General features: G+C 38.5%; 1 protein-coding gene across 3 annotated transcripts; it reads right to left on the bottom strand.

The window, feature by feature from the left end:
- Positions 1 to 22,492: 22,492 nt before the first annotated feature.
- LOC145129781 (uncharacterized) lies at positions 22,493 to 32,596 on the bottom strand. 3 transcript variants are annotated; one of them, XM_079064581.1, is made up of 10 exons: positions 32,488 to 32,596; positions 31,077 to 31,315; positions 30,176 to 30,410; positions 28,965 to 29,134; positions 28,452 to 28,594; positions 26,601 to 26,778; positions 25,416 to 25,986; positions 25,011 to 25,123; positions 24,127 to 24,370; positions 22,493 to 23,141 (listed from the first exon to the last, which is right to left on the bottom strand). In XM_079064581.1, the coding sequence occupies exons 2-10, from the start codon at positions 31,265 to 31,267 to the stop codon at positions 22,914 to 22,916; spliced, it is 2,073 nt and encodes a 690-aa protein (XP_078920707.1). In that variant the 5' UTR covers positions 31,268 to 31,315; positions 32,488 to 32,596; the 3' UTR covers positions 22,493 to 22,913. The 3 variants fall into 3 exon arrangements, with proteins under 3 accessions (XP_078920707.1, XP_078920708.1, XP_078920706.1); XM_079064582.1 differs by having other exon boundaries at positions 31,077 to 31,270; positions 32,460 to 32,587; XM_079064580.1 differs by having other exon boundaries at positions 32,460 to 32,587.
- Positions 32,597 to 72,089: the final 39,493 nt, after the last annotated feature.

Genomic DNA, 72,089 nt, shown 5'->3' on the forward strand with positions numbered 1-72,089 from the left:
TTGTTATCGTCTTCATCGATGACATACTTATCTACTCCCGAAGTAAGGAGGAACATAGTCAACACCTACGGAAAGTTTTAGAAACATTACGATCAGCGAAGCTCTATGCGAAGTTCTCTAAGTGCGAGTTTTGGATTTGAAGAGTCGAATTCTTGGGCCACGTTGTTAGCGAGAAGGGAATACACGTCGACCCTTCCAAAATCAAAGCCATTAAGAACTGGTCAGCACCGAAGACACCTACGGAAATTCGTCAATTTCTAGGTCTCGCTGGCTACTATCGCAGGTTCATATAGAACTTCTCAAGCATCGCGAAACCGCTTACTTCATTGACCCAGAAAGGCGTGGCCTTTGACTAGGAAGAGAAACAAGAGAAGGCGTTCCAAGCACTGAAACAAGCCTTGTGCACCGTGCCGATACTATCCCTCCCAGAAGGGATAGAAGATTTCGTGGTGTATTGCTATGCATCCAACCAAGGGCTTGGATGTGTTCTTATGCAAAGAGGAAAGGTTATTGCCTATGCCTCCCATCAGCTTAAGACACACGAAGTCAACTATACAACACACGATCTTGAGTTAGGAGCAGTGGTATTTGCTCTGAAGATCTGGAGACACTATCTGTATGGTACAAAAAGCACTATCTTCACAGACCACAAAAGCCTACAACATATATTCGACCAGAAGGAGCTCAACATGAGACAACGACGGTGGGTCGAGCTACTCAGTGATTACGAATGTGAAATTCGTTATCATCCCGGTAAGGCCAACGTAGTAGCTGACGCCCTAAGTCGGAAAGAATACTCTGGTCGAAGAGTGAAATCATTGACCATGACTATCCATTCGCACCTGTCCACGCAAATCAAAGAGGCTCAACTCGAAGCCTTGAAACCCGTAAATGTGGCGGGTGAATCCCTGAGAGGGATGGATAAGAACTTGGAAGTCAAGGGTGACGGAGCCTTATATCTCATGGTGGCTTCAGAGACTTGGTCATGACCGAAGCGACCAGGTTCATGGTAGTTAAAGCATCTTTGGGCAGTCTCTGGCAAATTTGTTGTTTGGTTGTTGGTGGTAGCTCCCCTGCTGCTACCGACTTGCACCATTGTTCGTTCACTATTTTCCTCCTGTCTGGCTTTGGGCAGTCTCTGGCAAAGTGACCAGGTTCATGGCAGTTAAAGCATCTTAATTTTCCCTTGTTAAAGTCGACCTTCTTCTCCGCATTTATTCCTCAGTTGTTTTTGCCGGTTTTCTTGGAGAATTGCTTGGCCCTGAACATATCCATAGCAATTTTCCATGTGATGTCCATCTCCTCAACATCCTCTGGATGTAATTGATTAAGGTCAGCAAAAGAAAGCTGAGGAGGTAACTCGCCAGCCAAAAAGGCATTGTAGCAGTTCACAAGTTTGGTTGCTAAAGCCATGTTCTCATCAGTTTCTTTGGGAGCAGGAGTGGGAATAGGTGCTCTTGAGAAGGAGGATGCTTGTTGATAAGGTATGGATGTTTGAATGTTATGCATCAGTGGAACAGCATGAGATTATGGTTGTGGAGCAACAAAGGTTTGAGGTTGTGGAGTGGTGAATGATGAGAAGGCATTGTTGGATGAGATCCCAAGGTTAGCAGTGGAATATGAATTTACATGATTGATCTCCCTCTGCTTGTCATCAAGGTTACAAGCTTTGATAATTGTCATGGTTTCCGCAAGACTCAGACGGTTGAGGTCCTTTGTCTTCTTAATCACTGAGACATTCATGTCCCATGACTTTGGCAGTGAGTTCAATAGCTTCTTGTTGATCTCAGACCTTGTGACCAAAATACCATCAAAGCTCATCTCAGTAGTGAGAGTGATGAACCTCTGCAGTTGAGCTTCTAAGGATTCTCCCAGAATATGATTGAACATATTAAACTTCTGCATAAGCATGTCCTGGCGACTCTGCTTCATATCCTCGTTTCCTTCGTATACCTCAATCAGTGCTTCCCACAAAGCTTTTGCAGAAGTGTATTCTCTGAAACCCTGAGCAATCTCTGGAGATAGGCCATGGTGAGTGTGGCGAGTGCTTTCTCTTGCTCATCAATTTTCTCAAAGTCTTCATCGGTGTAGTCTTCAAACTCCTTGTCAATGACTGTTCCATTATCAAGTGTTGTGGTGATTCGAACTGGTCCTTTCAAGATGCTTCTCCATATCTTGAAGTCCTTCATCTTTATGTACTTTTCCATGCGGTATTTCCATTCGGGGAAACCCTCAGCAGATAACAGGCGTGGAATGCGCGTAGTTGTACCCATAATGGATCCAATTCCTGATGATCTGTTAAAGTTTGAGAGACCATTTGTTTTTGGTTTTTCTTGATTGATTGAACAAATAAAACTTGCAATGAAAGTACAAAATAGAAAGTGTTCTATAACCAAGTGAGTTCATGGCCGTATAGGGTTCACGACCGTACACAGTTCACGGTCAATTCATGGTCAACAACAGTTCATGGTCAACGAGTGATTCACGGTCAAGCAATGGATCACAGTCCAACAATGATTCACGATCAAAAGATGATCACGGTCAATGAGTATGAATGGTTCACGGTCAACTGAGAAGAACACGGTCAATGAAGATGAATGTTTCACGGCTGTACACAAAGTTTGCGGCCGTAAACACTTCAAACAGTGAAACCGTAAACACCCAGAAACAGTTGAGAACAAATTATTTTGATGCTGATTTCGATTCCTTTTGCCTTGAACTTCACGGTCCAATACAGAAACTCCGTAAATAAGCTTTCAACAGTCACGTAATTGAAGATTACTCCAACCGAGAACACTACTTGAATGGTTTTGACACCGGATTGGCTCTGATACCAATTGTAAGTCCCACAAATGCAAACCAACCAGTGATCAAACACAATCAAGTTGCAGAAACAGTAAGAATTAGAAGGAGTAGAAGCAAAAGAAGTTCCAATAATGCACACGTTGTATTCAGCCATAAACGTCAAGTACACTTGGAACACACACACACGTCTTGCTAATTGTTACGTCTGACACGTTCTGACACGCTATTTATAGGACACGACCAACCGCAAACGGTTTCACGGCCGTGAACACCTTACAACCGTGAACAACCAGCCGCAAACACCAAAACACATGACCAAACCCTAATCAAGACCTATACAAGATAAATGCCTAGCCCAAACCATCTAAATGTGACCTAACAGCATGCATTCTTTTCGATAGTGGTGCGGAGAGGAGCTTTGTTAGTCATGCATTTAAACATCTACTCAAGCATAAATCCCAACCTTTAACCGAAACATTCACCATAGAGATGGCTAACGGAAAGAAAGAGAGCACTAACGAAGTATTCCTAGGTTGTACCCTTACCCTAAACGACCATTCTTTTCCAATCGACCTTATGCCAGTTTCCATAAAAAGTTTTGATGTCATCATCGGCATGGATTGGTTGAGCCCCAATCGTGCTGATATCCTTTGTTATGAAAAATTCAGTCGCCTCAATCTGCCATCTGGCGAAGCCCTCATTATCTATGGTGATAAACTCACCTCAAACCTTCGTATCATTTCGTGCATCAAAGCCCAAAAACATCTGCGAAAGGAGTGTCATGCATTCCTAGCCCATGACGTTAATGAGAAACAGGAAGTTAAAAACCTCGAGAGCATCCTCGAAGTTTGCAACTTTCCTGATGTCTTCCCAGAATTTCTCCCGAGTGCCAAGTCGAGTTCTGTATCGACTTAATCCCCGGAGCTACCCCCGTAGCCAAATCCCCTTACCGTCTAGCCCCGACAGAAATGCAAGAGTTATCCAGCCAGCTCAATGAACTACTCAACAAGGGATTCATCAGACGAAGTTCCTCACCCTGGGGAGCCCCGATCTTATTTGTGAAAAATAAGGATGGGTCCTTTCGAATGTGCATAGATTATCGCAAACTGAATAAGCTTACCATCAAACACCGTTATCCCCTACCCAGAATCGACGACCTATTCGATCAACTCCAAGGAGCCAGCTACTTCTCAAAGATAGACCTGAGATCAGGGTACCATTAGTTACGAGTCCATGAGAGTGATGTTCCTAAGACAGCATTCCGGACTCGATATAGTCACTACGAGTTTGTAGTAATGGCCTTTGGTCTAACCAACGCACCCGCGGTATTCATGGATCTGATGAATCGGGTGTGCCGCCCATTCCTAGACAAGTTTGTGATAGTATTCATAGATGATATACTTGTCTATTATCGGAGTGAGGAAGATCATAGACAACATTTGAGGCAAGTGCTGGAAACTCTAAGGGCGGAGAAACTATATGCAAAATTCTCAAAGTGCGAATTTTGGATCAGAAAAGTAACTCTCCTCGGTCACGTGGTTAGCGAAGAAGGCATACATGTGGACCCTTCCAAAATTAAAGCGATCAAGAATTGGTCAGCATCGAAGACATCCACAGAAATCCGTCAATTCTTGGGTCTTGCTGGCTACTATCGCAGGTTTATCCAGAATTTCCCCAGGATTGCTAAGCCTCTTACCGCCCTGACTCAGAAAGGTGTAACCATTAGTGGGGGAGAAAATCAAGACACTATGTTCCAAACATTGAAGCAGGCCCTATGCCTATCTTGTCTCTTCCAGAAGGGACGGAGGACTTCGTGGTCTATTGCGATGCATCTAATCAGGGGCTAGGCTGTGTGCTCATGCAGCGAGGAAAAGTCATTGCATATGTCTCAAGATAGCTGAAAGCACACGAAGCCAATTATAAAACTCACGATCTGGAGTTGGGAGCAGTGGTCTTCGCATTAAAGATTTGTTGACATTATCTCTACGGAACTAAGTGTACCGTCTTCACCGACCATAAAAGCCTTCAACATATTTTTGATCAGAAAGAGTTGAACATGAGGCAACAGCGGTGGGTAGAGCTACTCAACGATTATGAGTGCGAAATACGCTATCATCCCGACAAGGCCAATGTGGTAGTAGATGCCCTCAGCCGGAAAGAGTATTCAGGTCGCAGAGTGAAGGCACTTACAATGACCATCCATTCCCATCTGTCCTCACAAATCATAGAGGCTCAGCTAGAAGCCTTGAAACAAGAGAACATGATGGATGAAGCCTTGAGGGGAATGGAAAAGAACTTAGAAATCAAGGGAGACGGAGTTTACTATTTCATGAACCGGATCTGGACCCTAAAGTTCGGCAGTTACAGAGAAGTTGTCATGAACGAAGCTCGTCGGACTAGATACTCCGTTCACCCAGGCTCAGATAAGATGTACCTGGATATAAGCACAACTTACCATCCACAGACAGACGGGAAGAGTGAGAGAACCATTCAAACCCTATAAGACATGCTGAGAGTGTGCGTTATCGACTTTGGTAAGTCGTAAGATACCTATTTGCCATTGGTTGAGTTCTCTTACAACAACAGCTATCACACTAGCATCCAGGTTGCTCCTTTCGAAGCCCTCTATGGCCGTAAGTGCAGATCCCCTCTGTGTTGGGCTGAGGTGGGTGACACGCAGCTAGTCAAAGGACAAGTCCCTGATAGCACTCTCACTGGCTAAGAAATCATCCGAGAAACCACCGAAAAGATTGTACAAATCCGAGAACGACTAAAAGCTTCAAGAGATATACAAAAGAGCTACGCCGATAAGAGACGAAAACCTTTGGAGTTCCAGGTTGGTGACCATGTTTTGTTAAAGGTCTCACCCTAGAAAGGCATGTTACGCTTCGGAAAGCGTGGAAAGCTAAATCCGAGATACATTGGGCCTTTCGAGATCCTCGCCAGGATCGGCCCCATAGCTTACATACTTCGTTTACCCCAAGAGCTTAACAACGTACATCCCATCTTCCACGTGTCAAACCTCAAAAAGTGTCTATCCGAAGAGACTCTTGTAATTCCACTCGATGAAATCGAGGTCAATGAGAGTCTTAACTTCGTGGAAGAGCCAGTCGAAATCATGGATAGGGAAGTCAAACGAACGAAACAAAGTCGCATCCCAATAGTGAAGGTTCGCTGGAATGGCAAGCGGGGACCTAAATTCACTTGGGAGCACGAAGACCAGATGAAACAGAAGTATCCGCATCTTTTTCCCTAGTCCATAATCGTATTCATTTTAGAATTTCGGGACGAAATTCCCTCTATCGGGGGGATGATGTGACAACCCGAACCTTTTTCAGTCAACAAGAGTCAATTTTCGTTAAATATTATTTATTTTGTCAAACTTGTAAGGGTTGAAAACAACTTAGATCATATAAATTAAATTTATATAAGTGTCGGGTCTAAAATCGTGTGAAAAATCAAGTTTTTCTTCGAAAATCAGCCAAGTCTCGTGCAACCCGGTGTTTACGGCCGCAATCGTGATCACGGCCGTAAACCGATCACGGCTGAGTGGACCCCACCACCAACCATGAACCCAACCTATATATACGTATTTTCACCCTCATTTTTACTTTTCTGGCCGAAAACACTACTTTCTCTCTCTAAAACCATCAACCAAAAACTCAAGTTTTCTCTTCATCTATCACCCAATCCACCTTAGAACTTGTTTTGGAACATCAAACATTCATGCTTTCATCAAATCGAAGACTCCTCATTCTTGAGTTCACAGCCGTAAACCCTTCAAATCTTCATATTTCACCAAGAACATGCCGTAAACTATTCAAAGACCGTAAACCCTTCAAAGGCAGTAAACCGTTCACGGCCGAGAACAGTTCACGGCCGTAATCCCTTCACGGCCGCAATCAGCCCTACATCGTGAATCTTGGCTGCAAACCCACTTTTACTCCTCGATCGAGCCCCGGTAACATTCCTCAACCAAAAACAAGTGTTTTATAACACTTTAACTAATGTATTAACTAATTTAAATACAATTATGTGTTTAATTATTATTAGGATTCTGTTAACTTCGCGTACAACAACTCAAGGGTCCTCATTTCCAGTCTCGTTGTCCGGCACTTACACGAAAACAACAGTGAGTTCATACCCCTACGCTCTTTCTATTTTAACGTTTTCAAGGGGGGGAATACAAGCCAAACACAAATAGTTCTTGTGAACTTTATACACAGAATTTCAACAGGATTAAAACTTATGCAATTGATACAACCAAAAGATCACCACATTTTATAAAATATTTAAATATTTTATCCCTTTTGTAACATGCTGAGCATAAGGGAAGTTTTCAACTCACAACTATAATTCCATAGTTTTCAGAACAATACACGAATCGAGTACTTAACACACATGCAAACTATAATAGGTATAGTTTGGGATGTCAATATACAGTTTTGGCATCTCAGGATTTTACATTAACAATCATATAAACTATGACAGATATAGTTTATGGTATACATTACTACTTTCTGAATACAAGAGTACCATACTAAATAATTATTTAAGTATAATTATTATTACTCTGTAAAGAATACATACGATTTCAAGTACAAGAGAATGATACAAAATTACACGTAAACTAGTTAATACATGGTTGTGAGACATCACTTCAATTGTACCCTTCGGGTGCGGGCTAAATCCTATCATTAGTGTAACCAGAGTCTCCTGGAGGGAGAGCATGAGATTTGTGAATATATCTATTCGGGACTGACAATCCCACACCTAAACTGCTAGCTACAGTTAGGCAGGCATGCCTGGGGTGACAAATATCATACCGTCTGACGCCTGAAGAACGTCGCAGAGGTCATCAGTCATATCAAGCATGGTTATACGACCCACATTAGTATAAACTAACCTTTGTTTACGGGATTTCATTCTTCATTAGTTTTATTTTAGTTAATAGAACTACTACACATTATACTGGAGGATTTTAGGGGATAAAATACATTGTTTTATTTTAAGTAATGAAACTACTATACATACTCGTGGTAACCAGGGTTTTCAAACAGAATATTCCATACATACTGGTGATAACCAGGGTTTTCATACAAAGGGCTTTCATTCAACACAACATTATACAATACATCCGGCGGTAACCAGGAATACGAACTAATACTTTATGGATCACTGTAACGAACACATATGTTAGAAAATATTGGATTTTCTTGGAAACATACAAACATTTTCACTGATTCATTAATAGGTTTTAATTACAAAAACATGCTTATGAACTCACCAGCTTTAATGTTGATACTCTTTTCAAAACCGCTTGTATTCTCAAAAAATCAGTAGACAGGTACTCCCGCAGCTTTTGAGAAGACGGAGCGTATAGAGTTACGTCTTTTATATTTTTGCTATACTTTTGATGTATACAAACTATGTATCAAACAGATGTAAATATTTTACTTATTCAATATAATGGTTGTGTTTACTTTGATTACTATGATGCAATTGTTGTGATACTATACATGACGTCCTCCACCCCCGAACGTTTCCGTCGTTTCGGTTTGGGGGTGCGACACATGTCACCACCACACACACACACTCTCTCTCTCTCTCTCTCTCTCTCTCTCTCTTCCATTCAGAAGACATCACTGCACCCATTTACTTCGCGACTGATTGGGTTCTTCTTCATCTGATTGCACACAGAATTCTATTCCTTCTTCTATGTCGGTTGGATGCTTGTATGAAATAACCTTCTAACGTCAGGGTTGGAGAGGGGCGAAAAATAGATACCCGGCGACGACGTCTCGTCCCACCCATATCAGGCATATGTTGAGAGGATTAGGTCTTACTGGTGTTCCGATTCCGATAATCGAAATGGATCACACAGTGTCGATGGTCGTGCGATTAACCACTTTGACCAGCAGTGAGAGCGTAGTAGACGGAGGGTATTCAAAAGATTCTAGTGAAAATGAATATATCCATTTTTTTATATATCATACATAGTTGACATACATCATACTATTGGTATATAGTAGACTCTAATTAGAAGTTGGATTCAGGAAAGGAAGAACTAGAAGGTAATGTTCCTTGCTCTTTCATGTTTCAACTTTCTCCCTTTATTCAGTCTCGATTTTGACTTTATTGATGATATAACTTTTTTGATTAATAGGAGTGAAGTGAATTTCCAGATGGAGTATCATCACAGAGTATATAATTGAAATATAACATCATCATCATCACACATGTAATATAACAACATTCATTGTTTACATCGAGTATTGTATTTGAATATTACATGTCAAAATAGTTAGAGTATGATGAAACAAAATATAACAAAATATCCATTAGTTTGTTCCGCTCAACCTGCTTCAACGGTTTCCTGAGAATACAAGTTAATTTAAAAAGGTCAACATAAAAATGTTGGTGAGTTCATAAGCATGTTTGTGAAAATGATTTGTATAACTTTGTAATCAACAGAAAATCCTATATTTTCTGAAAACAGTTCAGTAAGTTTGTGTCCGATCTTGTATTAATGCATGTGTGTTAATGTTTATTAGGATGTATAAAGATAATGCGGAAAATGTAAAGAGAATGTCCCAAGACAACCCTATGTTGTCTATAAAAGAGAATGCTAACATACCAACCCCCGAGGTTGAGTACCAGTGCGAGTATGTTCCTGAGTAATCCAAAGAGAAAAGAGAATGGTCTCCAGTAAATTTTAATGTTAATTCTTCTAAGTGAGTCGTTATAACCATACTAAGTAATGACAATTTCGCCTGTCTTGGCGTTGTTGGACGCCAACGGAAAATAGAATAAGGTCTTCGTCACCCTAGACTAATTTAGTCTAACTGTAGCGAACAGCTCAGGTGTGGGGTGTCATCCCCGTATAGATCTATACACAATTCCCCGCTCAACCTCCAAGCGACTCTGGTCATAACTACAGGCTACTATCGTACACTCAATTGGTGTCAAACGACACGTCTCACTAGATCCTTAATCGAATTTACACGAAGAAAAACATATAAAACTCATTCCAGGCCTAATGAACTATGTAAGTGAACCACTAAGGCATCGCTAAACATGTAAGTTATTTCAAGGCCCAATAGGAATGAGATTATATAACATGAGTCCAAAATATATATGTAAAAGGACAACTAAGGCCCATTTCACATGTAAGGTATTTACAAGCCCAAATAGCACGCAAATAGTATCCAAGATCCGTCGCGCATGTTAATGGGTCAATGAGGACCAATAAACATATAAATAGTATTCAGGACCTATCAAACATATTAATGGGTCACTAAGGCCCAATAAACATGAAAATGACCTATTAGCCCGTTTGTTATTATATTGTTAGTTTTAGCTCAGTTATTTAATAAAATGATATAAAAGGCCCACTTTTTGTAAAAATAACACTCTTGGCCCATTAAGCCAAAAATTTACACTTAAGGCCCAATATTAGTAAAAATAACATTGTGGGGCCTTTTAAAGGCCAAGTCTTGCATCCAACACAAGTTTAAACACTTTTAGTAAGTTAAAAACAATTTTTCTGGTTTTTGACTTTTCTGACCCGGTTGTTGGAAAATTTGTAGAAAAATCATCGTAAGTCAGAATTTAGATCCGTAAACTCTGGAAGTTTGGAAATTTTGTCTACTTTGTTCACAATTTTTCTCAAAATTTTTAATGGCCTCAAACCAGTGTGAAATTGATCACCTTCACAGACTGGTCCGAGATTATTTCAAATATGATAGGCAGTTTTGTAAAATTCGCCAAAAATTGTAGAAAATCGTATGAAAACGTGAGAGTAGTAATTTTAAAGGTATAAACCTGAAATTTTTTCATGTAAAACAGTTTTGAAAAATATTTCCATTAAGGTGGTCAAAACAGTCCAAGATTAGACCAAAACTTTTCTGTCAAAGGCTGATTTTTGAGTTTAAGTTATCCATGTTTGAACACAACACTTATTTTTGCTATTTTAAGTGTATAAATCCCATATCTACAAGTTTACATGTAATATATGTGATAACACATACTTTTCTCAAGGTTTTTATGAAGATCCAAGTGCTAAACTTCAAGTTCAAGTAAAACTCCAAAAGTAAAACACATATCACAACATATATCATGAAAACACACAAAATCATGCATACACACATAGATCTACACAACACAACTTGTATTCTCCCCCAAAACACTATGAAAATAAAAAAGAAGGGGGTATGAACTCACTTTGAGGTGTGGAATCGGTTTTGATGAAGAGATGAGAGGAAGTGATGTTGTTTTTCGGCCTAGCTTGCTTCTTGAGGAGATCTTTGAAGATGATATGATTCTAGGGGCATGAACAAGAGATTGATGGTGTTTGATGAAAGATCTTAGCATAAATATGAAGTTTAACATCTTAATAATGAAGTAATTTACCAAGGGGATGAAGTTTGTTGATAACTTGTTGAATTACCCACCCCACCTAATGGTTTTCTTGAAGGAATGTAGGGGAGTTTCTTGAAGATTTAGAGTGGTGTTTTAGTGTAACACCGGCAAAACTTAGGTCAAACATAAATTGTTCAATAACCTTAATTGGGATAAATGAAGTGATAGAGATCGTAACTAGGTTTCCAAAAATATAAAGAACACTAAAATCCAAGTTATAACGAAGAAGTTATGACCGATCGAAGATACGCGACGGTATCGGTAAAACACTGTTAAGCATAAAACGAGAAATTTCAATAAAATACTTTTCCTGTCCCTGCCTGTTAAAAATATAATATTAAAAATAAAGTCAAAATTAGCCGACGAAGTCTAAACGAGAGTTGTAGAGCATAATCTCACCTACGCGTGGATATAAAGAACGTCGAAAACGGAGCTCGTATGCGAAAGATATGAATTTCTGAAGTTCAAGGCACGAACTTCGACGCTGTGTCAGAATTGTCAGAGTTCACGACGTGAACACTAAGTTCACGACGTGAACAGTCTGACTGACCATTTCAAAGCCACTTGACAGATGACGCATGCCATGAGCGAATCGGGACAAATTCACGACGTGAATTGGCAAAACTCACGACGTGAACTTCGATTTTTAGCCTATATATAGAAATTGAAGCCTTTCGAGTTTGGCTGCTCATTCCTATCCTCTCTCCCACTTCTACTCTGTGTTAAGCATCCCGAGACCACCCCGAAGCCCCGATAACAACCCTAGCACACGATGCAAGTCTCGAATTCCCGAGGATCCCGAGAAATCAGCTTTCTCCAGTCAAAGTTCTGCTCGACTTTTGTCTCACTTTCTTCAAACTACCAGGTGAGTTCATACCCCCATTTCTACGCTTTTAGCTGATTTTAAATGCTTTTGAACACTTTACGGGGGGAATACAAGTAAACACACGGTCAACCCCGTGTGAAAACATCAATCCTTTGTTATACATTTCATGTCGTTTTTATAACTATCATATGGATCATGTTAACATGCAAACATCTTACACCACTTTACCCTCTCGGGATGAAACATAACTTTAAATACTATAAGTTTTATTTATATGTTTGCATCATATCAAGGGTAACCCTTTTTACTATAACATTCGTAAACATGGAAGAACATACAAATCATTATCATGCCTTTGTTAATATCGTTTAAAATGATAATCATTTCAGAAACAAGTGTCATCTCATTTCGACGCCTGAAGAACGTCGCTACAGGCAAATTATGATAGTACGGTTATAAAAACTCACTGGATAGACAATTATTATGGTATTACGTTTTCACGGGAAAAGTAACAGATACAGTTCTTTTCACATTCAAATACAAACCTTCTTATAGTTTTGTTTTATAATAAGACTATACATTATTCTTTTGAGCATGTCATTGTTTCTTACAGGTTACGGTCTTGGACATTTGAGACTGCATTTCACTCTTAGGAAAATATAGGATTTTCCTGGTTCAAATACATACAATTATACAACAATCATCCATACTCATTTCATACACTCATAAGAAAATATCGGATTTTCTGGAAAAATAAACGTGAACTTTCGAATGGCACACATTTTCTCAAAATACTACTTATGAACTCGCCAACTTTATTGTTGACACTTTTCCTTTGAAATAACTTGTATTCTCAGGAAAACGCTAAACCGGGTAGCAACTACTTTTGAAGACTAACGTGCTGGCGTTAGTAACATATTTTTGGATCACCATATTGTATTTGATATTCAAACATGTAACACTTACAATCATGTAAACTTTTCAAATATATATGTTATGGTGGTGTGTACTTTCTTTACTATTCAATTGTTATGATACTGAATATGACGTCCTCCGCCCCCGAACGTTTCCGTCGTTCAAGTTTGGGGGTGTGACAGATTGGTATCAGAGCATTGTTTATAGTGAACTAAATATATCAAAACCATTTTTTTTTTGATATACAACTATGAACGCAACTGGGCAAAAACACTCTGAGTGAGAGATATACTTTTAAAGTGAAATTTTTATAAAGTATACATGCATACATTATATAACAGGGTCAGTATCATGATGAAAACAATATAGAAGTATTATAGATGAGTTGTGCACTACAGTTATGCCTTGAGATATGTAATCGGAACTGGGATGAATATAGCTTGATCAACTATATTTGCCCGAGAGCCGACCAGCATATGCCAGGGGATAGCTACAGTGGACAACAAGTCAAAAACATACCAAACTTACAAACCGTAGAATCACACGTAACATTTAGAATACTATAGGAGTATTTTGTAAATGCAATAGTTTAACTTCGATTTGCATCTTATATGCATTAGCTTTTAGACAATTCTCATATCTCTATTCTCGCACAGACACAATGGCTGGATTCCATCTACCAGGGAATCCCTACTACCCGAACCAAGACAGTGGAGGAGGGATAGAGAATGATCCGGAAGAAGAAGTAAAGGAAGAAATGCATGAAGACTCCGACTCAGATCCCGAAGACAATAACCTACCCTTAGTGGCTCCGATCCAAAATCCTAATCCTCGACCGGAATTTCATGGCTCGACACCTCTATGGGCAACCCCTTCCATACAATGGAGACCGAAGCTTCTACAATCTGAGTGAGGGAGGCTCAGCAGACAGAGTCCTTCCTATAATGGTTCGCCAAATTGCTCGCAATGATGAGCAAGGAAGGGCAACTATCCAACAAATCGAGGAGAATGATGCGAACTCCGGGGTCAATACAGTTCGCATCCGACAGTTAGGATTAGCTCATGGAAGAATCATAAATCAAAATGAGGCTTGGCAGAGAGAGCTAACTGCAACTCAAACTGAAGTCAGGGAACTTAGAGCACACCAGACAAGGTATGAAATGCGTATGCTCGAGATGGAGCGTCAGTTGGCAGAACCAAAGGCTCACCAGAACAGTTCTCGTCACGAGTAGAGGATACTCTACTCGCTCCTTCTTTTGGTTTGTGGAATAACCTTCATACGTACTCCAAGTAGTACTCTTTTCATGTAAATATTCCCGTCTAGCAATTACTGTTTCACTAGATCTCTAAGTTGTCAGGTTTTTCCCTGTGTGGTATATTGTAGACCTACTCCAAGGTCAAATTTTCCGAATTCTATGTAACTTCTATACCAACTATTATGACAAACTTCTTGTTTCTTCTAAAAAGATCATCATTATCAACCCATGCTTTGGGCTGTGTAAACAATTCGTGTCATAAACTGTTATAGCAACTCACTACACTGTCCCTGTCGATCTAATCTATTGTAGTTCAATGTTATTGAGCTCAACAACACTGGCGAAGTCTTGCCACCATTTCGTCTATAACCCTATAGCTGGAAATGCCTTCCCGCTATTCAAACAGAATCAATCCTTCAATAAATCCAACTTTTCTATCACCTACACCCTTTAGAAAAAGAGACAGTTACCATAGAATAACAAACCTTTACAACTTCAGCTAAGGGCAATCAAAACAATGACGGAGATTAAATATGCCTGAGGAAAAGCAAGGACGGCATGTATATAGATACCAGGCTATAACAAATAAGTACCACCGAGGATAGGACAAAGAACAGAGGAAACCACTCGTGAAGCATGCGAGGTGGTAGAGAACCTGATACGTCAGACTAATAAGTAATAATTATTATTATCTAATGAGTTGGTAATTATATTACTCGCACTATGAGATAGGTACATCACATCCTTCTTCATAACTCGAGATAGTAAGAAAGATACCCTCTCCCAAAACCCATGAAACTAGATCGACTTAAGATTTCAACATCCCTACCCTAAATTGCTAAAACTAAACTTAAAATACGATACCTATTTCAACCCTCAATCACAAATACATCATAAAGAACGTAAGTCGAAACATTAGAAACTGAATAAAAAAATAAGGAAATTATACTTATAGAATCCAACTAACAACGATCATAGTTATCTAACCAACTCGTTTCGCATCATGTAACAGAATCATGTCTTCACATGGAAATAACCGACCAACCAACGAAACACCACTCCTGCATATTGACTCAGCTACTTTTCAAGCTGCGGTCACAGCCGTCGTGACAGTCATCATGGCACATCTCAACGCAAGAAACACTAGTAAAACTGGGAAGGATGTCAAAAATTCAAATGTTTGTGACAACCAAGGAAATCAACGAATGTCTACCCACAAGGATACTCCAAACCACAAACCTAGTAACACGAAACGAAGGTTCGGGAATGAAAAAGGGGGCAGTTCAAAACAAGGGTCTACCAAAAGACAACAGATAGTGACAGCTCACGTTGTTACTGTTCCTACCACCCCCACACCCACAAGGCCGTACAACGGCAACCAGCCTAAGTGCAATCGATGCAACTTTCATCATCACGGACCCTGCCGTGAAATGCATTGCACTAGGTGCAACAGTAAGGGACACACCGTCCGCTACTGCAGGGAACCAACCCAACAAACCGCTCCAGCCGCGAATGCCGGGGAAGGCCGCACCTGCTTCAAGTGCGGAGCTACAGGACACTTCCGAAGGGACTGCCCGAAGCAAACAACAGGAATGCTGGCGGAAGAGGCCGAGTATTCACAATGGGCCAAGAGGAAGCCGTTGCAGATCCCACTGTTGTTACGGGTACGTTTCTCCTCGATAGTGGAGCGGAGAGGAGTTTCGTGAGCCATAGTTTTAAAAATCTACTCAAACAAACACCCCAATCATTAAGCAAAACCTTCATAGTAGTAATAACAAAGATAGACTAAAAGCACTGAAAACACATATGTAGAATGCACTATCCCACTAACGAACACTTTTACTGATCGACTTCACTATAGATACGATAAGAAGTTCCCAAATAGCTACTAGAAATGGATTGGCTTGGTCTTCACCATACCAATTGCATGTGCTATGAAAAGACCCTTTGCGTTAACCACCGACTAATGAAACTCTTCTAATGTATAACGACAAACCCGACACAACTTCCAAATCGTCTCTCATTTCAAAATCTCGTAGCACTCATGTGAGGAGTACTATCTCCTTTACAACCTACCCGAAGTATTCCCGACATACCACTTAGGAATAAGCACGCGTACAGTGAGTCAAGTTCAAACGCAGAGGCTAGGAATAAATCTGGTTAACCTATCACTACAAAGTGTGTATGCCACTTGTATACACAAGGCGATGATAGACGGACCAGGTATGAATTCAGCCATGAAATTCAAGACAAAGATGACCTGTATTACGAGTAATCAATACTAACATTTAGATGAACATAGACAGTTAAACCCAAATCCACACGACCTCTACCGATCAAAACAATAGACAAGATAATGAAGATCCGCTGGAACGCCCACGCTAAGAGTTGGATTCAGTAGAGAACAAGAAGATTCAAATGGAACAGAAGTATGCTCACATTTCCTCAACCATCGATGTCCCATTCAAATGCGAATTTCGGGACGAAATTCTCTCTAACGAGGGGATGATGTGACACCAGCAAAATTTAGGTCAAAAATAAATTATTCAATAACCTTAATTGGGATAAATGAAGTGATAGAGATCGTAACTAGGTTTCCAAAAATATAAAGAACACTAAAATCCGAATTATAATGAAAAAGTTATGGCCGATCGAAGATACGCGACGGTACCGGTAAAACACTATTAAGCATAAAACGAGAAATTTCAATAAAATACTTTTCAACCTTAGGTGTCTAAATGAAAGTCATAGATATCCCAAAACCGTAAACATACATAAAAAGAACGCCCAAATCTGACTTCATATGAGGAAGTTATGATTTTTCGAAGTTTCGGACATAACAGTAGACAGCTAAAAACTCGAAATAGAGATCGAGCGACTTTTTGCCAACATGACCTAAACGAGAATCGAATATCTCATCAATGGTATTACAACGGTAAAAAGTCTGACGAAAACGGACATCGAATGAAGAAGTTATGGATTTTTAACGGACTTTTCCTGTCCCGGCCTGTTAAAAATATAATATTAAAAATAAAGTCAAAATTAGCCGACGAAGTCTAAACGAGAGTTGTAGAGCATAATCTCACCTACGCGTGGATATAAAGAACGTCGAAAACGGAGCTCGTATGCGAAAGATATGAATTTCTGAAGTTCAAGGCACGAACTTCGACGCTGTGTCAGAATTGTCAGAGTTCACGACGTGAACACTAAGTTCACGACGTGAACAGTCTGACTGACCATTTCAGAGCCACTTGACAGATGACGCATGCCATGAGCGAATCGGGACAAATTCACGACGTGAATTGGCAAAACTCACGACGTGAACTTCGATTTTTAGCCTATATATAGAAATTGAAGCCTTCCGAGTTTGGCTGCTCATTCCTATCCTCTCTCCCACTCCTACTCTGTGTTAAGCATCCCGAGACCACCCCGAAGCCCCGATAACAACCCTAGCACACGACGCAAGTCTCGAATTCCCGAGGATCCCGAGAAATCAGCTTTCTCTGGTCGAAGTTCTGCTCGACTTTTGTCTCACTTTCTTCAAACTACCAGGTGAGTTCATACCCCCATTTCTACGCTTTTAACTGATTTTAAATGCTTTTGAACACTTTACGGGGGGAATAGAAGTAAACACACGGTCAACCCCGTGTGAAAACATCAATCCTTTGTTATACATTTCATGTCGTTTTTATAACTATCATATGGATCATGTTAACATGCAAACATCTTACACCACTTTACCCTCTCGGGATGAAACATAACTTTAAATACTATAAGTTTTATTTATATGTTTGCATCATATCAAGGGTAACCCTTTTTACTATAACATTCGTAAACATGGAAGAACATACAAATCATTATCATGCCTTTGTTAATATCGTTTAAAATGATAATCATTTCAGAAACAAGTGTCATCTCATTTCGACGCCTGAAGAACGTCGCTACAGGCAAATTATGATAGTACGGTTATAAAAACTCACTGGATAGACAATTATTATGGTATTACGTTTTCACGGGAAAAGTAACAGATACAGTTCTTTTCACATTCAAATACAAACCTTCTTATAGTTTTGTTTTATAATAAGACTATACATTATTCTATTGAGCATGTCATTGTTGCTTACAGGTTACGGTCTTGGACATTTGATACTGCATTTCACTCTTAGGAAAATATAGAATTTTCCTGGTTCAAATACATACAATTTATACAACAATCATCCATACTCATTTCATACACTCATAAGAAAATATCGGATTTTCTGGAAAAATAAACGTGAACTTTCGAATGGCACACATTTTCTCAAAATACTACTTATGAACTCGCCAACTTTATTGTTGACACCTTTTCTTTGAAAGAACTTGTATTCTCAGGAAAAAGCTAAACCAGGTAGCAACTACTTTTGAAGACTAACGCGCTGGCGTTAGTAACATATTTTTGGATCACCATATTGTATTTGATATTCAAACATGTAACACTTACAATCATGTAAACTTTTCAAATATATATGTTATGGTGGTGTGTACTTTCTTTACTATTCAATTGTTATGATACTGAATATGACGTCCTCCGCCCCCGAACGTTTCCGCCGTTCAGGTTTGGGGGTGTGACATTTAGGGTTTGGAGGTTTGAATGGGGGGGGGTGGCCGAGAATTTTAAGAAGATAGAGGAGAGAATTGGATGGTTAATACATGAAGGTCTTTAGTACTTAAGCTTAGAAGTTTGTGAACTAATTGCATGGAAACCTTTTAAATAAAAATGAGGTGTCACTCATATAGATTAGTTAAATCTTTTTTTTTAACATAAAAACCGAGAATTTAAAAGAGGGTTAAGAGAAAAAATCTTAAACATTGAGCTTGAATTTGATAGCCATTGAAAACATGTAGCCCAATAAAAATGTTCGGCCCGTTGGGCCCACCTATGCGTTTATGGCCGAAAATGACGAAAGAAATGGGTTTTGAGGCCCAATGAGGTTAAAGAAAACATTTATGTGGTTTTTGGCCCAATAAGGCTTATTAAACCATTTATGGCCCAACATGGCTCATTAGAGATAAAATGAATTATTCTAGGCCCACATGGCCCAAAATACCTTAGTTTCATGAATGTGGGTCTTATTTGGGTCCAAATAGGTTTCCTTGGCCCAAAAATGACCAAATTGAAAGTTTATTGGTCCATTAGGCCCAATAAGAGAATCCTAGTCCATATAAGATTTCTAGGGTTTTCAATCCATATGGATGTATTGTATTAGGTTTTGAACTTAAATCAAGAGTTTTGATTCAAATGGATGGTTTTGATTAAGCATAGAGTATGATTTTCACTTAGAGCACATGCCTTACAATAGATGATGTTTACATGAGAATAGAGTTTCCTAGAAAAATGCTAGTTGTGACATTTGATGATGTGGTAGTCATTGATTTTTTCACAACAATGGCGGAAGCATGCAGTAAATGAGATAAAGGTAAGAAATTTGAGATACTACTAATTTACAGGAACAATTATAGTCTAGAACAGCTAAAAGATTTAGAATTAGTTAAGTATAGTCTAATAGGAAAATTAGATGTAACCAATGCGTTTGGGATAATCAAATACAGGTGATGAATGGTCATATTTGTATCTTCAATCACTACAAGGAATGCAAATGGGGATGAACATGATCATCTCCTACAATTTGAATTCTCAAATTAGGGCAAATGGGTCTCTTGCTTTCTCCCAACACAGGATAAACCAGAGGTAGATGAGACCACAATTGGCCCAACAAAATTCAGTAGCATCTGGTCAGGTTTCTTGATGGTTTGTAAAGTATATCCGGATGTCAAGTCGCAAGTGATGTTTCCTTAAAAGAAAATACTATAAATTAGTGCCTATTATTTCTTTCTATAAGATTTAGTATGATAACAACTTCCTTTATACAAGAATTAAACACATGCCTGCAACTTTTGGACAATTGTGCAGTTTTGATATACCACATGGCAAGAACTAAGTTATGGATCATTTATAGTTGTTGTCATCAGATTGATTGTTTGTATTTGGGTTTACAACTCCACTTTTCATTTCCTTTTCAACAAAATATATCCTTTTATAGAATGTTTTCATTAACTACTTTTAATTCACAGTTGGAAAAGATGATTTTACACCACTAACATTCAAGAATTTGAAACTATGCCATGTCATCACATGATTATGGGAATGATGATGAAAAACAAAAGAAATTAAAAAATGATATAGTGTTTGGCTTTGGCCTACCTCTTTCCTTACATTTTTGGCCCATACAAATTGTTGTGGTTGAAATATTGTTGTTATTGATGTGTATGGTGTTAATTGTTATTAGTACATATATTGCACAGCTTGCTATTGAACGATTTGGCAATTAAGACTTGTAATATGAATTACAGATTATCATTTAATACGGGCCTACAGGGTCGACATTTATGGAGCCAAAAGATTCAGAATGATTGTTAATCATAATAATCTCATGAGGTGATATCCATTTACGATTTTATAAAGAAATATTAGTGTACTCCTTTTTAACATAGTGTGGTACATAGTAACACTAACTAACATCAGCAACATACTTTACAAACGAATACCCTCCAACCCCCGCAACTCGGGGGAGTCTTTTCTAGTTGGGTATAAATAGGAAGTACAATGATATAATTATAAAAATGTCAAGTTTCCTTTTTGTTTTTGTTACGCGTTTGGTCCCTGTTTTACCTAAAAAGACTATTAGTTAAATTGGAAAAAATGGTGGGGTAGGTAAAGGAAGGTGAGGGGGTAGGGTTAGGGGTGTATTTATTTAAATAAATCAAAAAATCAAGGGAAAATAGTCTTTTTTAGGTAAGGCATGGACCAAGCGTGTAACAAAAACAAACAGTAAGGACCTTCCGAGTTAAAAAAATAAGTTAGGGACCAAACAAGCAAATTACCCTAAACCATAGGGACCATTCGTGTAATTTACTCTTTTTTCAACTTCACCAAAATAGCATCAAAACTCATAAAAACATCAAAACTCAAAAAACAACACCAATATTAAGCAAAACAACATCAAATCTAATAAATGTGTTCCATTGTTGCTCTCAAACTAGTTCATCTCTGTTCTGATCTACATCTCTATTGACAACATCATACAAGATGTATACCTGACCAGTAATAATCTCCTTGTAATCTGTTTATCAAAATCAGTTGTTTTCCAATATTCATCCTCACTTGGAAGAATGAAGTGGGCTAACTTGTTTATAAGGAAGAATGTATACCAGATGTTTGATTTTGAATAAAGACTCAAACTATTGACATTCCATACTAGGTTAATTATATTCCCTCAATTGAGTTATAGTCCACGTTCTAAAAATTAATTGAATATTTGCATAGGATACATATGATTTATGAGTAGTAAAACAGAAGTATACATAATCTACAAACAAGTTCCCATTAAAATACAGTCAAACTGAATTTATCAGAATTTCAAAATAAACAATCTAGGGCTTCAATGTCTTGATCAGTGGGCTATTGTTAAATGTATGATTACAAGGGAAAAAAAACGTTACCTGCAGAAGATGCCGGAGGCGAAGGCGGAACAGGTGAAGCAGTCGGAGTCGAAGGCGGAGGCGAAGACGGCAGTGGCGACGACGTTACAGACCGAACAAACGCAGAAATAATCGGAGCTGCAGGAGAAAGGGGTTGAAGAGAACCAGCATCGATGAGGGGGGCGAAGGGCTTCGCTACCAGCGGCGATGGCGATGACGGCGTCTTTGGCGGAAGCGATGTCCGGATGGGACGGCAGAGAGTTGTAATTGGAGTTTCAATGGGAGGGAGCAACAGGAGCGACGTTTGTGAAGAAGAAAGAGTAGAGGAAGGAGATGGAGTATTTGGGCAAAAAGGGAACGTGCGTTCTATTTATTTTTTCAAACATGCTTTTACATCTAAAAGATTAAGAGGCATCTTTTTAATTAAGAGGCATAAATTCATATGCAACCAAACAGTCTACATGTGACAAATCAAGAAGTTGCCTCTTAATTTTTTAATTAAGAGGCTACCAAACATGGCTTAACTCAACCAATTAAAGTAAATTACTATTTCACACATTGCCTTGAGTTTGGCCTTCAACTTCCGATTCCAGCACCAAAAAAACAAGAACCGCATGGCAGATACCCACAGGAACAAAAAACTGTTTTTCAGGATTCCGGTGGACCGAGAACCAAACCACATTGTAATCGGTTCCAACGATTATTTTGCTCTTCCCCAATTTGTATAGCAAACTCATCAGAAAAACATTCAAACATCAACATTGTTCACTCTCTTATAGAAAACTAGAAACCAAAATACTTTTCTTTCAGCACTTCAAAAAAGGAAAAACACACAACACACAAAAAAAAAAATGTCTATTTCTTCAAGAAACCCTCAATCTCAACATAGCCGCAGCATAGGGGTTACAATTCCAGTGTGGATCCGCCTTGCAGACACCAAGTAACTAGTATATACTCTTGGGGCAGAACGATGAATAACCCTTTTGCAGAATGAGTTGTTGAAGAAATGTGGAATAACAAACGAAAGTAAAACTACATATACAGTAAGATTAAGAAGAGGGACTACTTATGTCATTTCTCTATAAAGGGAGGGTATATATGTATGTAATTTCCGGCACCCAGGGAGTTGTATTTACATCTACAGACAGACAGAGAGAGTTAGGGAGTTTCCTTTACTTTTTTTTCTTGTCCTCTTTAAGTTTTTCAAGTACAACTGGAGCTGCTGGAATGCTAAACCACCACTCCCTGAATCTGCGTTCCAACCGTTCGGTGCTTGAACTCCTGAGAGGGGAGTACTTTGTGAATTCCTCCAACACAACAAGTAGAATCACAAATTGCATCGGTACAAAAGCCAAAACAATCGCCATCATCACAAGTGCAATTGCAAATCGATCACTTGCCTGAAAACAACACCCCACATTCATCAAATTAACCTACAATTATAAACAATCATATTTCTAATTTAGATTTTAGAATACAATTACAACTACTTACTTTATAATTTAGAATACATATCTTAATCACTTGCATTTTTATAAAATATTACACCGACACCGGATAGATTTTTCAAGGTCTAGGAAGAAATCAAACTAGAATATTCTAACAAACAAATCATCAAAAGTACATTGCTATTTTTTGCATCAAGGGTGGAAACTTTTTTGTTACTAAATGCAATTAAATTAGCCAGGTAATACTTAAGCCTAAGTAAGAAAAGAATTTAAAGTCTAATTCCATAATAAGAAAAAACACTAACATAGTATGCTTTAACAAAAAAAAAAAAAAAAAAAAAAAAAACTAAAGTGCGTTGCTGTTTGTTGTATTAGGTTGTGTTTGGGGCGCTTATACCATATGTTTTGAGCCCTTGCAATGTAGTGTTTGGTGAGACAACTAAAGTAGCTTTTTTTAAAAACATATCTTTGAGATAGCTTATTAATAAACCCCGAAAAAAAAGAAAAAAAAAACCTATTTGTTACTAATCAGATTCGAGAAATTCATAATAACATTTCAAATATGAAATGGAATACAAGAAACTTGTTTTAAACCTAAAATTGATTGGAAAACTCTTGGTTACTAATAGGTTTAATATGATGAAATTTGTAATTTATTTTTAATAATGTTATAACGTTAGTTTTTAATATATTATTAAATACCCTTTGATGTAATTTTACAGTTTCCATCTAGCTTATCAGTTAGTTTTTACCAAGCACTATCAACTACCAGCTAGTCTGCCAAACACAGCCTTAGCCCTTGGTTGAGGAGTAGAAGAAATCATATGATATAATCGAGTTTGAGGTTATTACTTTATAGTTTATAGAGATTTGATTTGAAGTGTTAAAATAAAATAAAAGAGGAAAAGATGATGAAAAAAGGCAAAGGCAAAGGCACCTGTGGGAATATGGAGAGCAATAGACCGCGTAGTTTAAGAAGAAGAACGTTTCCGTCTTGGATTAACTCCTCAGCCTGAGAAATTGCATTTTGGACCGCCAAAAGCTGCTCCATTGTGTTCATAGGCGGCGGTGCTATCACCTTGAATTCATCCACCGGCCGCCCTCGGCTTGAATACCGTGTAATCATAATAAACAGTGCAACAAACAAAAGCAGCATCGCGAAAACATAACAAAACCATCCCCTGCCAAAATATACATCAACTGTCTCTGTCTGTGTCTGTTTTCTTTTTTTTTTCACTTAATTAATGTGGAAAGTGAGAATTTGGTGCCTTCATATATTCAGACATCATCCTTTCTCTGTTCCAACAAATAAACAGCCAAATTTTTTTATTTATGGTCATTTCTCATTCACATGTGTCCAAACTGGTAACCGTCTTTATTTATACAGCACTTATTTTTTAAACATAAGCCCTTTATCCATACATATAAAGACAGCACTTGAAACAGGTCCTCGGCGTTGTTTGGATAAAGTGGTATCTGGATATATGATGTTTAAAGCATTCTTGAGAAAATGAAAGCACAGTTGCAAAATGGAAGGGAAAATAAATGAGTGCAAATTTGTAAAAACTTACAACTTCTTTTCTTTGACTTCCTCTATTAAGTGAGGAAAAAAGAATCCCTCATACACTCATTAAGTTGACTATTAAACAAAATTGTGTTCAACTTCTCTTTCATAGTTGTTCAACTCAATCTGCCAATAGCGATTTTCTTAATTTTATATGAATGTGACTAGTAATACTCCATCCATTTGCTGTCTTATGGTAATCACCACATGATGCATGCAACCGCAAGAATTGAAATTAAAAGCTAACCTACACCTACCTGTAAAGGACGTATGTTAATACCAAACAGAACTGAAGAGACTTCACAGGATCTTCCCAGTAATATAGCTTCACAAGATGATTCCCAAGTTCAGTAACTGGAAACAGCAACTCCTGCAAGTATAAATAAATAAATAATGAGTTTTCACTTTTCACTATCAATCTCTCATTAATTATTTGTAAAAGCCCTCCTCGTATTCATCACTGAAAATAAAGCTTCTCCAGTCCCATCCACTCGCAGTCTCGGTGATTGTTACACACAAACAAATAATAATAATAATAATAATAATAGGTATTTCAGATGAGAAGGGCATTGGACAAAATAAATTGCAAAAGTTTGTTTGCATTGCAGTACAGACTACAGAGGAAGGAGCAACAATCAGAATTGTAAAAAACATAAACATACCTTCATGACAGCCAAGTTAGTGTCAAGCCCCTCAACTTTAACTCCATCAACTGTAGCTTGTGCATTTGCAACCATCTTATAAGTGCTTCTGGATTCTTTCACCGCTTTCTCTAACGGAGTTAACTCCCCAACACAAACATCACCAACCGTAATCCCCCCGGCGGCCTCATTAACAACATTGCAACTCGTCCCAAACACAAACCCTAAGCTAGAAGCCATAGTGCTAGCCGATATAGAATACATTCCCTTTACATCATCTCGACAAATTGACATGTCAGCAATTGTTTCCAGTATCCGATCGCCACCTGGAAGTTGATCACAGACATTGAACATAAGACCGGCCTCGAAGGACAATGGGATTGAGGAGGAGGAGCTGCTCATGTCTTTTAGGGCTTGAACTCGTAGGATTCCAAAAACCGTTTTTAGAAGGGTTTCGTCTTTTTCAATTCCAGTTATCTGGAATTTACGTATAAATCTGTGGGCGTATAGAATTTCACGGATAATAGCCAGCCAGTAGTCACGCCGAGTGTGTCCCTTGAGCTCCGGAAGCTCCATAACAATTGCCTCTGATCTACATTGGAATCCTCACCTCACCTCAATCAGTTCCAAATACGGCAACCTACTTTTGTTTCTTTTCTTCGCAACATTGCAGTTTAAATGTTTTCTAACTAACCCGTTACTTACTTGCATTTTACAAAAATATATATAGCATTGCACTTTCAATCTTTTTCTAATTAGGACCTTGTTATACTTTGAAAATCTTACCAATTATACCACTGAAAATTGCTTTGTATTTGGATGACATTGTTATACTTATAACTACCTAAATTTTTAAAGGAAAAATGAAAGTAGAATGCTATAATAAACAAATTAATCAAAGTACATTATAGTCACATAAATTTTATTCATCATTCAAAATAATAATTCTAAAATAAATAAATTAAATTGGATAGTAAGATATAATGAAAAACTATAATAAAAAAATATTTTTTACTTAATTTTGGTCCTTTTGGAGAAAGAAACAGCAATTATAGTTTAAAAGGTTCTTAAAAACCTTAGTGTTATATAAACAAAAGAAAATTTTAATATTGTAATTTAACATTATATTCCATAACCAAACACTAGCTAGAGCCTAGAGTATTAAAAAAACATAAGCATAAGAAGTAAGAAGTAAGAAGGGCTTACAAGGAAACGGATTTATACAAGAAGGCTTTATCAAAAAGGCGGGTTCCCCATGGACCGGTGAGCTCAGGCTTAACAAATTGCTTTAAATCATCAGCCAAATCATAAACTGTTGGCTTATCATAAGATACAACACGTAGAGCTTCAAAGTACATTGCATGATCTGTCAGAGTTAGCCGACCTGCCGCCACAAATACAGATTTTCAGCATTATACTACAGCACTTTAACTCCTTTTTTTATATAAAGGGGCATCGCATCTAGTTGGAAAGAACTGGAATCTGTCAAAGTGTTTGAAATGACGAAATTGGCTCAATCACCAAAACTCATGAGACCAATTTGTAAATTCAACAGTTTTGTTTTTATTTATTTCCTTTAGATTAGATACAATTTTTGCAAAGCTTTTTTTTTTTATCCTCTCTTTTTATTTATATCAGCTTCATCAAGCCCTAAGCTCCACCAGCACCAAACATTGTCCTCCGATCGAGAGAGAGAGAGAGAGAGAGAGAGAGAGAGAGAGAGAGGGAAACTTGAAGAAAAAAAGAAGCATGTCTACAGCTTCAGCGACATCAGAAGCCGCCAGCCAATGGTAGTCGGTCGGAACTTGGGTGGATCGCCAAATTCATTCCATTCCTGCTTTGTTTTGTATTTTTTTTTAATTGAGTGGGTTGAGTGGGCTCAAAAAGATAGGATTTCCGTGTGTTGTGGGTTCGGAAAGATGAAGAAAAATAAAAGAGAAAAAGTGATGTGGCAGTGGGTTCAGTGGGTTGGGAGGGAATGACTCCCACCTCCCTAATATGAATCAGTTTGAACTATTTTGATTGGTGTATTTGTGTTTGTTTGGGCCTATTCTTAATAGAATAGGATACTTATCATTTACTAGATGCAGAATGATTTGATAATTTACGGAAGACATATATTCCTTTGTTATAATTAATTTGGGTCAGGGTTATTTCTTTATTAAGTGGATATCATTACATGTTAAGTTTTTATCAGAATAAATAAAAGGTTAAGGTTAGCATTATTTTTTATTTGATGGGCTGGATTATATGTGTTCTTTACTTCTAGTGCAGTCTTTTTTACAAAAAATAATTACTTCCATGGATCAAACAGATATAATTTATATTTTGTTTAGGTCTATTCATTTATGATTGGAGGTATATATTCATCTATTAATATAACTATAAATGTAGGATTGCAACTGTTATTTATATTCAGTTCAGACATATTCATTTATGACTATAATTTCATTGAGTGTTTCCAAAAAAATTTGATTTAGTTAATGTTACTAATATTTATTTTCAATTTTTGATAACGTACAGAGAAAATCAAGATATCAAGATCCTTCTAATGCAATATTGGAGTGCAAATGTACAACCAAAAGTGGAGAAGATCACGAGTTCTTCATTTACGATTATAGATTAATAGTTAATTATTGCATTCTACTTTTTGTTAGAGTTTTATAGTGTACTCATTTACGATTATAAAAAAAAAAATACTTAATTACTACATTCTAATTTTTTTTTTCTTTTTTGTGTTATTCATTTATGAATAGAAGTATAAATTAGTTATTTAGCAACGTGTTTTATTCGGTTATGTCTATATAATTATATTGAAATTTTTATCTTTAAATTGTGTTTTATTCATTTACGATTACAGTCGTATTCATTTATGATTACAAATGTGTTCTATTCATATATGATTACAAATATTCTGATGAAAGAAAAGTCATATGAGGCTTTATGAAAGAAAAGTTGAATTTTGCAGTGAAACGAAAAGCAGGACTGAGATGGAATCCAGTAAGGAAGGGGTATTGAAATTGAACATTTAAGTAGTGAGAGATGGAAGTTACGAACCAGGCCAAGTTGAGATCCCGACATGTTGAAGAACAGGCTGAGTGGTTACCGTGCCATCCAGTTCCAGAACCCTTTCCCCTCTTCCAGATCGTTGGGATGAAAGGAGAGATGACTCTGATTGAGATTTAAGTTTTCTCACAGCCCTGTATACATATGCAACATTCATTCATGTCTTTTGACAGCCTTTGGGACTCATCACCAGGGAAATTTTCAAAAATGTTGACCAATAGGACTTGCTTGTCTGTGCAAAAGACGTCTCATATCATCATCCAAGACAGCCCTAGAAAGCTTGTTACGTAACGTAACAAACACACATGAATGAGACTGGACAAACTTTCTACTTTCTAGGGCCATCTTTGATGCCAAGGGCATTCGAGTCTTTTGCAAATATCTTTTGGGTAATTGCAATTTTTGTCCCAATTAAACGAAACACAACACAAGGCCGGTCTATCCTATTCCTGTGTATTAAAAAAAAAACAAACAAACAAACTTGAGATTTTATGGAAATGGTACCTTTCCAGTCCACTGAGGTATTTGTCAAAGGTAGAAAACAGAAGCCGGCCTCCAGTTGATGCAGTCAGAAACTCAAATATATAATCGCTGATGATCACATTGGCTATAATCGGAACTGCTGGTGCAATTCGGGAAAAGGCCTCTATCCCAACACTTGCATCCTCATCTATCTGATGCATAATAATCAATTTTACAATGTCAAAATCCATCTCCATCTCGCCTCACATCCATTCCATCACAACTTGGACTCACCGTACCTTAACTTTGAAGAAACTAAAACTTACCTAAAAATATCAAATCTCTTTCTAACTGCCGGTATTCATTCTTTTTTCTTTTTTTTTTTTTTTTGCTAGAAAAGCTTAAACTTGTAAAAAAAAAGCATCTTTTTCCGATATCATGTTTATTTTAATTTTTCTTCAGTTTTACTTATGTACAAGTAAAACATGCTTAATTAACATGTGAAACGATTATTCTGTGGGACATTAACTTTTCGCGGAAGGAATGGAAAGGACAGGGTAATGGAAATATGGAATAAGGAAGGTAACAGAATAATGAGTCATTACATTCCATGATCATGTTTAGCATGTACGAACAGAATGAGTTTATACATATAATTTTTTATATGTAAATAAAAAGTGTAGTTTTAACTCTACTTTATGCATCATTTAAACAGAATCAATGAATTTTTTATTTACGTAAACAAAAAATTAAATGCAATAAAATCTCATCATAACCAAAATAAGATTATGAAAAAAAAAAACACCATTTCGAGGTTTTCTTTTAAGAAAATAAAATAGTAAAACCATGGAATTTCAAAAGATTATTTGTGTCATCAGAAAGTACATAAATAAAAGTAAGTCAGATGATTTTCCTCTCTAGAGTCAAACCTAGCACGTTTGGTCATACCAACTAATCCCTGTTTTTCGATTGTCATTCATGTTGTTTCAAATATCTTCAAAATTTTAGATCTTCATAAGAGGTCAGAAAAGGTTCTTACTGAGGTGAACGGGAAAACATCTTCATATCCAGGCACATCCATTATAATCATTATTACTATTTCGATTATTATGATTCATCATCATCATCATCATTATTAATATCATTTATTACTATCTATGACTATAAATTATAATCACTATCATCATCATTATTATGATCATTTTTAAACTGTTTCGAATGTAATATATATATATATATATATATATACATACATCCATGGAAGGGTGGGTAGCAGCATCAGGAAGCTCCCACGCAAGCATCATATCAAATGTTAGACGTCGAAACTTCTTGTCCTCCATGTAACCGTTCATTTGTGTGGATACAGAAAGAGCCCTGAAACAAGAATATTCCAGAAAATTCCGGGCATACCATGATGGATCTTTTATAGCATCAGGAGCCTCCCCATTAAAGTTTTCTTGAAGCTGACCCGTTGGAATCTCCAGGATTCTGCAGTAATCAGGTATGTATAAACCACATATTATGATTATCCAAACTAAATGTTGTTTTTTTATTACATAATGCAAAAAGAAGGACTTAATATCAAAAACCATGGAAAGGAGGCTTTCCCATTAAGTCCTAACCAATTAACAAATTTGGCCTCATTTACTTTTTCCTTCCACTTCCCCAGTTTTTTGTTTTTGTTTTTTAATTTATCTAAAGAGTGCCTTATCATGGGAAAGGAAAAGAAATATGGCCAGCAAAATGGAGATGGAAATAAAAACTGTATATCCAAAGAGCACGTACTTTCAAATTTCCATAAGCTATATATGAGTGTTTCCTTTTGACTTAATGCGGAAACAACGAGCAAATAGAAAAAGTCAGGGAAATGAGGCTTTCCATTAAGCCTTAACAATTTACAAATGTTCGCAAAATGGAGATAGAAATAGTAAGTCTACTGCAAAAGAGATTTTAGTTATAGAGGGGTATTTCTCTTTGACTTAATAAAGACTGTGAGGAAAGGAAGCCTAATAAGTTTTTATAAATATTTTTTCCATACATTTCCCCAAGTTTGCCACGGTTTTCTCATATGTTTCTATTAAACATCATTATCTAATGGGAATGAAAAAGAAACAGGAAATGAAGGTAGAAATAGGATTACAAATGAGAACTTACTTTGAACATCGACGAACAACTATATTTGCCACGGGGGACAGCTCATGTATCCAGTTTCTGTCAGAAGATGGAGACAGTTTCATCTCTTCAAACTCTTCATGAAATGGACTTCGGTTTTTCAACAACCACTTAAACGATCCATCTTTCACAAAACCCTCGATCATATTTCTAGTTTTGCTCGCTGAAGTCATCTTCTAAATACCAACTTAAAATTAAATCATATCAAAGTTTCCAACCACCTATCAAACCAAAACTTTAGCTAATTAAAACATTAAAGAAACTACAAAACAAAAAGACACTTTTTTTCATCACCCAATAAGCAGATAAAGCAATTCTGCTTTTGATCAAACTACAACCTAAAGTCGATAAGGATCAACAAGAAACCATGATTCTTTAATTTGAAATATATCTCTCAAGTATGGAACATGTTGCATTCAACAGGTATTTTGTTTGATATTTTGTACATATATTTTCAGGTGGACATATTGGTATATCTTATGTTGTTGATATATACGTCATGCCATATTTTGTTAAAATTGCTATCTTCCTAAACACTTACCACATTAGTGATGAATTATAAATCTGTATAAACCGGCAACTAGAGTACTAGCCTACTAGTAAGCTCAATTTCTGAAAGGAGTAGTTCCCCAATCTTCTCCTTATAGTTGATTTCATTTCTTGGAATAACATGTTACCATTCAACTAAAAAAATTCGATTTCAGTTATTGCAATAACATATTACCATTCAACTCAAAAATAAACTAATACCCGGATAAACTGGAACCAATTTTAACCAATTTTAACCAATTTGAAGCAACCAATGACAGTAGACTATATATGGATATGATGTATGATTTGGGGGTTTTGATATAAATTCAGAAGTTGTTTATGTACTGTTTTGATTTTTCACTGCAGTAGGTTTGAAATTTATAGCAATATCGCTTGATATGATTTACCAATCAAACATTGCCCATCGTTTAGTATTGCATCCAAATTCAACCAGTGAAGGGTCAACTCAATGCACCATCTTGAATTAAAACCCTCAAAGTTCCTTTATATATGATTCTGTTTCGAACATGACAACTACATTCAATTCAATTATAGAGTACATATAGATCCTCATATAATATCAATTGCAAAAATACCCTCAAAAGTCCTTTTCCACTTCCGTATACCAACACGAGTCAGATCAAATTAAATCACACATGTGAAGCAGTTAAATTTATAATTTATTGCTAAAACTTACGACTGTTAACTAAGGAGCAGAATTTTGTAACTGCAAATTGAGTTGAAAGAATGACAGAGCAGATAGTTTATGAATCAAAATTGTGTTTACAACCCACAGAAGCAGTGTAAGATGAAGAAATCAGAATCAAATTGTACCTAAGTTGTTAAGCAGTGAACCACTAACCGGACAACCCGCCTGAAGGGGCTACCAACGCCGTGAGATGAGAGAATCGACAGATGACGTGATTCCGGGAACAGCGTGATTTGGGGAGCGACTGGACCGAAAGATCAGGGGGAGTTGTTTCACCTTTTTTTATATAGAGATTTATAGTAACTGGCAAATGTGGTCCCTAGGGTATATGTTTTTACGGTTTAGGTCAAAAAAATAACTTTGTTTTTAATTTTGATACATGTAGTAGGGTTTCACATCGTTTTTGGTAATAAAAAAATGATAATAATAAAAATAACTAGATGAAGATCACCCGTGCCATTGTCGCGAGTTTGAATAGTCAGAAAGAGTCGTTATTAAAAAGAAGCTACAATACTTCATAAGTAAATATATAAACAGCACATATAACCAAAATTAAATTTTGATTAAGTTGATAATACCATTATTTCCTTTCTCAACATCTTCAACGCTTCATCTTCAACCTTCTATAGATCAACAATGTTGTCCAATTAACTTGCAATCGATGGGAACAAAAAATCAAACTCATTAGCAGAAAAAATAACAAATGAATTTTCTAAAAGATGTACATACAATACCTTAATAGTGAAAAATTGAAAATACAATGTATTGATTAAAAAAATCAAAATGATTGTACATACAATATTTGTTGTAATATTAAATTTTTACCCTTTTAAAGATTTTAAAACATATTTCTTTTTTAGGAAAGTTGCTACAATAATATAAGCTTTTTTTCCGAAAACCACTAAAACATACAATCTATTTTTTTTTAATGAAATCAATTTGATACATTTTTCACCGAAGTCATAATCTTAAGGACACCTATAGAAATTAAACAAAATAGTAATGTAAGTTCATTATTTAGTTTCACTTACAAGCTAAGAGGCATTGATAGAATGCAAGGTTTTAGGGTTTGGAATTTTGCAATAATCACTATCTTATTTTTATTATTTAGTTACTTTTTTATATTTAAATGTTTTTAATGTACCTTAGCAGGTTGTCTTTTTGCTATAAGCCAAATATTTGAACGCAAACGTTTTTGAGGTCGACTTGGTAGTAAATTTTTCGCTTATTCAAGGAAAATATCATCTAAAGAACCAAGGGTAGAATTGCCGATGCCATTGATTTCTATCAACAAACATAAACAACATAACATCAATTTAAATAAAGAATGATAGAATTACCTATTCTTTATAAGTTTTTTTTAAAAGATCAATTTATTTATATAGGTTCACTAAATCTTTACAAAAGCAAATCTCGGAAATTATTATGAGTTTATTGATCCAATACACAAAAATGGTAATTAGATAGCTAAATATGACATTCCTTATAGCTTAGAAATGAAAATTGAAAAATAAAACAGGGAAATCTACTCTAATAAATGAAGGTTTTTTGCCACATGTCCTCTTCTCCTTCATTTGGACACATGACATTTTCTAGAATTTTTAGATTTTCTATTTTCCACTTGTCATTTTATTGTATTTTTCATTTTATTAAATTAAAATTCCACATTTAATATGTAAGGTAATATATATGTAAGGTATTTATTAGAAAGGGTTTATATATGTAATGTATTCAATACATTAAGTCTCATTAATTTTAATAATTCAAAAAAAATTTCATTTTTCTTATAAATTCAAACTTTTCAAATTGTTAAAATTTCATATTTAATTTTTTTTTAATTAAACTCATGTAATACATGGGTCTCACACCTAGTATGGTATTCAATCACATATTCTATTCCATCAAAGCAAAACAGACAGACAAATATGACATTATTTATGGCTTAGAAATGAAAATTAACAAATGAAACGGGAAAATACATGGGTCTCACATATTCTATTCCATCAAAGCAAAACAGACAGACAAATATGACATTATTTATGGCTTAGAAATGAAAATTAACAAATGAAACGGGAAAAATGACATTTCGTAATGGAATAATAAATGCACCCTATAGCAATGAGTTTTATAAATTAAAAAGAAAGGATCTAATTTGTAGTTTACCTGCAACCACATATGCTTCTCTACTTCTTGTACCCTGTTTGGTAGTAAAATTATCAATGTAAACATAAAAAATATAAAAAAGAAACAAAAATTAAGAAAAACATGGACATATTTACCTGTATCATAACCAAATAACTTCCATCCAATTCCAATAGAAAGGCAATCAACATTATGATGGTATGTATATAAATTATCAACAAATTATCAATCAACATCTCTGAAAATAATTAAGTAGATAATGTCCAAAAAGAAAATAATAAAAATAAATGAAAAAATGATTACAACTACATTACCCGTATTGCACAACATTAAAGCCTACACCAGCAATTCCTCGAGAAACTGCATCCTAGAAAAAAAATTAGGCTAATGTATGGTTTCATGCTAAATAAGATGAGGTGTCAACATGGAATTAGATTTTATCCACAAAATTTAATATATGTAGCTTTTGTGCAGAAATTCTAGAATCATGGCCAATTGAGATATTAAGGCGTTTAAATGAATCAGATTTTTTCATATCTAAAAGCCATGCAGCAAAAGCAACTGTTATGGCTTGTGTCACTAGCTCTATGAGGTTAAGGAGCAACATCGTTGTCACACCCCCAAACCGGAGCGGCGGAAACGTTCGGGGGTGGATGACTTCATGTTAAGTATCACAACACATGCATCATAGTAATCAAAGTACAACAACCATTGCATTAATAATGTATAAGTTTTACATAAGTGTTCAAACATTGTATAATGACACCCAAAATGTAGCATAAACTGAAAAACGTAACTCTAAGCTGCTCCGTCTTCTCAAAATCCTGAGAATGTACTTGTCTATTGATTCCCTAAGAATACAAGTATTTCAAAAAAAAGAGTATCAACATTTAAGTTGGTGAGTTCATAAGTATTTATGTTTATAAGTTATTATTTGTTTCTTGAAGTATTGAGTATGTTTAATGTTCCAGAAAATCCAATATTTTCTAATATAACTGAAAAGTAGTTTTAATACCATAAAACCAAACTGTACAAGTGTTGTTCTTGTGCTATGTAATAGTGTACCTAGTTTTAGTTCACAATAAAACTATAAAAGGATTATTTTCGATAATGTTATGTTTTCCTTTGTTTTAAACTGGTATGTTGTATTTTTACCCGTGAGTGTTAACCCGGTATGTTGTATTTGTACCCCGTTAGTGCAAACCCGGTATAATGTATTTTTACCCCGTGAGTGCTAAACCGGTACGTTGTATTTGTACCCAGTTAGTGCAAACCCGGTATGATGTATTTTTACCCCGTGAGTGCTAACCCGGTACGTTGTATTTGTACCCCGTTAGTGCAAACCCGGTATGATGTATTTTTACCCCGTGAGTGCTAACCCGGTACGTTGTATTTGTACCCCGTTAGTGCAAACCCGGTATCATGTATTTTTACCCCGTGAGTGCTAACCCGATACGTTGTATTTGTACACCGTTAGTGCAAACCCGGTATGATGTATTTTTACCCCATGAGTGCTAACCCGGTACGTTGTATTTGTACCCCATTAGTGCAAACCCGGTATGATGTATTTTGTTAAACCTTGTATATCTAACTAGTGAAAATAGGGTGAGAGTTCCATAAGTTATACCTATTATAATTTATATTTGTTTTCTGTTTTGATATGAATTATTCATGAAAGTACCCCCTTTGCTCAACATGTTACAAAGGGTAATGAGTTTGATTGAAGTAACTTATATATATATATATATATATATATATATATATATATATATATATATAATTAAAAGTGAAACGACATTCAGACAAATAACTTTACCCTAAGCCCACATCCAAACAAGGAAAAGGAAATAAAGCGAATTATTAGTCCTAAGCCCTTTCAATCTTATATATATATATATATATATATATATATATATATATATATATATATATATGATTTTTGGTATAATATAAGTAAAAAGAGTTTATAAAACATTTAAAGAAGTTTAACGATATTTAAAAGAGTTTCAGTAGTTAAAGTCATTTAGAAATATTTAGTAATCATTTATTTGTAAACACAATATCCTTGTGTTAGACTTGTATTCCCTCCTAAAATAGTGAAAAATAGTAAAAACGCAGGGGTATGAACTCACCTTTTGTGAGTTTCTGGTTGAAGATACGGTGTAGTAGAGCTAAATCGACAAGTTAGAACTCGTGATAAAAACCGAATCAATAATCCTTAGAATAGTGTATGGGTGTTCTTCGTGTTCTTCGTGAAAACTAGTGTGATTTGGTGTTTTCGGTCCAATATATGAAGATTGGAAGGTGTTTTTGGGTGATAAAAAGATCAATAGATGATACTTGCAAGATCTTTAAGAAGAATCAAGTGATTTTCGTATGATGATCAAGAAATGTGAGAAGTTTCGCATGTTCTTGAGAAAAGGGAGGAGTTTTCGGTTGAAGTTGAGAGAAAAGGGTTGATTTCGGATGAATCTTGTAAGAATAAATGAAGTTTTCGGTCCATGCATATATATATATATATATATATATATATATATATATATATATATATATATATATATATATATATATATATATATATATATAGGAAGCATAAAGTGTGGCGGTTAGTGGTTCTCGGCCGAGAACACAAACCGAGGATGGGTTTTCGGTTGGGAACTCAAACCGAGGAGATAAGGTTGCTGAGTCGGTCTCGTACGTTTGCGGTCCGAGGAGTTTGCGGCCGTAAACGTGGTTTGCTGCCTTCGGTTTGCGGTCCGAGGCTAGCTGTTCCTTATTGCGAAGGTTTTCGGTCCGAGAGAAGAAAGAAGAAGAAGGCTGCGAGGGTTCTCGGTCCAAGCGAGGATCCTCGGTTTCTTGGGTTTTTCAACTTCTAAATTCTACAACACTTTTACTAAGTGTTTATATGTATCAAAAACATTAATTTAACTTTATTAAATTAATTAATCAATAAGTTTGACTTTAATTTGATATTTTTGACTTTTGTTGACTTTTACAAGATAGAAAATAACGGGTTGTCACATTATCCCCCCCCCCCTGTTAAAGGGAATTTCGTCCCGAAATTAAGACTATAGAGATACAGTAAGGCTAGTGAAAGAGATGTGGATACTTTTGTTTCATTTGATCCTCCCGCTCCCAAGTGAACTCAGGTCCTCGTTTTGCATTCCAACGAACCTTCACTATCGGGATACGGCTTTGTTTAGTTCTCTTGAATTCCCTATCTAGGATTTCTACTGGCTCTTCCATGAAGTTGAGGCTCTCGTTTATCTCGATTTCATCGAGTGGGATAACAAGAGTCTCGTCGGATAAGCACTTCTTTAGGTTTGACACGTGAAAGGTACGGTGTATGTTACTGAGTTCTTGAGGTACTTTGAGTTTGTAAGCTACTGGACCGATTCTAGCAAGAATCTCGAATGGCCCTATGTACCTTGGATTTAGTTTTCAACGCTTTCTGAAGCGTATCATGCCCTTCCAAGGTGAGACGTTCAACATGACGCGGTCACCAAACTGGAATTCCAAGGGTTTTCTCCTTTTGCCTGTGTAACTTTTCTGTCTGTCTCTGGAAGCTTTAAGTCGCTCTCGGATTTGTACTATCTTCTCAGTAGTTTCTCGAATGATCTCCGGACTAGTGAGAGTGCTGTCAGGAAGTTGACCTCTAGCCAGTTGTGTGTCACCCACTTCATCCCAGCACAAAGGTGATCTACACTTGCGACCATAGAGGGCTTCGAATGGAGCAACCTTTATGCTAGTATGGTAACTATTATTGTATAAGAACTTGGCTAGTGGTAAATGGGTATCCCATGCTTTACCAAAGTCGATCACACATGCTCTCATCATGTCTTCTAACGTTTGAATCGTTCTCTCACTCTGTCCGTCGTTTGTGGATGGTAAGTTGTACTTAAGATGGGAGAATGTGTGGGTTTGGTTTACTTGCCTACGTTTGTCTGAATCATAGCATGCTCACTCACAGACTTGGACAACTTTGCTCTGAAGTTCATGGTAGGACTCATACTTGGTTCGTCCACCATCACCTCGTGTATACAAGTCGTATATAATTTAAAATTGGAAAGACGTTCGGATGGGTGGCTCTGCCCCAAGTCCACAACCACACAAGGAATAGGAGGTAGGGCGGAATCACACATCCTAAGCCCGTAAAATCTTAATTATATACCACCCTCGCGTATACACTTAGTAGTGATAGATTAGCGGTATAGTTCCTTAGTCTCTATTCTTGAACTTGACTTGTTGTGCAAGTGGTATTCCTGGGAGATTCGTTAGGGATATTTTCGGGAATATTACGGACTTCTGGAACATTCTTGGGTTTGTTTGCTTCATGCTTCTGGTTTACGGAGTGTGTTAGAAAGACGCGGTATCCCTCGCATGAGTACTTATGAGTTTTAAAACGAGATACGATACGAAGGTTTGTGTCGAGCTTGTCGTTATGGATTGAAAGGATTTCGTTAGACAGTCGGTTAAGGCGAAGGATCTTTTCGTAGCTCCGGAAAAATTGGAATGGTAAGGACCAAGCCGATCCATGTCGAATGACGACGTTAGAACTTTTCACGGAAACGGGTGTGAAATCGATTTGGAAGGAATGATTGTTTAGAGCAATAATATATTCTATGTTTATGTCTTTAGTGTTTTCTGTTTTATCCTTGTTATTACTACCTTGAATATTTGTACTGTATTTAGCTAGTATGGGTAATGAGAGTACTTTGATAAATTACGATGAAATCTCGTAATATGATCCCTACTAATTCCCTCTATAATCGCTTAGTGTATACAAATCGTATATAGTTAAGATTAAGAGGACAGTCGACTGAGTAACTCTGCCCTAAATCCACAATCAAACAAGAATCAGGAAATAAGGTGGAATCACTGCCCTAAATCCACAATCAAACAAGAATCAGGAAATAAGGTGGAAACAATAATATATTCTATGTTTATGTCTTTAGTGTTTTCTGTTTTATCCTTGTTATTACTACCTTGAATATTTGTACTGTATTTAGCTAGTATGGGTAATGAGAGTACTTTGATAAATTGCGATGAAATCTCGTAATATGATCCCTACTAATTCCCTCTATAATCGCTTAGTGTATACAAATCGTATATAGTTAAGATTAAGAGGACAGTCGACTGAGTAACTCTGCCCTAAATCCACAATCAAACAAGAATCAGGAAATAAGGTGGAATCACTCACTCTAGGCCTGCAGAATCTTAACTATATATGATTCCAATGTTACACTAAGCCATCATAGCTCACTTGTAGGTATTCTTAGTTTTTACATGAATGATATGTTTTATTTGAACAAAAGGGCAATTTATGATTTTGATTTTTAATTGTCCAAAAACTTTTGTGAAAATTTGTTACTTACTTATTGTTAATTGAGAACGTACCAAAATCTTAGTAGGTTCCTCGTTGCTTCTTTATGTCCTGTCGTTAAACTCCTCCTTCTCCCCCATCATTCCTCTTTGTTGGACAATATCTCTTGAAATGTCCTGTTTCACCACATACATGGCATATTTGAATTATATTAGCATCGGTGGTTGATGTAATGTGTTGGACTAGGGTCCTACAGAAGCGAGCTTCTTTTTCATTCCTCGTCTTTCGACAATCTCTTTTGAAATTTCCATATTCGTCGCACCCATAACAAGCCTGACTTACTCCAACGCCGGGAACCTAGGTGATTGGTTGTGTCGATGACCTACAAAAATGAGTGGTATGCCCCTTCTTGTTGCAGTTCTTACAATGCATGATGTGGCAATTCCTTGTGTGATGGAAATTGCATTTGTTACACTTAGGAAGTGTTCCAGCATATGGGTGTTGGGTTTTGAGCATCCTAACACTCCTATGGTGTACATGCAACCCTAGAAACCTTGGATCTATGTTTTATCTATGATACATGCAAAATTGATTTTCCAAGGTTCATAACCTATCTAGCATACATGGGGAACTTTTAAACATAAAAGATAGTAAGAAATACATACCTTGTAGTAGCTTGGATTCCTTGAGAACCTTGTGAGCCTAGCACCTCAAGTGTGATGCCTCAAATGTCTCACACAACACCAAATGCACTTGGAATAACTTAGAGAGAAATGGAACACTTCTAAAATCGGCTAGCCCTCACTTGTTTCTTTTAGTTGCCGATTTTGGTGAATAACATGATGCTTATATAGTGTGTTACAATTAGGGTTACACCATGTAACCCTAATTGTCATGACATTTCATTTCCTTGACCCATGGGTTCTATAAACACCATGGAGCATCCTATGGGTTTTAGCCCAACTTGATAATCCATGGAGCATTAGCCCACTATACAAGTATGATTGATTTACACAATCAACTCATATATTTAATTAGTCTTCTTTTGATCAATTAATTAATTCCAAATCAGTTCTTGATCAATACTAATTAAATAATATTATTAATATATTAGAACTTATAATATATTAATAAACCTTAAGTGTTATTTCTCTCATTTTAGTCTATCCAAATGCATGATGCCATGCAACCCAAATGGACCATGTCGGGTCGGGTCAAGTACATACCAAATATAGTTATGGACTTAGACACTATATCCAACAATGGGTTGGCTGGTGTTGAAGTGATAGATTTTGTGGCGGCAGGGGCTGCCACAGGTTGCTGTCTTTTGGCAAGTTTTTAAGATAAATTGTGCTCCTTTTTGTTCCAGAACTTTCGTTTCTTGCTCATAGGTTTGTGGTCTCAGGTGTCCTTGACGACTAACACTCGTTGGTTTCCTTGATCGTTACCATGGTTTGAATTGTCGACTTTGTTTCCATTTTCGTTTGTGTCGTTAGCGTTGAATTGCGCCATGACAGCTGTCATGGCAGCTGTTACGGCGGCTTGGAATGTAGCGGAGTCTATATGTAGGATCGGGGCTTCATCGGTTCACTGGTTATTTCCATGTGAAGACATGATTCTGAAGCATGAAGGGAAACGAGTTCGTAAATAACTAATGTAGTTGATAGTTGTACACTATCAATTTATATAACCATACAAATTTCTCATTTTTCTGTACAGTTCTTAATGTTTTGACCGACATCCTTGTAATGTTTTTATGGTATTGAATAGAAATAGGTATTTGTAAAAGTGCTTAAGTTACCAAAATGGAATATTGGTGTCAAAACCTTAAGTTGGGTCGGGTTTTATATGTTTTGAAATGGCGTATCTCATTTGATTTATTGTTTCTAGTAAGGAAGAAAGAGGCGATAAGCCTAACACATATTGTGAGTAGTGTAGTATGTCACTTCGAATAAAGGGTCCTGTCAATTTTATTGGTATATCAGTTACATAGAGTTCGGAAAATTTGGCCTTGTAAGAGGTCTACAATATACCAACTTAAATGGAAAAGTTGACATCATATAGACCTATCGAGAAATGAAATTTCTAGGTCGTACTATAAACGTGAAGACATCACTAGTGTATATACGTAGACTTAATCTATATCCAAAAGAGTGAGTAGAGTATGCTCTACTCGCGAGGAGTGTTGTTTGGTTTCCTACTAGTTTCAGTCCTGAATTTATCCAACTGACATTCTGTTTCAAACATGCGCCTTTCCAATGATACTTGGCGTTCCCGAAGTTCTCTAACTTCAGTTCGGCTTGCAGCCAGTTCACTTCGCAAGGCTTCAGTGAGATTCCTGGTTGTTCCATGGTTTTCAATCACGTGGTGAAGGCGAACTGTGTTGATTCTAGTGGCAGCATCAACCTGCATGACTCGGTCGATGGCAGCTCTTCCTTGTTCATCGTTACACGCAACACGACGAACTAACATTGGAAGGGCTCTGTCTGCTGAGCCCCCTTCGTCAAGGTCGTAGAAGCATCGGTTTCCATTGTAAGGATGGTCCTGACTCTGCTCATGACTCCATTTATCTAAGTTCACGACCCACTGTAGTGTCGGGCCATGGAAATTCTATTGAGGATTGGGATTTTGGGCAACTTGAGGTGGGTTATAAGCTTCTGATTCTGAGTCAGAATCTTCTAGAAAATCTTCTTCGAAGTCTTCTTCTATTGGGACCACAGGGTCATCCTCTGGTTCGGCTTCAATCCAACCACCGTTTCCTTGATTGGGAAAGTACGGGTCTCCCGGTAGATGAAATCCAACCATGTTATCTATACGAGAAATAGGGATGTAAGAGACATCTAATAGACTTATTAAAGACAAGTAAATAATTTCAAGTTCCCATATAAGAAACTTATAGTTAATCGATTAATGTATTCTGTATGGTATGACTCATACTGGGTCCTTCTATAACCACAAAGTGTATACCAATTAGATATAACTCGGGTTGAATAGACCTTCGAATAAATGATCCTACTCTACATCCATATCCAAACAAGGAAAAGGAAGTAAAGCTAAGCCACACATTCTAAGTCTATAAAACCTTAATTATATATAACCGTAATATATACACTTAGTACTTATAGATTTACCATTAAGGGTCCTTTGTTTTCACATAGTTGGTTCTTAGTATTATAGTGCCTAAAATACTCCTATAGTATTTTAAATTTTATGTTCTGTTCTAGAGTTCTTTTGTATATGAGAGTTGGTAAGTTTTAGACTTGTCGCAACACTACCATTACTCCCAAACACATGTTGGTCGTATTTCAAATAAATATAGTTGATCAAGCTATATTTATCCCAGATATGATTACATAATTGTCCAGGTTTGAGAGAACAAATAGATCTGATGCGCAGGGACAAGGTTTGAAAACTCAAACCTTGAGTGAATGCTTAAGATCAATATATGTTTGCTAATAAATGTTCTAGTCAAGCCTGGATAGACCAGTCAAGTCTGAGTTAATATGTTCAACAAATGATCAAGTCATAAATGAAGAATTAGAATAAAAGATCAAAGTAAAGTTAATAAATGAAGAACAAGAAGAATGTTTGAAAGTGAATTGAAGTAACTTAGTAAATGCCAAAAATAAGTGAAAGATCCATCTCTTAACATTGCATTGAAAGCTCCTTTAAATAGGAGTGTGTGAAGCATGGTACAAACCAATAAACATACATAGGACCGGATAAAAGGAATATTTCTTACATGTTGATTGTCCAAGTTGACAAACATACTAAGTCCTATGAAATGTCTAATCATGCAAAGAGACAAAAGTAATTAATACACAAAGAGACAAAAAACAATGACTCCGGATCAACACACATTCCGGACATAACATCCATTCCGGAATGTCTTCACTTCTAAACTTCTCATCTTCTACTCTCCAAGTCCGGACAGATTCCGGACTACTCTTCACTTCAGAACACTAGTTGACTTCGGAATTGACGTTTGGACTTATGATTGCTAGAGGTTCACTTTCAGGTTCCAACAATCCCCCCCTAAGTGAACTTAGCAATCAGCTTAGATGGATTCTTCCTTGATGAAGGTGTAGTCTCTGAACAACCATTCTCTGACTTCAATGTACCAGGTCAGTTGACTTACAAACTTTGCTTTCACCTGTTCTGGAGCTTTCGACTTTGATGCACGAGAAATGAACTTCCGAAGGGCTTCGGTAGGAACTAGGTGTTTGTCAAGGACTCGGAAAAAGTCCTTGTTTGTCTTCCTGGTTGTGTAGACAAACCCTAGAACCGGGTCATCGATTGGACCATCTGCAAGCAATTCAGCTTCGGAAAGAACAAAGTTGATTTTCGCAACAAAGTTTTCAGTTCCGTATAAGTGGGCCAGCTCATAGTCGCATCTGCAAAACTCCGCAACATAGTCCTTAAGGAAACTCAGAGCAGCATGGTAAGCACCCATGCTGATCTAATTGTTTTGAATTCCTCGAAAGTGAGCAGCCAATGTAAGAATGTCATTCGGATTCATCGAAGGGAAATCAGCGTTAGTGATGGTCCGATGAGTTGGTTTGTTCCGGAAGATGTGGAATCGAAATAATGGGTAGTTGAGTTCGAACTTCACTAAGATTTTTCTTCTAAATCCATGGACTTTGGTAATTCTTCTCCTCGTCCACACTTCCTTAAGAGGTTGTGCATTCTTGGAGTAGAAGGTTTCAAGTCTTTCATGCTCAGTCCGGAGGATCACTTCCGGATCGTCATCGGGGTGAAGATGAGCGAATTTGATGTAGTATTTGTTGTATGGAGAGAGAGGAAGATTGAGCTGTTTGGATTCATTTGTCGGAACATCGTAATACATGAAAGGAATGATTTCATGATCACGGAGAATGCCTTCACGGCATAGAGGAGATATTCCACGCATCGGGTCAGGATTATCCTTGAGAGCTTGGATCTGGGTGCTATCCTCTAATGCCTTGTTAATTTCCTCCTTAGACCATCCTTGTTTTTGCTTTAGAGGAGGTCCGGAGTGGAAGGCTTGTTGTTCGGCTGTCATAGGCGTTTTGCCTTTTTCTTTCTTTAATGAAGACATGATGAACTGCATGTTCTCATCAACAACGAATTCCGGAGTAGGGTTCGGAAGAGGTTCTTCCGGAATGTCATCAGGGATCCGGAGTGGAAAACCCTGGTCTATAGAGGCAATCTTTGGAGCCGGAATAGGAGGAAGCATTGACGGAGTGGCTCGGAAAGCTTGGAATGTGAAGAGTGATTTCGCTTTGGCCATTTGAATAGCCCTTTGGAGAACTTCAGGCAAAGAGGATGGCCAAGAGACTGTGAACCATATTCTCTTTTATTCCTCTGTCATCACCTTTGGAAAGAGCTTGTTTGGAGCTTCGAGACCAAGAACTCCATTTGTAACATACTTTTCTTCATCGCTATCTTCATCATCATCAGAGTTGTTTCCTAGAAGTCCAGAAACAACATGGACTTCATCATCGGAATTAAGATCTTCATCTTGGAGTTGAAAAACTGAGGCAGGCTTCCATGGTTGACTTGGACCTTCTCCCCCTCTTGCATCGGTGGCTTTTGAAACCGGTGCAAGCAGCAATGAGTCCTTCATATCATCAAACTTGGTGAACACTTTTTGAAGGCATGTGTTGAGTTGACGAGTAAGCACATCATATGCTTCGGAAGTGGGTGTTTGAGCAGCGAGATGATCGAACAGATGTCCAAGAACGGCTAACATCTCATCAAACTTTCGATTCAGAACGTCAAAAATGTTCCAAGTAGATCGAAGGAGTTTGATGAGGACTTGTTGAATTATGAGATTCATCTCATCATTCTTCTTGATTTCCTTCTCTAGTCTCTGAATCTGCTTCTCATGACGAACATGGGTTTGCTTGATAAGATCATTGGTAGCAGAAACCAAGTCATCATAGACCTTGAGCATTGTGGTGATCGTATCAAGGTAGTGATCAACCGAGGCATCATACTTAGCTTCAACTTCTTCTATGGAGTGCTTGAGCCGGAGTGAGATTAGTTGATCTAACTGAGCTTCTCTTTCAGCAGTTGAAGGTCCGGACTGATTGGACAATGACTGAATGATGGCATCGAGCTTGGAATCCAGTTCGGAAACCTTTTGATCCATTTTGGTGTTGAGCTCTGTTACGGAAGTTTCGATTGAGGAGACTTGCTTCATGGTATCAGACACATTTGTTTGAATCTTAAGGATAGCAAACGGATCGATATAATCACCAGCTGAGGATCCGGTGTCGGAATTTGAATGTAGAGGCTTTTCTTTGTGAGGTGTGGGATTTGTAGAAGGACCGGGATGAGTTGCAGCATCATCATGAAGATTATGTGTTGATTCGGATTCATGCTGAGTAGAGGAGGAGGATCCGAAATCAAATGCTGACTTTGATGAAGATGGCTTCAAGTGAAGTTGAACTGAGGAAACCATGTTGGCATCAGCAACATGTGCATCATCGGTGGTCAACAGGACTTCTTCAGAAATCTCATCATCCGAAGCTGGAGGATTGGAAGCTTGAGGAGGAGGCTTTGGAGTTTCTCCGGATGTGAACTCCAGATCAACTAACTCATCAGTAGGAGAGACATAGGGCAAGTTGCTTTGCATGGCTCTCTTCTTCATGGAAATAAGGGTTGATTCCACTTGCGATATGGTGAACTCCGGATGCCGAGTGTGTGCCCTGTTGTGACAACCCGAAACTTTTATCCTGTGCAATTGATCCGTATATCAATATTAAACTCGATTTTATCATCTTTTAACACCGTTTAAGAGTTAGTTTAAGTGTTCTAAGCTTGAGTACAGTCGGGAATGAGACTAGAAATGAGTCAACAAGTCGTATAGAGACAAAACCGGGCCTTACACTCTCCTGAGATGTGTGTACGGCCGCACACATGGGTGTGCGGCCGCACACCCACCCTCCAGCCGCACACTCCCCCTTATATAAGGAGACCCCCTTCACTCATTTCTTTCCTTTGGATGCACTCTACTTTCTCTCACTACTTTCACTCTCTAAAAACTTCATCCAAGAACACTCTAAAGGCCTAAAAAACGTGAACTACTTCATCATTCAGCTTGTTATATTGGTAAGACACCTGAATCTAAGCCTAAAACTCATAGTGTTCTTCATGTTCTTCATCCTTTGAAGGTGTACGGCCGCACACCTTCATAAGGTGGCCGCACACACCTTAAAGCTCTCCAAAGTGAAGAGTTTGGCCTTCATTCACTAGTAGGACTTGGTATTAGCCCTCAAAGAAGCAACACACGGTAGCAGTTCACGCTGCTACTACCCCTGTCGCTACTCCTGCAACTCAAGCACCTACCAGTAGGTATACTGGTACCCTCCCTTGGTGCAATAAGTGCAGTTATCATCACCGCATCCCTGGTCCATGTCGTGAGATGCTCTGCAACAACTGTGGTAAAAAGGGCCACCTGGCTCGAGACTGCAGAAACCCAGTCCAACCAACCGATCAGGCCACTGGAGCAGGTGTTGGTCAAGCCTGTTACGGCTGTGGGGAAGTCGGGCATTACAAGAGGAACTACCCCAAAGCAGCAACAACTGGCAACACCGGGAGAGTACTAACTATGGGGCAAGAGGAAGCCGTGGCTGACCCTACCATTGTGACGGGTACGTTCCTCCTCGATAACTCTTATGCATGCATTCTTTTCGATTCTGGTGCTGAAAGAAGTTTTGTTAGTCATGCATTTAAGCATTTTCTTAAACATAAATCCCAACCATTAACCGAAACGTTTACCGTCGAAATGGCTAATGGTGAGAAGGAGAGCACTAATGACATATTCGTGGGTTGTACCCTTACCCTGAACGACCATTCATTCCCCATCGATCTTATGCCAGTCTCTATAAAAAGCTTTGATGTCATCATTGGCATGGATTGGTTGAGCCCCAATCGTGCTGATATCCTTTGTTTCGAAAAAGCCATCCGTCTCAACCTCTCCTCTGATGAAACCCTCGTAATTTATGGCGATAAACTTAGCACAAACCTTCGCATCATCTCGTGCATCAAAGCTCAAAAACTTATACGAAAGGAATGTCATGCATTCCTAGCCCATGTTGTTAACGAAAAACAGGAAGTTAAAGACCTTGAGAGCATTCCTGAAGTCTGCAACTTTCCTGATGTCGTTCCCGAAGAGCTTCCGGGAATCCCTCCTGAACGCCAAGTCGAGTTTCGTATCGACTTAGTCCCCGGAGCTACTCCCGTAGCTAAATCTCCATATCGCCTAGCACCAATAGAAATGCAGGAGCTATCTAGTCAGCTCAATGAGCTGCTCAGCAAAGGATTCATCAGACCGAGTTCCTCACCCTGGGGAGCCCCGATCTTGTTCGTGAAAAAGAAGGATGGATCCTTTCGAATGTGTATCGATTATAGGGAGCTGAACAAGCTCACTGTCAAAAACCGTTACCCTCTTCCTCGAATCGATGATCTCTTCGACCAACTTCAAGGAGCCAGCTACTTCTCGAAAATAGATTTAAGATCAGGGTACCATCAGCTACGAGTCCATGAGGGTGATGTTCCTAAAACAACATTTCAGACTCGATATGGTCACTACGAGTTCGTAGTTATGCCCTTCGGTCTAACCAACGCACCGACAGTGTTCATGGACCTGATGAACCGGGTGTGCCGTCCTTTCCTGGACAAGTTCGTCATCGTATTCGTCGACGATATACTTGTCTACTCCAGAAGCGAGGAAGATCACAAACAGCACTTGAGATTGGTGCTGAAAACTCTAAGGGCGGAGAAGCTTTACACGAAATTCTCCAAGTGTGAATTCTGGATTTGAAAAGTAACCTTCCTAGGTCACGTGGGCATACACGTGGACCCCTCCAAAATCAAAGCGATAGAGAACTGGTCAGCACCGAAGACGCCCACGGAAATCCGTCAATTCTTGGGTCTCGCTGGCTACTATCGTAGATTTATCCAGAATTTATCCAGAATTGCCAAACCCTTAACCACTCTAACTCAGAAAGGCGTACCCTTTTGTTGGAGTGAAAAGCAAGACACTGCGTTCCAAACGTTGAAGCGGGCCCTATGCAGCGCACCTATCTTGTCTCTGCTCGAAGGGACGGAGGACTTCGTTGTCTACTGTGATGCATCCAATCAGGGCCTAGGCTGTGTGCTCATGCAACGGGGAAAAGTCATTGCTTATGCCTCAAAACAGCTGAAAGCACACGAAGTCAACTACACAACACACGACCTGGAATTGGGAGCAGTGGTCTTCGCATTGAAGATATGGAGACATTATCTCTACGAAACCAAGTGCACTATCTTCACTGACCATAAAAGCCTGCAGCACATCTTCGACCAGAAGGAGCTGAACATGAGACAACGGCGATGGATTGAGCTACTCAGCGATTACGAGTGCAAAATACGCTACCATCCCGGCAAGGCCAATGTGGTAGCAGATGCCCTCAGCCGGAAGGAGTACTCAGGTCGTAGAGTGAAGGCACTAACCATGACTATCCATTCCCATTTATCCGCGCAAATCAAGGAGGCTCAGCTGGAAGCCTTAAAACCAGATAACATGTCGGGTGAAGCCTTGAGAGGAATGGAAAAGAACCTAGAGATCAAGGGAGACGGAGTCTATTATTTCATGGACCGGATCTGGACCCCAAAGTTCGGTGGTTACAGAGAGGTTGTAATGAACGAAGCTCACAAGACCAGATACTCCGTTCACCCAGGTTCGGACAAGATGTACCTCGATCTCAAGAGACTGTATTGGTGGCCGAACATGAAAGCAGAGATCGCTACCTTCGTGGGCAAGTGCCTGACTTGCGCCAAGGTGAAGGTCGAATATCAGAAACCCTCAGGTCTACTCCAACAACCAGAAATGCCCGAATGGAAGTGGGAGAGGATCACTATGGATTTCATCACCAAATTACCCAAGTCTCCGAGTGGGCACGACGCCATCTGGGTAATAGTTGACCGACTAACTAAATCCGCTCACTTCCTACCAATCAAGGAAAATTTCAAAATGGAGAGACTCACATGAATCTACATCCAAGAGATAGTTCGACTACACGGTGTACCTGTATCCATTATCTCTGATCGAGATAGCAGGTTCACTTCGAGGTTCTGGCAGTCACTACAGAAGGCTCTTGGAACTAAGCTGGATATGAGCACAACTTACCACCCTCAGACTGATGGACAGAGTGAGAGAACCATTCAGACTTTGGAAGACATGTTGAGAGCATGTGTCATCGATTTCGGTAAGTCATGGGACATCCATTTGCCCTTGGTTGAGTTTTCCTACAACAACAGTTATCATACCAGCATAAGGCTGCGCCTTTCGAAGCCCTCTATGGTCGCAAGTGCAGATCCCCTCAGTGCTGGGCTGAGGTGGGCGACACGCAACTAGCCAAGGGACAAGTCCCTGACAGCACTCTCACTGGTCTAGAAATCATCCGTGAAACGACAGAAAAGATCGTACAAATCCGAGAACGACTTAAAGCCTCGCGAGATAGACAAAAGAGCTACGCCGATAAACGACGAAAACCCTTGGAGTTCCAGGTTGGAGACCGTGTTCTGTTGAAGGTCTCGCCCTGGAAAGGCATGATACGCTTCGGAAAGTGTGGAAAGCTAAACCCGAGATACATAGGACCCTTCGAGATCCTCGCTAGGATCGGTCCCGTAGCCTACAAACTTCGTTTACCGCAAGAACTCGGCAACATTCATCCTGTATTTCACGTTTCGAATCTTAAGAAATGCGTATCCGACGAAACCTTTACGATTCCTCTCGACGAGATTGAAATCAATGAGAATCTGAACTTCGTAGAAGAACCAGTCGAAATCATGGATAGAGAGATCAAACGAATGAAACAAAGTCGCATCCCGATAGTGAAGGTTCGCTGGAATGCCAAGCGGGGACCTGAATTCACTTGGGAACGCAAAGATCAGATGAAACAGAAGTATTCACATCTCTTTTCTAATCCATGATTTGTATTCTATATTCGAATTTCGGGACGAAATTCCCTCTAACGGGGGAATGATGTGACAACCCGAAACTTTTATCCTGTGCAATTGATCCGTATATCAATATTAAACTCGATTTTATCATCTTTTAACACCGTTTAAGAGTTAGTTTAAGTGTTCTAAGCTTGAGTACAGTCGGGAATGAGACTAGAAATGAGTCAACAAGTCGTATAGAGACAAAACCGGGCCTTACACCCTCCTGAGAGGTGTGTACGGCCGCACACATGGGTGTGCGGCCGCACACCCACCCTCCAGCCGCACACCCCCCTTATATATATAAGGAGACCCCCTTCACTCATTTCTTTCCTTTGGCTGCACTCTACTTTCTCTCACTACTTTCTCTCTCTAAAAACTTCATCCAAGAACACTCTAAAGGCCTCAAAAACGTGAACTACTTCATCATTCAGCTTGTTATATTGGTAAGACACCTGAATCTAAGCCTAAAACTCATAGTGTTCTTCGTGTTCTTCATCCTTTGAAGGTGTACGGCCGCACACCTTCATAAGGTGGCCGCACACACCTTAAAGCTCTCCAAAGTGAAGAGTTTGGCCTTCATTCACTAGTAGGACTTGGTATTAGCACAAGAACACCTCAAAATCGACATTTCGGGCACAAATGAGGAGTGTACAGCCGCACACTCCTGTGTACGGCCGCACACACCCTCTGTACGGCCGCACACTCCTGTGTGCAACCGCACACACAGCCTGGCCGCACACTTACTCAAATGGCCGTACACCTCCCTTATTTGATCATATAGGGTCCCGACAAGCATTTCCAAGTCCTTAGGGTGATTTCCCGTCATGTTTAGTCATGAAATGCCCTAATTCTAACACACATATGTGTTATCACATGGTAATAGGATCCACTTGCGTACGAAACATCGGTTGACACTCAACACTCGTAACCAATTGTGCTTTCGGATCCTACGATAAACAGTGAGTTCATATCCCTACGCTTTTTCTGAGTTTTTAATGTTTTCAAGGGGGGGGGGGGGGGATACAAGCAAAAGTACAAGGAAACTTGTGCTCAAATTATCTCATTTTGCATAGAATGATTTTATGTTCAGTATGCTTTTAACTCAGAAAACCGTTTTACCAATCGATTAAGAAATCAACTCGTAGAAACAGTTTTCAGATCTAAAGCAAGAAACTTGTGAATCTTGTTATAATATGTATTATCTTATAAAGGATTCATGTAAATCATAAACAGGATTTTCGTACTATTACTTGTAAATTTGTTAGGCTAAGTTTGAGACATGTCCTTGGTAACACTCCATCGGATTCGTGAGTGGAGGACTACGACTTATAACCAGAATCTCTTGGAGGGAGGCGTGGCTATTGTGTATAGATCTATATGGGACTGACTATCCCGCACCCTCCCTGCTAGCTACAGCGGAACCGTTAGGTTCAGGGGTGACAAAGTCATAAAAGATATTGGCCCCCGTTTCGTGCCTTATCCAGTCTAAGTACGGTTATGGCACTCACAACTTAGGTAACGAGAATTTACTTTTGTAATAATGAAACGAGTGAACTAACCTCAAAGTAATAACCGATTTGAATACTAGAGGGCATTAGTAATGCCCTTAGGATCTATTTCACTACCTATTTTATAAGTTTTATTTATGTAATAAGGCTAATACATCTCACAGCGAGTAACCAGGGTTTTTCAAGGAAACTACATCTATTGATACAAGTATGGTAGATATCAGAATCGAAAATCAACTATCAACTTTTAAGGAAAATATAGGATTTTCCTGGGATAACTTAACCTTTCATAAACAGGCCGTTTATCGTATAACTAATGGATAATCAAACCTCTTTCATAAGAAAATATAGGATTTTCTTGGGAAACAACTTTTCAAAGAATCAAAGAAACATTTCTTTCACTAGAATTAAACGTTTATGAACTCACCGGCTTTATGCTGATATTTTTAAAACTGCTTGTATTCTCAGGGCATCAATAGACGGGTACTCTTGCCAACTTTTGGAGAAGACGGAACATTCTGAAGTCACGTCTTTTACTTTTGCTATGTACAAATCATGTTTCTGAACAATGTAATTATTCATATTATAATGTAATGGTTGTGTTTACTTCTCTTACTATGATACAACTATTGTGATACTACGCATGACGTCCTCCGCCCCGGAACGTTTCCGCCATCGGTTTCGGGGTGTGACACATGTTCACATAATCTTCCCACAACAGATCGTTAACTCCTGGTCGTCCTGTACCCTTTCCGGGTATCAGACCAGTTGTAGCATCGGAGGTAGGAGGGACAACTCCAACCTCGGAATGCTTGGGGTTCGGAACATGGGTTCCGGAGTGTGTGCGTGTAGAAACAAGAGGGATATCAAAAGTGACACATGGGTGTGTTCCAGGGGGGCCAAGGAACTATGATCAACACAGGCATCACCTTTTTGAGAAGGCGAGGGTGGATTATGTGGAGACTCCCCGTGTGTGTGTGCTTGTGATTTTGAAACACTGAGGGGTACCTCAGATGAGTGGGCAGGAGGGGTATTCGGACGGCCAGAGTCAGCCAGAATGTCATGAACATCTTCCTGTGGAGAGGAAGAGCCGACTTTGGTTCTCTTTTGTGGCTTTGACTTAAAAGGAGAAATTTTCCGCTTGGCAGACTTCTTGGTCTTCCTTGGTCCGGATTATGTTGGCTTGGCCACTTCCAGAATGGGCTCAGTGGAGACTTAGGTAGACTGTGTTGGGTCGAACACAGTCGAAATCTCCAAATGTTTTTGTAAATGAACAGAATCTGAAGGGATGATGTCCAACATATGTTGAGGTAACCTCCGGACAGGACCAAAAGAAGATTGGTCCGGAATTCTATATGATTTAACAGCCTTGAAAGAAATGCATCCCTCCGGAGGAATCGCTGAAAAAGGAAGAGGTTCGGAAAGCTCCTTGAAGGGTTGTTGAATAGTTAGAGCCCAGAACCTAGGGCTTGAAATCTCATTCTCCTTTCTCTTGATGGCAAACTTTCAGAAGTCTTGCCATAGCACTTCTGGAAGGTCAACAACATTGTCGCGTCCGGAATAGATGTTGTATACCACATACAGCCAGTCCTTGCTCAGAGTATCCGTACCGCCGTGCTTTCCGGATAGTCCTCGAATGATAAGATGCATCAGCACGGTCCGGAGTCCTGAAACGGTTGATTTCTTGAAGTCCTTTGCCTTGTAGTCCTGGTTGTACCCAATGTGATTCAAGAACAATTGGAACTCTTCTGCAGTTGGTTCTTGAACTTTGAAACCCCTGGGGTTTTCTTTTACACCGATCGCTTTAAGGAATGTGGATTTGTAGATGGGTACTATTCTGTCGCCAATGATTTTAGTTTCCAACACACCGTCTTCGTTTGTGATTCTTGTGAAGGCTCTGTGAAGATGATGAAGTGGAAGAGGTGGTTCAGGGACTTTAGTGAGAGGGATGGAGATTGGATGGTTTGCTATGAAATCGATCATGACTCTGATGGATTCATCGTAATCCATAGGGTTTAGTGAAAACACCTGGGTTGTATCCCAAAGAAAAGGTTCAGGCGATGTCGATGATGATGATCCCTTGGAGGGTTTCTTCTTGGCAATCGATTTCTTGGGAGTGGAGGCGGTTGGAGCATTTTTCGGTGAAGAAGATTGGGAAGCCATTGTTGCAAACGGATGAATGCTTGAAGAACACGATGAACACAGAGAGAATTTGAAGTTTTGGAGGGTTTGAGCGCGTAAAGAGGAAAAAGGGGGGTTGTGATGGGTATATATAGGTAAGGGAAACGGGTCGGGTTAAGGATGGTAATGATGAGGGTCTGAATTTGAATCGGGTTGCATTAAATGAAAAACGACTTTTGGGGGTTGAGTTGACATGGGAAGGGAAAGGTAGGGTTGTTTGAAGCTTGAAATAGAAAACCCAGACTGCGATTAGATGGTTGCTTTTGGAGACGTGCAGTCGTGGCACGAAAATCAAGGAAGATTGAATAAGGATCCTCGCAAAGTAACCGTTGCAACAAAAAACATTTCGCCTTATAAACCTTTGGTATTCTGGATGAGCGATTCCGAACAGGGTAAGATCCGGGGGATAAAGAGTTGAGCTCCGGAATGGTCTTTTGTAAAAAATGGTCCGGAATAGGAATTAATTTGGAGAGAGTTTAAGTTTCCAAAAAAAAATTCAATTCCGGAGTCAAAAAAATTGATTGCGGTTCCGAAAAAAAAAGTTTATGATTCCAGAGCAAAATTCCGAAATAATGATTTTAAAGAGTTTCCGGAAGGGATTTGAAGAAGTTTTCGGAAAATGATTTGTAAGACATTCCGGAATAAGATTTGAGAAAACTTCCGAAGTGAATTTTGAAAGTTCCGAAGTGTAGAATGCAATACCTTTCTGGAGTGGAATTCCGGGATGCCATTATGAAGTATATTCCGAGATGCAAAATGTGATCGAGATGAATATGTGGACTTAGAACAACAAATGATTAGAATGAATTGTACAGCTTAAACTCAGGTGATGGTCAAAAATAAAGACAAGTAAAATGATCCTATGTATTTCGAGGGAGAATAGTTCCGAGATGAAAAATTCTTTTGAGATCGGAACCAATTTTCTTCCGAATACTTCTATATAAGAGAACATGTCTCTTGAAAGAACTGAGGATCTGGCATCATCATGCCCATCTTGTTCAGAAAACTATTGAACTTGGTTTCGTCTAATGCCTTAGTAAAGACATCAGCAATCTCATCGTCATATGGAACAAAAATGAGTTCAATGTTACCATTTAAAACATGATCTTTTATAAAATGGTACCTTATATCAATGTGCTTAGTCATGGAGTGCTGAATTGGATTGTGTGAAATCGCAATGACACTTTGAGAATCACAACAGATAGGAATGCGTTGAAAGCGGTAACCATAATCCAAAAGTTGAGATTTCATCCATAGAACCTGAGATGTACAGCTGGCAGCAGCAATGTATTCGGCTTCGGCTTTAGAGAGTGCAATGCAGTTCTGTTTCTTGGATGACCGACTAACCAAACGACCACCTAAGAATTGGCAGCCACCTGATGTGCTTTTTCTATCAAGTTGAAGACCACCATAGTTTGAATCTGAATATGCTTGAAGTAGGAAGCTCTCGTTTGCTGGGTACCAGATTCCGAGATTCTTTGTACCTTTGAGGTATCGGAAAATTTGTTTCACAGCCAAGAGATGAGACATATTTGGGTTGACTTGAAATCTGGCACACAAACATGTGGAAAACATGATATCCGGACGACTTGCTGTGAGATAAAGCAGAGATCCGATCATTCCTCAGTACTTTTTTCATCAACTGATACACCCGAAGGGTCGGCAAAGATCTTGTGTCCGAAGCCCATTGGTACCTTGGCTGAGGCACAGGTGTCCATTGAGTATTTCTTGAGGAGTTCTGAAATGTAATTCTCTTGGTGAATGAAGATTCCTCTGTTAGTCTGTTTGACTTGGAGACCAAGAAAGAAGCTTAATTCGCGATTCATGCTCATTTGGAATCGACTGATCATTAGTTTAGCAAAGTTAGCAACCATAGATGAATCCGTAGATCCAAAAATGATGTCATCCACATAGATTTGAACCAGCATGAGATGCTTTCCATTTGATCTTTGGAACAGGGTAGGATCTAGAATTCCTCTTTAGAAACCGGAGCGCTTGAGAAAGTCAGTGAGGGTCTCATACCATGCGCGAGGAGCCTGCTTGAGGCCGTAGACTGCCTTCCGGAGTTTGTAACAGTAGTTTGGAAATGAGAGATTAACAAAACTGGGGGTCTGTTGAAGATATACTTCAGTGTCAAGTTCACCATTAAGAAAAGCACTCTTAACATCCATTTGGTAAACTTTGAAGCCTTTGTGAGCAACATAAGCAAGAAAGATTTTGATGGCTTCAAGACGTGCAACAGGAGCAAAGGTCTCATCGTACTCGAGCCCTTCAATCTGTGTAAATCCTTTTGCCACCAATCTTGCTTTATTTCGAATAATAACTCCTGCGTCATCTAACTTGTTGCGAAATACCCATCTCGTATCGACAATGGGATGATTCTGAGGAGGAGGCACGAGAGACCACACTTCATTTCTATTGAATTTTGCTAATTCTTCTTGCGTGGCTGTAATCTAGTCAACATGCTCTAATGCTTCCTTGATGAATTTGGGTTCAACCATGGATATAAATGCCGAGAAATGGCATTCATTTTGAACACTTGCCGCAGACCGAGTCTGTACTCCATTATTAAGGTTTCCGATTACTTAGTTCAAAGGATGATCCTTTGTCCAGACGTGTAACCTTGGGACTTCTTGTGCAGCAGTCGATCCAATATCAACAGTAGGATTGAGTTGCTCCCCCTGAATGGTTTGAATATGAGGATGATGCTCCCCCTGAACTTCTGAACAGGAGAGGTTGACATCATCATCAGAAGGGAACTCAAAGAAATTTTCATTTTCAACAATGTTGATAGGATTGGAGTCGTCGAAATCAGCAGCTGCATCTTGGAAGCCATCTGTCACACCCCAAAACCGGAACGACGGAATCGTTCAGGGGTGGAGGACGTCATGTTTAGTATCACGAGATATGTATATGGTAAGCAAGTAATGAACAACCATTTCATTTTGAAAGAAAGTGTTTACAATGTGTGTGTTCACAAAACATAGAATTCATAAGCAAATAACAAAACAAGACTTAAAGCTACTATGCTCCATCTTCTGAATTCCCAGCACAAGCACATGTCTAATAGTCTCCTGAGAATACAAGTTATTTGAAAGAGTTGATCAGCAATTAAGCTGGTGAGTTCATAAGAGTTTAGTGATGTAAGTAAGTTGTAAAATGTTGTGGAAAATGTAGATGTAAAATGTAGTTGTAAAATGTTGTAAGTTGTAAGCTGTGTTTTGAAAAGTTCGCCTGTTCCTCTAGAAAATCCTATATTTCCTACTTTGATGGAAGTTTAAGTAAAATGACACTACAACCCTTTCTATGGGTACTAAGCGGATACGAGTTATATAAGACTCAGAGTAAAGAAACAATTGATTGTGTGCATCTGCCCTAAGCTCACAACCAAACGAGGAACAGAAATTAAGGCGGATAGCACACATCCCATTGGTTGTTAGATCATCGTTGTATATAACCCTCGTGTAAACACTTGTTACTCATGGAGTTAATTGTAATGGTTCCTTTATATCTAATGAAAAGTTCTTTAAGAAAACCCATATTTCTTATAATAAAATGGTGACCACAGTGACTACTTTTATAATAGCTTAGTTTATACTAATATATATAATCTAATATCGGATAGAAAGTTAACTGGGTGAATCTGCCCTAAGCCCACAACCAAACGAGGAACAGGAAGTAAGGCGGAAAGCACACATCCAACTACCTATTGGGTATTAGTTTTATATATAAACATGGTGTATAAACTAAGGTATTATAGAGTTACTCACCTAAGGTCCTTTAAATTGTACTGGTTTAATAAAATGGATTAAACCCTTTACTGGGAAGTTTCTAGTTTTGTATACCAAAAGTACTGATTTAGAAAGTATGTTTTGTACTAGAAAAACTGTGTTTTGACTCTGTGTCCTATAACCTGACCCATACCTGGTATCCTTATGATGACTTAATGTATACTAAGCATACATATATATAGAATCGAATAGAAAATAGATTGGGCGAATTCGTTCCAAGCCCACAACCAAACAAGGAACAGGAAGTGAAGCGGAGAGCACACATCCTATTACCTGTCGGACCCTATTGGTATATATATATCCTGTGATGTATACATTAAGGAATCATAAGACTAGAATTATGGTCCTTTCTTTTAAACGTAGCCTTCTACCAAGGCATCTACTGATATGTGCTAGACTCGACTGTTCCGTTTGTCGTTTGTAAAAATGTATGTTTTCCCTAGTTTATAACTATCCTAACTCAAAAATAGTTTGAGTTTGACTTTCAAGTGGTACTATCACTTTATGAAAGAAATGGGAAATGTAAGTACACAGTTGTCATTTATAATGACATGCGGATGTACTGATGACCTAAAACATGTTTGTTTTATTACGGTCATAATGTGAAGGCTAGAACCCCTACTAAACGCTCTCCCTGTCAAGAGATTAAGGGAACCAAACGCGACCTCTGCAAATTCTTGCAAGCCGTGTAATTCACATTTGTTATATGATCATGTATACCCAATATAACTATCACCTTTTGTTTAAAACAATGACTTAGTGATCAATTGGTATAATTAGATCCTGTGTGTGTGTTCTCATGATATAGCAACCTAACTTGTTTGTTTTGTACTGTATATTGTACGTTCTGTTTGTTTCTCATAATTGTGTGTTCTCTCTGTATGGTATTGTTTGTTTCTCTTCACTGTATGTTCTGTATGGTATTGTTTGTTTCTCTTCACTGTATGTTCTATATGCTTCATTGTACTAGAAGTAATGAATAGCATTCTCCTAAACTATACCTATTATAGTTTACTAATGTTCTACTTGAAGTGTTATTGAAAAGACTCATTTATCTACTAAGTTATGCTTGTACTTTAAAAACGGAGTTTTTTATAACTATAAAGTAACATAACTTTAAAAGAGTTTTTGAAATGTTTTGACAACTTATAAATGACATAAGTAACATTTTGAAATATGTTTATAACAAACATTTACACAATTATCATTGTGTTCAACTTGTATCCCACCCCTTAAAACAGTTAAAAGATTCATTACGGGGTATGAACTAACCTGATGTGGGTGATTCAAACGGGTATGCGTGTAAGGATGAGAAGTTCCACGAATGAAGTCCCGAGACACAATAGGTCCTAAATGACATATATTGGCATGAATATAGTGTTTATAAACAACTATATGAAAGGAAACACCTTCCGGGACTAGGACACACTTTGACCAAGTGTTGGAATCACATGTGATTCAACAAAGGAGAGTGGAATGACACTCACATGAGTTTACGGCCATGGGTTTACGGCCCAAGGGAGTTTACGACCGTAAACTCATGGTCACTCATGTATAAGTGCAAGTTTGAAGGCTAGGGAAACTTGAGGGACTTTTGCTCTACACTTGTATGAAAAAGACCAACCCATTGAAGGCTTTTGATGAGTTTACGGCCCAAAGGAGTTTACGGCCGTAAACTCATAATCATTTATGTAATTGAGTGAAGTTTAAGGTCCTTAAATCATCAAGGAAGGGTTATGGGTCACTAGCTTTGCATCTTATAGGGTTTATGGTCCATACATGCTTCAACATTGAGTTTACGGCCAAGGGAGATCTTGGGCCATAAACTCAAGATGTTCTTGGGAAAAGCATGTTTCAAGGGTGTGATTCAAGGCTTCTAAGTAGATATGAAGTATAGGGAAGAGTACTTACGATCTAGAAGCTTGAAATGGTTGATATTCGCCAAGAACACTAGTATGTGTTCTTGGTGTTCTTGGTGAAACTTGAAGATCTAAGAAAATAATGATTTCCATGGATGAAATCATGTAAGGATACTAGATTAAGAGATGTATCAACAAATCTAGGAAGAATACTTACTTATATGAAGATCTTGGAAGGAAGTCTTGATGATACTTGAGAGGATTTGAAGGAAAATCGGCTAAGGAAGGAAAGAATGAGAAAAATGGCCAAGTATCATCTATATATACTTGAGTTTACGGCCACATGAGTTTACGGCCGTAAACTCATGGTCTTATGGCCGTGAACTCATTTTGATGAGGTTATGATTTGATTTGCTACACTGTGGTTCTAGCAGGTACTTTCTAACACTTATTCCTTAAGTGTATTAGGCTCAAAACTCCTTAGAATGACATTTAACCGGGCTAGAACTCAGTACTAACGAGTTTGACACTCAGCTGAGTTGATTGACTAGGCTTTAAAAGTAAAAAATTTTTGGGTTGTCACATTATCCCACCGTTAGATGGAATTTCGTCCCGAAATTAGCTTTCTTAGCATTACTACTGGGGTTGCGCTCCTCTGATTGGTAGAATACCTACTCGTAGACCTGGCAACTTTGCCCTTCTGTTAATGATAGGATTCGTACTTGGTTCATCTATCATTACTTCGTGTATACAAGTCGTATATAATTAGGGTTAGTAAGACGTTCGGATGTGCGACTCTGCCCCAGGTCCACAACCAAACAAGGAACAGGAGATAGGGCAGAAACACACATGCTAAATCTGCATAATCATAATCATATACCACCCTCGCGTATACACTAAATAGTGATAGGTGGGCTGTATTCGTCCTTAGCCTCTGTGCTCGAACTTGGTCTGCTGGACGAGTGGTATTTCGTGACGGTCTGCGGACATCTGACGATAAGGCTTCGGAGGAAAAAGTACTCTTCGCACGAGTACTTCGGGGTTTAGAATGCGAAAGATAAAACTGAGGTTTAGGTCGGACTTTCGATACGAATGACGAAAGTTTCGAGAACTTGCCGATCGAGGCGATAGAAACATTTGAACTCAGTATGGTGAGGACCACGCCAACTCATGACGAAAGATAGTAACGGACTCTTTACTGAAAAAAGTTTTGGTCAAATGAAAGAAACGTCTGATATACGATGATGTATCCCTTGTATGATCGATACTGTACTTCTAGTGCTTTCGACAATGTACCCTTGGCAAATGATCCAGGGCTTTCTGTTTTACCTTTGATGTTAACACTCCTACGTATCGTACCGCTATGTGCGCATTCATACAAATGAAAGTGTTTTAATAACTGGTGGGGATACTTTATATCATGATCCTCCTTGGTACCGCTACAATCGCCTGCCATATACAAGTTATGAATATTTAAGATGAACCAGGCAGTCGACTGAGTAACTCTGCCTTAAATCCTCAACCAATTAAGGAATGGGGACCAAAGCGGAGTCACTCACTCTAAGTCTGCAACATCTTAGTTGTGCACAACCCTGATGTATATGATAAGCCATAATAGCTTCTCTAAACGGATCTTTTAGTTCTCTTGAATACTGTGACCTATTTCAACATGTGAGTTATTATAATTACTTTTAGGTGTTATCCCCAAATTTTAATCTTGTATGAATATAAATTAATTTTTAAAAGTAATTACTATTTCGAAAACGTACCACTACTCGTCGACGACTCCGGGTTAGATTCTCCTGCGGTGATCATCAGAATGCGTCCATCCACGCCTGAGTTCTTTACTATTGGGCAGTCCCTCTGAAAATGTCCCGCCTCACCACAGCCATAGCAGGCTTGGTTTTCGTCAGCTCCGGGGACTTGGGAGATCGGTTGAGCCGGTGCCCTGCAGAAACAGACTGTGTGTCCCTTTCTGTGGCAGTTCAGACACTGCATTTCCCGGCATACTCCGGTGTGGTGAAAGTTGCACTTTCCACACTTCGGGAGGGTTCCAGCATAGCGACTGGCAGGTGCTGAAGCAGTAGGCGTTGTAGCGGCGTACATAGTACTCGCTCGTTGCTCTTGCGGGGTGTCCTGTGTTATTTGCTTCTTCTTCCTCTTGTTCCCCGACTTCTGATTATAGTCCTCTTCCTTCGCTGGCTCGGGAATAAGGACTTTTACACCATGACGGACTCCGTGGTCGATGAGTCGCTGAGCCAGGCGTTTAACACTATCGAATGTGGCTGGGTTAGAAGACAACACATTTCCTTGGGTCGGAGCAGTCAGACCCCAAATGTATCTTTCTATCTTCTTGCTCTCCGGGGTAACCATCCCGGGGCATAGAGCTGCTAGCTCGCTGAATCGGTCAGTGTAGGTCACTATGTCTGAGCCGACCATAGTGAGATCCCACAGCTCTCATTCTAGTTTTTGAATTTCGCCTAACGGGCAGTGTTCCTCCCGCATTAACTCTTTTAGGTTTTCCCAACCTATTGAGTTAGCCACTGATAGAGTCAGTGACTTAACATGGCTGTTCCACCATGTTAGGGCCTTGCCACAGAAGGTGCAGGCAGCAAACTTCACTTTGCTTCCTTCTAGGCATAAACAGATTTCGAAGATCGACTTTGTTTTCTCGAACCATTGCAAGAGGGCAATGATTCCTTCAGTCCCATTAAAGGACAATGGCTGGCATTTGGTGAAGTCCTTGTAGGAGAACTCTCTCGAGCGCATGGGGAGCTCACCCTGAGTAGAATCGGTAGGCGCTCCACCTCCGCTGGTACTGATGGAGTGATATTGAGCCATGGTTGTTGCCACAACCGCGGCCACTGCAGCGTTTATAGCTGCCATGTCGATTTGCGTAGGAGGCGGCGTTGGAGTTATCGGAGTAGTGCGTGTGTTAGATCTGCGAGGAGGCATCTTTGCTAAAAGAATACAAAGATGAGACGGAATAAGTCTAAAGCAATGGACACAAGCCGAAAGCTGAAAAGACAAGGTTATCCTAGTTCTGGGTGTATCGGGTCCTGACTTCCACAGGGTTCTAGAAACAATTCATAAAAGAGTCTATACGTAATAAACTTTATGAATTTGAAATAACTATCCTCGAATGTATATCTGTTTCCTGAATAACTGTTACCAGCTGCATGTAAGAAAATAATCTTAACATATAATGTGAGCAGTGTTTCCAATCGCTCATTTAACAAGATTATTATTTAATAGTGTGACGTGTAAGACGTTTTGGTTACTTCGGCTGATCCCTCTTTGAAAACTTCTCATGAACTTGTTCTTGTTCCTCCTGGACTCTTCTGTTGTCCACTATGAGGAAGTGGTTACATCTATATGGGCTTGTCGTGCGAGAATGAAAGTGACTAAAGAATCTATGAGCTTTAAGGTAACTTTATGGGGTGATCCTTACGGAGTCCTTCTATAATTGTACAATGTATACAAGTTTGTATATAAATAGACCTTCGAATAAGTGATCCTACTCCAAAACTACACTCTTAAGAGGAATGGATAGCGAAGCGTAGACCACAGATTCTAAGTTTATAAGATCTTGATTATATATAAAACTTTAGGAATATACATTGCAAGATTATAGACCTATCCGTAAGGGTCTTTTAAGTTATCACATAAGTTATTTATATGGACTAAAATACTCCTATAGTATTTCAACGTAATGTACTTGGTATGTTCTAAACTTGTTATTGTGCTATGGAATCATAGAATACTCCTATAGTATTCTAACTCTAAGGTACTTGTTCTAGTATTCTTTTGACTGGTGTTCAGGTAAGTTTTAACACTATTGCAACACCACATCCTTCCCAAACACATGTCGGTCACATCTCGAATGAAAATAGTTGATCAGGCTATATTGATCCTAGCTATGGTTACATAACTGTTCGGGTTGACGACAGTGCCCAACTTTTAAATACTTTAGTTCTGTTCTCCTCGTGACACTAGTTCTATTATGTACAGGTATAAGCAAGTAGGTATATTTTTATAACTTATAGTTATACTCTAAAAATATATCATTATCCAGAGCACTTAAGCCCCATTGTATTTATAGTTGTATATCTTTTATCGGTTGATATACTTAGTTCACTATAAACAATGCTCTGATACCAATCTGTCACACCCCAAAACCGGAACGGCGGAAGCGTTCAGGGGTGGAGGACGTCATGTTTAGTATCACAAGATATGTATATGGTAAGCAAGTAATGAACAACCATTTCATTTTGAAAGAAAGTGTTTACAATGTGTGAGTTCACAAAACATAGAATTCATAAGCAAATAACAAAACAAGACTTGAAGCTACTATGCTCCATCTTCTGAATTCCCAGCACGAGCACCTGTCTAATAGTCTCCTGAGAATACAAGTTATTTGAAAGAGTTGATCAGCAATTAAGCTGGTGAGTTCATAAGAGTTTAGTGATGTAAGTAAGTTGTAAAATGTTGTGGAAAATGTAGATGTAAAATGTAGTTGTAAAATGTTGTAAGTTGTAAGCTGTGTTTTGAAAAGTTCGCCTGTTCCTCTAGAAAATCCTATATTTCCTACTTTGATGGAAGTTTAAGTAAAATGACACTACAACCCTTTCTATGGGTACTAAGCGGATACGAGTTATATAAGACTCAGAGTAAAGAAACAATTGATTGTGCGCATCTGCCCTAAGCTCACAACCAAACGAGGAACAGAAATTAAGGCGGATAGCACACATCCCATTGGTTGTTAGATCATCGTTGTATATAACCCTCGTGTAAACACTTGTTACTCATGGAGTTAATTGTAATGGTTCCTTTATATCTAATGAAAAGTTCTTTAAGAAAACCCATATTTCTTATAATAAAATGGTGACCACAGTGACTACTTTTATAATAGCTTAGTTTATACTAATATATATAATCTAATATCGGATAGAAAGTTAACTAGGTGAATCTGCCCTAAGCCCACAACCAAACGAGGAACAGGAAGTAAGGCGGAAAGCACACATCCAACTACCTATTGGGTATTAGTTTTATATATAAACATGGTGTATAAACTAAGGTATTATAGAGTTACTCACCTAAGGTCCTTTAAATTATACTGGTTTAATAAAATGGATTAAACCCTTTACTGGGAAGTTTCTAGTTTTGTATACCAAAAGTACTGATTTAGAAAGTATGTTTTGTACTAGAAAAACTGTGCTTTGACTCTGTGTCCTATAACCTGACCCATACCTGGTATCCTTATGATGACTTAATGTATACTAAGCATACATATATATAGAATCGAATAGAAAATAGATTGGGCGAATTCGTTCCAAGCCCACAACCAAACAAGGAACAGGAAGTGAAGCGGAGAGCACACATCCTATTACCTGTCGGACCCTATTGGTATATATATATCCTGTGATGTATACATTAAGGAATCATAAGACTAGAATTATGGTCCTTTCTTTTAAACGTAGCCTTCTACCAAGGCATCTACTGATATGTGCTAGACTCGACTATTCCGTTTGTCGTTTGTAAAAATGTATGTTTTCCCTAGTTTATAACTATCCTAACTCAAAAATAGTTTGAGTTTGACTTTCAAGTGGTACTATCACTTTATGAAAGAAATGGGAAATGTAAGTACACAGTTGTCATTTATAATGACATGCGGATGTACTGGTGACCTAAAACATGTTTGTTTTATTACGGTCATAATGTGAAGGCTAGAACCCCTACTAAACGCTCTCCCTGTCAAGAGATTAAGGGAACCAAACGCGACCTCTGCAAATTCTTGCAAGCCGTGTAATTCACATTTGTTATATGATCATGTATACCCAATATAACTATCACCTTTTGTTTAAAACAATGACTTAGTGATCAATTGGTATAATTAGATCCTGTGTGTGTGTTCTCATGATATAGCAACCTAACTTGTTTGTTTTGTACTGTATATTGTACGTTCTGTTTGTTTCTCATAATTGTGTGTTCTCTCTGTATGGTATTGTTTGTTTCTCTTCACTGTATGTTCTGTATGGTATTGTTTGTTTCTCTTCACTGTATGTTCTATATGCTTCATTGTACTAGAAGTAATGAATAGCATTCTCCTAAACTATACCTATTATAGTTTACTAATGTTCTACTTGAAGTGTTATTGAAAAGACTCATTTATCTACTAAGTTATGCTTGTACTTTAAAAACGGAGTTTTGTATAACTATAAAGTAACATAACTTTAAAAGAGTTTTTGAAATGTTTTGACAACTTATAAATGACATAAGTAACATTTTGAAATATGTTTATAACAAACATTTACACAATTATCATTGTGTTCAACTTGTATCCCACCCCTTAAAACAGTTAAAAGATTCATTACGGGGTATGAACTAACCTGATGTGGGTGATTCAAACGGGTATGCGTGTAAGGATGAGAAGTTCCACGAATGAAGTCCCGAGACACAATAGGTCCTAAATGACATATATTGGCATGAATATAGTGTTTATAAACAACTATATGAAAGGAAACACCTTCCGGGACTAGGACACACTTTGACCAAGTGTTGGAATCACATGTGATTCAACAAAGGAGAGTGGAATGACACTCACATGAGTTTACGGCCATGGGTTTACGGCCCAAGGGAGTTTACGACCGTAAACTCATGGTCACTCATGTATAAGTGCAAGTTTGAAGGCTAGGGAAACTTGAGGGACTTTTGCTCTACACTTGTATGAAAAAGACCAACCCATTGAAGGCTTTTGATGAGTTTACGGCCCAAAGGAGTTTACGGCCGTAAACTCATAATCATTTATGTAATTGAGTGAAGTTTAAGGTCCTTAAATCATCAAGGAAGGGTTATGGGTCACTAGCTTTGCATCTTATAGGGTTTATGGTCCATACATGCTTCAACATTGAGTTTACGGCCAAGGGAGATCTTGGGCCATAAACTCAAGATGTTCTTGGGAAAAGCATGTTTCAAGGGTGTGATTCAAGGCTTCTAAGTAGATATGAAGTATAGGGAAGAGTACTTACGATCTAGAAGCTTGAAATGGTTGATATTCGCCAAGAACACTAGTGTGTGTTCTTGGTGTTCTTGGTGAAACTTGAAGATCTAAGAAAATAATGATTTCCATGGATGAAATCATGTAAGGATACTAGATTAAGAGATGTATCAACAAATCTAGGAAGAATACTTACTTATATGAAGATCTTGGAAGAAAGTCTTGATGATACTTGAGAGGATTTGAAGGAAAATCGGCCAAGGAAGGAAAGAATGAGAAAAATGGCCAAGGATCATCTATATATACTTGAGTTTACGGCCACATGAGTTTACGGCCGTAAACTCATGGTCTTATGGCCGTGAACTCATTTTGATGAGGTTATGGTTTGATTTGCTACACTGTGGTTCTAGCAGGTACTTTCTAACACTTATTCCTTAAGTGTATTAGGCTCAAAACTCCTTAGAATGACATTTAACCGGGCTAGAACTCAGTACTAACGAGTTTGACACTCAGCTGAGTTGATTGACTAGGCTTTAAAAGTAAAAAATTTTCGGGTTGTCACATTATCCCACCGTTAGATGGAATTTCGTCCCGAAATTAGCTTTCTTAGCATTACTACTGGGGTTGCGCTCCTCTGATTGGCAGAATACCTACTCGTAGACCTGGCAACTTTGCCCTTCTGTTAATGATAGGATTCGTACTTGGTTTATCTATCATTACTTCGTGTATACAAGTCGTATATAATTAGGGTTAGTAAGACGTTCGGATGTGCGACTCTGCCCCAGGTCCACAACCAAACAAGGAACAGGAGATAGGGCGGAAACACACATGCTAAATCTGCATAATCATAATCATATACCACCCTCGCGTATACACTAAATAGTGATAGGTGGGCTGTATTCGTCCTTAGCCTCTGTGCTCGAACTTGGTCTGCTGGACGAGTGGTATTTCGTGACGGTCTGCGGACATCTGACGATAAGGCTTCGGAGGAAAAAGTACTCTTCGCACGAGTACTTCGGGGTTTAGAATACGAAAGATAAAACTGAGGTTTAGGTCGGACTTTCGATACGAATGACGAAAGTTTCGAGAACTTGCCGATCGAGGCGATAGAAACATTTGAACTCAGTATGGTGAGGACCACGCCAACTCATGACGAAAGATAGTAACGGACTCTTTACTGAAAAAAGTTTTGGTCAAATGAAAGAAACGTCTGATATACGATGATGTATCCCTTGTATGATCGATACTGTACTTCTAGTGCTTTCGACAATGTACCCTTTGCAAATGATCCAGGGCTTTCTGTTTTACCTTTGATGTTAACACTCCTACGTATCGTACCGCTATGTGCGCATACATACAAATGAAAGTGTTTTAATAACTGGTGGGGATACTTTATATCATGATCCTCCTTGGTACCGCTACAATCGCCTGCCATATACAAGTTATGAATATTTAAGATGAACCAGGCAGTCGACTGAGTAACTCTGCCTTAAATCCTCAACCAATTAAGGAATGGGGACCAAAGCGGAGTCACTCACTCTAAGTCTGCAACATCTTAGTTGTGCACAACCCTGATGTATATGATAAGCCATAATAGCTTCTCTAAACGGATCTTTTAGTTCTCTTGAATACTGTGACCTATTTCAACATGTGAGTTATTATAATTACTTTTAGGTGTTATCCCCAAATTTTAATCTTGTATGAATATAAATTAATTTTTAAAAGTAATTACTATTTCGAAAACGTACCGCTACTCGTCGACGACTCCGGGTTAGATTCTCCTGAGGTGATCATCAGAATGCGTCCATCCACGCCTGAGTTCTTTACTATTGGGCAGTCCCTCTGAAAATGTCCCGCCTCACCATAGCCATAGCAGGCTTGGTTTTCGTCAGCTTCGGGGACTTGGGAGATCGGTTGAGCCGGTGCCCTGCAGAAACGGACTGTGTGTCCCTTTCTGTGGCAGTTCAGACACTGTATTTCCCGGCATACTCCGGTGTGGTGAAAGTTGCACTTTCCACACTTCGGGAGGGTTCCAGCATAGCGACTGGCAGGTGCTGAAGCAGTAGGCGTTGTAGCGGCGTACATAGTACTCGCTCGTTGCTCTTGCGGGGTGTCCTGTGTTATTTGCTTCTTCTTCCTCTTGTTCCCCGACTTCTGATTATAGTCCTCTTCCTTCGCTGGCTCGGGAATAAGGACTTTTACACCATCACGGACTCCGTGGTTGATGAGTCGCTGAGCCAGGCGTTTAACACTATCGAATGTGGCTGGGTTAGAAGACAACACATTTCCTTGGGTCGGAGCAGTCAGACCCCAAATGTATCTTTCTATCTTCTTGCTCTCCGGGGTAACCATCCCGGGGCATAGAGCTGCTAGCTCGCTGAATCGGTCAGTGTAGGTCACTATGTCTGAGCCGACCATAGTGAGATCCCACAGCTCTCATTCTAGTTTTTGAATTTCGCCTAACGGGCAGTGTTCCTCCCGCATTAACTCTTTTAGGTTTTCCCAACCTATTGAGTTAGCCACTGATAGAGTTAGTGACTTAACATTGCTGTTCCACCATGTTAGGGCCTTGCCACAGAAGGTGCAGGCAGCAAACTTCACTTTGCTTCCTTCTAGGCATAAACAGATTTCGAAGATCGACTTTGTTTTCTCGAACCATTGCAAGAGGGCAATGATTCCTTCAGTCCCATTAAAGGACAATGGCTGGCATTTGGTGAAGTCCTTGTAGGAGAACTCTCTCGAGCGCATGGGGAGCTCACCCTGAGTAGAATCGGTAGGCGCTCCACCTCCGCTGGTACTGATGGAGTGATATTGAGCCATGGTTGTTGCCACAACCGCGGCCACTGCAGCGTTTATAGCTGCCATGTCGATTTGCGTAGGAGGCGGCGTTGGAGTTATCGGAGTAGTGCGTGTGTTAGATCTGCGAGGAGGCATCTTTGCTAAAAGAATACAAAGATGAGACGGAATAAGTCTAAAGCAATGGACACAAGCCGAAAGCTGAAAAGACAAGGTTATCCTAGTTCTGGGTGTATCGGGTCCTGACTTCCACAGGGTTCTAGAAACAATTCATAAAAGAGTCTATACGTAATAAACTTTATGAATTTGAAATAACTATCCTCGAATGTATATCTGTTTCCTGAATAACTGTTACCAGCTGCATGTAAGAAAATAATCTTAACATATAATGTGAGCAGTGTTTCCAATCGCTCATTTAACAAGATTATTATTTAATAGTGTGACGTGTAAGACGTTTTGGTTACTTCGGCTGATCCCTCTTTGAAAACTTCTCATGAACTTGTTCTTGTTCCTCCTGGACTCTTCTGTTGTCCACTATGAGGAAGTGGTTACATCTATATGGGCTTGTCGTGCGAGAATGAAAGTGACTAAAGAATCTATGAGCTTTAAGGTAACTTTATGGGGTGATCCTTACGGAGTCCTTCTATAATTGTACAATGTATACAAGTTTGTATATAAATAGACCTTCGAATAAGTGATCCTACTCCAAAACTACACTCTTAAGAGGAATGGATAGCGAAGCGTAGACCACAGATTCTAAGTTTATAAGATCTTGATTATATATAAAACTTTAGGAATATACATTGCAAGATTATAGACCTATCCGTAAGGGTCTTTTAAGTTATCACATAAGTTATTTATATGGACTAAAATACTCCTATAGTATTTCAACGTAATGTACTTGGTATGTTCTAAACTTGTTATTGTGCTATGGAATCATAGAATACTCCTATAGTATTCTAACTCTAAGGTACTTGTTCTAGTATTCTTTTGACTGGTGTTCAGGTAAGTTTTAACACTATTGCAACACCACATCCTTCCCAAACACATGTCAGTCACATCTCGAATGAATATAGTTGATCAGGCTATATTGATCCTAGCTATGGTTACATAACTGTTCGGGTTGACGACAGTGCCCAACCTTTAAATACTTTAGTTCTGTTCTCCTCGTGACACTAGTTCTATTATGTACAGGTATAAGCAAGTAGGTATATTTTTATAACTTATAGTTATACTCTAAAAATATATCATTATCCAGAGCACTTAAGCCCCATTGTATTTATAGTTGTATATCTTTTATCGGTTGATATACTTAGTTCACTATAAACAATGCTCTGATACCAATCTGTCACACCCCAAAACCGGAACGGCGGAAGCGTTCAGGGGTGGAGGACGTCATGTTTAGTATCACGAGATATGTATATGGTAAGCAAGTAATGAACAACCATTTCATTTTGAAAGAAAGTGTTTACAATGTGTGAGTTCACAAAACATAGAATTCATAAGCAAATAACAAAACAAGACTTGAAGCTACTATGCTCCATCTTCTGAATTCCCAGCACGAGCACCTGTCTAATAGTCTCCTGAGAATACAAGTTATTTGAAAGAGTTGATCAGCAATTAAGCTGGTGAGTTCATAAGAGTTTAGTGATGTAAGTAAGTTGTAAAATGTTGTGGAAAATGTAGATGTAAAATGTAGTTGTAAAATGTTGTAAGTTGTAAGCTGTGTTTTGAAAAGTTCGCCTGTTCCTCTAGAAAATCCTATATTTCCTACTTTGATGGAAGTTTAAGTAAAATGACACTACAACCCTTTCTATGGGTACTAAGCGGATACGAGTTATATAAGACTCAGAGTAAAGAAACAATTGATTGTGCGCATCTGCCCTAAGCTCACAACCAAACGAGGAACAGAAATTAAGGCGGATAGCACACATCCCATTGGTTGTTAGATCATCGTTGTATATAACCCTCGTGTAAACACTTGTTACTCATGGAGTTAATTGTAATGGTTCCTTTATATCTAATGAAAAGTTCTTTAAGAAAACCCATATTTCTTATAATAAAATGGTGACCACAGTGACTACTTTTATAATAGCTTAGTTTATACTAATATATATAATCTAATATCGGATAGAAAGTTAACTAGGTGAATCTGCCCTAAGCCCACAACCAAACGAGGAACAG

Source organism: Lactuca virosa, chromosome 8, assembly GCF_052849685.1.
Source record: "Lactuca virosa cultivar CGN04683 chromosome 8, Lactuca_virosa_CGN04683_v6, whole genome shotgun sequence".
Taxonomy (NCBI): domain Eukaryota; kingdom Viridiplantae; phylum Streptophyta; class Magnoliopsida; order Asterales; family Asteraceae; genus Lactuca; species Lactuca virosa.

Bases quoted from the DNA above. Each gene is read 5' to 3' on its own strand.
- LOC145129781 (XM_079064581.1), bottom strand. From the start codon at position 31,267: ATGACTTCAGCGAGCAAAACTAGAAATATGATCGAGGGTTTTGTGAAA. The intron at 30,411-31,076 runs GTAAGTTCTCAT...TGATTACTGCAG, and splicing joins GTTGTTCGTCGATGTTCAAA to AATCCTGGAGATTCCAACGG. The intron at 25,987-26,600 runs GTAAGCCCTTCT...ATTCCAATGTAG, and splicing joins TTGTATAAATCCGTTTCCTT to ATCAGAGGCAATTGTTATGG.